This window comes from Prunus dulcis, chromosome 5, assembly GCF_902201215.1.
Source record: "Prunus dulcis chromosome 5, ALMONDv2, whole genome shotgun sequence".
NCBI lineage: Eukaryota > Viridiplantae > Streptophyta > Magnoliopsida > Rosales > Rosaceae > Prunus > Prunus dulcis.
Window position 1 is genome coordinate 758,388 of NC_047654.1, and position 69,945 is coordinate 828,332.

A 69,945-nucleotide genomic window follows, 5' to 3' on the forward strand; every position below is an offset into this window, starting at 1 on the left:
ATCCCAAACAATATTGCATCAGGTTGAGCAACATAAAATGAAACTAGAATGTTTTAAATTTTACTCACGGTACAGCCACACTGAGGCAATTTATCAATGGTACCACATCCCCAGATAAATTTTGGAATCTGAAAAGTACAATAAATGAGAAAGCTTTTGTCTCCTCAACAAAGATTTGTCTTCTCAACGAGTACCATAGAGCCACTCACGTGATGGGTAGGGCAACAGAAGTTACAAAACCAACCACATACATGCAAAGGTTCCAGAACCGAGGCTTTGAACAAACTAGATTTCGTAAACAGCTGCTCAAGTATGGTTCTTGCGCTAACAAAACTCCTGTGATGCTGACACAAGCACAAAACGTCTTCTCTGTCATCGATTGCTTCGCAGGAAAAGGCCTTTCTCTGGCGCTTTGCAGTGACCTTCTTAGCCATGGTCGTTGTTGGTGGTGGTTGGGACCTTGTGGTCTCCGTTTGGGATTGAATCCAAAGCTGGGGCGTGATCTGGCTCCTTTATAAAATACAAAGGGTAAAAATGTTATTTCAAATACAAATTAAACAAGCTTAAAGAGCACATGGGTTGGGCCATTGGCTTTTAACAAAACAAAATTTAAAACTCATCCATCATATCCAAAACAAAACTAGGTAATGTATCAAATGCTAATTACTAAAGTTTTTTGTCACTATACACTAATTTTTCTTAAATTTTGTCTCTCCCACCACCACGACCCTTACCATCTATTCTTTTCTCTTCTTTGTTTAGGTATATATATTTTGCACTTGCAAAACTGTTTTTGAGTATTACTCTCTCTTTTCTCTTATGATTTTAAAACTTTTTTTTTTTTTTTCAGATCTTATCTTTCTTCTATTTCTCTGTATTGTGAATTTCCAGAGCATGTAGAGCAAGAGGCAACAAACCCCATAACAAAATCAGCTCCAATTTATTTTGACTAAAAACTAAAACTCAAGTATATTATGTTATTATCCTTTAGGTTTTGCTTGAACAATAAGTATATATGTCATTATCTTTTAGTAGCCATCAATTATATCATCCAATGAGAATGAAGTAGTAGCCGACATTCCTTAAGTATAAATAGGAGTGCAATTGTTTCATTTTGAAACGCATGGCATCATGAAAAATAAGAGAGAAAGAAATGGAGGGAAATACTGGAAAGAGAGTTCGAGTATGAATGCGGTGAAAATTAGGGAGTAGTCTTACAATTCTTACAAAAAATTTGGTATCAAGGTAGGAGTTTTCTTTTTTTTTTTTTTTTTTTTTTTTTGGCGGCACCTTTTACAGAGATTGATTTAATTAAATTTCGTAAGCATTATATTAAGTATGGTATTACATTTTGTGGGACAGTTTATGAGTACCCACTGTGCCTGGGGCAAATAACAGTGTTCTTGGGTTGGAGAGTTTAGCGTATTCTCACTTCTGTTGTCCAAAAGTGACATTTATGATTTGTGTTTCTAATGGATTTGAAATAGGTTTTGGCTCAACTGATGACCAAACAGTTCTGATAAAATAAAAGAATTGTGATTGTGATGAGATGATTGATTATGAATATCTTGATTATACAAGGATTGTGTGATACTAATGAAAGTGCATGTGAATATATATATATATATATATATATTTTATGGAATATACATATCAATATTCATGGATTATACCTTTCATTCCACTTCCAGTTCCAATGTTAATTGGAGCAGAAATTCTACTTAGTATAGCTTTTTTCGGAATTCTTATATCGTCTTTTTTATATAAGCCTGTTTATTCATCTTTACAAAATTTAAATTTATTTAATTCATTCTTATCAATGAATAGATCTCTTTACTTGTATGACTTAGATGTCTCGTATTTCTCGAAAAAGCGATTCGATTGTTGTATATGATGTGAAAATGACATATTTATACAGCTGGTTGTGGTTTTCTCAAACAAGCGTTAGAAAGCTTATTGGGTTTATTCTTTGGTGAACCCGCTACACTATTTGATGGTGTAGGGGCTAATCCTGCATGAAACAGGAACCCTTGAGTAGGTTTGGAGCTAGAAGTTCAAATACTACTATGTAGATAGAATGCTTAGTTCCGTTGTGTGAATAAGCTCTGAGGAGTAGATTGTAAATTGTTGAAGTTTTAGTTTGTAATATTGAATCTAATATTGACTCAGGAGTGTTGAGTCATTATTGACATTGTGTTCGGAACAGTTTGTATTGTATCAAGGAAAAAAAAAATTCATGGTACTTTTGTTGAAGGTTCCTAGCTTTGAGTCCTGGATCGGTTCGTTTGTAATAACTTAGCATGTTATTTGTTGTTGAAAATTCGGAGCGTGACACTGAGAGAGAGAGAGAGAGAGAGAGAGAGAGAGAGAGAGAGCCAAGGGTGGGGGACAAGAGATCAGAGGTGGAGTATGGGGGAGATGGAAGAGGAAGGAGGGGAAGTAGAGGTTGGGATAGACGGAAGGGGAAGGATGGGGGAGGGGAGGGGGAGGCTCGTTGTTATTTCTCTCTTTTTAAAATAAATAAAAAATTTAAGTTAAATATTCTTTTCTTTTAATTGAAAATGTTTTAAAAAAATTTAAGTAGGTGAGGTTTTTATATTCTCTTTTTTTATTTTATAAAATTACAAATTTACTATTAATTTGGATGGAATTTGAAAAAAATTGACGCCATATTCTCAATTGGCGAATTTTAAACAATTGGAGTCCTTAACTTACCAAAACAATTATTAAGGGGCTAAATTGACAATATGCAAGTAGTTTAGGGAGCAAAACCGCAGTAACACCCTTAATTTTCACTAATAATACATACTAAGTATATGTTTGTTCCAATTATTCCCATTAAAAATCTGCTTGAAAGATGAGTTTTATTGCATGGAGAGGAAAAGGAAGAAGGAGGCTTGTTCGGGACAACTAGGTGTCTAACTTATTTATGAATAAATACTTATCTGACATTGCTGGAAAATTCATTATTTGTGATACGAATTTATCAAACATGGGTGAGGATTGCAGTCTAATATAATTGTCTCATCGACAGTCACTCTCACATTCCTCAACCTCGCAATTGTCTCCCTTCCCCAACCTCGCAATCGTCTCCATTCCCCAACTTTAGGAGCCTCTGATACCCCAACTCCTTCCTCCTTTAGGCATTCTCCAACCCATGAGGGGCTAAACCTAAATTTCTCCCTCCAAAAAGTGACTATTTGGGTTTTGCTCATACTCAAATTGTTTTTTCTCCCAACCCTATGGACTCAAATTTTAGGTCCGCAACTTTATTAAATTGTTTAGGAATGGTTTCAGTCTAATTGTTTTTTTATGGATAACTTTTCTTCATTCAATCTTTTTAAATAACTTCATAATTAAATTTTTTGAACAATTTGACCTAAAAAAACTAAAATTCAACAAATATAATTTTGTTCCAAAAGAAAACACACAACATCTTTCTAAAAGAAGAATGAAAGGAGATTTTGTGGACATCTTCAACAAGAATGAAAGGAGATTGATGAGATTGACAAAGGAAAAATAAATTGAGAAATAGATAAAATATTTTTGGTAGATTATTTGAGAAATAGATGGGTATTTATAGAGTTTGGAGTGAGTTTTGGGGTTTGATTTGATCTAGATTAATTTACAATATTATTTTGACCGTTGGATTTAAATTTCAGCCGTTGGATCTTTTTTTACCGTTAAAATAGCTTAGATTTAATCCCCATCGTTGATTTAAGTTATATATATATATATATATAATATAAAAAAACAAACAGCAAATAATTTCAAATCCAACGGCAACTCAATGGGGCTTTGACAAGTGGTGCTTGTGGAAGGCAAGATGGCAGTAGCCACCAAAAAAAAAAAAAAAAAAGGGGGGGGCCCACGAAGGAATATTTGCACATGGGGGCTGTTTGACATGAAAGTGCCCTCCATGAAAAAATTTGGGTCTGGGCAATAAATGGTCTGGTATTTGGGTACAAATTTGGGTTTTCCCAAATTTTGGCTGACAGGACCCGAATCAAATTCCGCTTTGGAATTCGAGTCGAACCCTGTGCGTGTCCGACATTTGGCAAATGTCGGGCACAAATGACCTATTTGCCCTTTTTCTTAAAATTTTGACCTTGACTTCAACCGAAATTTCGGCAAAGTCTCCCCTGTAATTTGCTCAATCCCAAAATTTCCACCTGTCAGAATGAGCAAAATATCTACACAACCAAAATTTCTCACATTCTAGGGCAATATATCAGAGCAATTTTGATAGTTTACGGATTTCTTAATTGGTTACGTACCAACACTTTTGAACCAGAAGACGCGGAAGTCACGATGGCCCGGTGGTGGATGTCTTGTGCACGCTACAGCCTGGGGGCGCAAAACAGTTGAAAGTGTGAGTGGACCAAAAATAAAGGTTCATAAAATATCTAAGAATATACTAACCCCCATTGTAAAAATAGTGAAATAAATCTAAATACGTATTCTGCATTTAAAACATACTAAACTCAAGGCATTATATGTAAATCATATTCGAACTCGATAATTCTCGCATAAAAACAATGAAATCAAATACAGTTGAGTAAAACTGAATATCTAAACTAGCTTGAAACATATTAAAATCAACGCAATTACATATTTATAAAAAATATATGCTATCGCTTTCAAGAGCAATAAAACTTGCATGAAAGCATTGAAATCCAAACCTGCATAAAAGCAATGTACTCAAAACTTGAATCAAAGCACTGAAATCAATCAAATCTATCACTCGGATGTACCCCTGTAATTCCTTCAATTCCCCTGGCAGGTCTCGACGACACAAAGTCTATTCGAGTCGCAAACTGGCAGGATACAGGGGACTATAGTCAGCCTGATCCGCTGGCAGGTCTCGATGACACAAAGTCAACTCGAGCCGCTCTTGCTGGATTCAGGGGACAGTAGTCAGCCTGATCCGCAATCCTGGCAGGTCTCGGGGACACGAAGTCGGCCGAGCCACAAATCCTGGCAGGTCTCGGGACACCAAGTCTGCCGAGCCGCAAATCCTGGCACTCACGGTCCTAGCGTCCCCGAAACTCGTGAGGCAATGTCAAGTGCACTGACAGAACTGTAAATAGACTGGATGTCCGTAGACATCGGTCTATCTGAGGGTAATCACCAAAAACGGGTATATGGTGGTTTTAAAATAAAATATTTTTGAAAAACTTGAGAAATAACTGAGTTTTGTTAAATATAAAGCTGTGCTGCTATTTTATCTGCTGCAAGTGTCAAACTCTGCTTTCTATCACACTTTAGCATGCTCAACTAAGCAGCATAGGAATAAAGGTATTTTACGGCATAAATCATGCTCGGAAAACATTCCATAAAACTTATTCAAGTTCAAATAATGAAATTCATTCATATAAACTTATTTATATAAAATCAATATAAAATCATTTATATAAACTCATTTATATAAAATTATTTATGGAAGAAAGTCCACTCACTACTGGTCCGAGCTCGCTAGACCTCCCGAAGGTCTCTCCTGCGGGCCTGCCTGGTCCCGGGTGCCTGGGTAAACCATCATGAATGCTTAATTAATAAAACTGCTCGGTATAACTTTTTAAGTAAAACCCTGACCCCCGACTTCTAGAAGTGCGTGCACTAACTTTAAAATCATTTTTCTGCCCACTTATGTATTTCAGATATTTATAATTGTCTGAAAAGACTCGAGACTTTACTAAGCGATAAACTTCCACCTTGGTCGATATGGAACCCTGTGGGGTTCACGACCTCCAATGACCAATCTAAGAGTTCTTTTAAGTTCCTCACCTTTAAGGAACCATATCCTGCGAGTTTGGTCTGAAACTGACGATCGGATTGACCACGATCGTGAAATCATACAATTTCCAAACCCTAGCCCCAGGGTTCGCGATTTCGGAGTATCCAGGACTCCGATTCACAATCCGTGGAATCCTACACGATCCTAAAATTATTTGGAACAACATATCCAAAATTGAGCGCGATCCAACAGTTCGGTAATATTGAACCCGAAAATTGCACAATATGGAAAATCCGTTCGGGGCTCAAACGGAATCCAAATCGAGATCCGTGAAATTCTACGCGCTCGTGACAACATAAGGATCGCAACAAGACACAGTGCCACTGCACCACCCTCGCCCACACGCCCCAGCATGCGCCGCCAGCAATGGGTGTCTAAAGCGATTTTGACTCGCCGGAAAAACTTCAAACCACGGCTCCAAACTCCTACCCTAGGTAAAACACCATATTTGGAGCCACTTTTGTTCTTGGACCTACCCTAAAAAGTGACTGAAAGTGGCCGAAAACAGAGGCCGAAAATCGGCTGAAACTTCAAGCTCAAAAATCTGATTGCTACACTACAAATCGATCTAATCCGATCCAACAGGCAAATAGAACAGCTCGAGAAGTTCAAGATCCATACCTGGGTCGAAGAAAATGGTGGCCGGAGGAGAGAGATCGGAGGCCTTGAAGTTTCGGTGAGTTCCCGTCGTTCTTTCGCAGGTTCCGGCCAGCACAGGTCGTCGACGGGCGGGGGATCGGTCGGGAAAGGTAGGGGACTCGACGGCGGTTCCAACCCCACATGTCCCGTGACCAGTGGTGCTCTGAGGCGGCGCCAGCGAGCTCTGGAAGGCGGCGACCAGTTTTCGCGCCAGAGGAGAGAGCTGGCTGCGTTTTATAGATCCAACTTTGAAATATTTACGGTTATGCCACTGAGACTCTTTTGACCATAACTCCTTCTTTACAACTCCGATTCGGGCCCACTATGTGTCTATGAACTCGTTTCGCCGTGCTCTACGCAATGGCGCAAGCGGAGTCATCAAATTCCTTCTCGATCAAAAAGCCACCTTTTTCTTAATAAAATATTACGAGAGCAAAATTGTCTTTTCGCAAAAATAAAATATTCCTTCATTATGAATTTTTGGTTTGGGATATTACATTGGTCCTTTGTTTTTATGGTTGGGAGAGATTTGGGGCTATATTTTGAATTTAGGTCCTTGAGTTGGAGATGGCCTTATTAACTAAGAACTCAGAGTTGTAATTTAATGTGATTCAAAAAATCCATTCAAAGTGCAATTGATTGCTTTAAATTCAACAAACCCAATAAATCTTCCATTCAAACACAAGCTTTCATTTTCAAATCCATGTGTGCAGCAGCAGCCATGTGATTGTCATGGTTTGATTGTTGCAGTGGAGAGAGGCAGCATCATGGGCATTGGGGAGGGAGTGTGTAAGACTTGGGGATATATGGAGCTATGTTGTAAGGACACGGAACATGGAAAATCTCAAAAAATTAGGACACGGACACGGCTAGGACACGACAATTAAAATAATAAAAACAATAAAAAATTCATACTCGATACTTCAATGTCATAATACAATAAAACAAAACAAAGTACTCATATTCATCAATTATACATAATAATTAATGCACCACAAAATATGATTGAGCATGGGAGGAGGTCTCATTTGAATTAGCATTACTCATCTTTCCCTAAACAAAATAAAACACTATACACATATTTATTCACACATAAAACGATCTCCCACCTCATAAAATATGAATCAACTTAGCATTAAAAAAAAAGAAAAAAAAAGAAACAAAGAATATCAGCTTTGCTACAAAGGAACAAAGAAAGAAAAAAAAAACATATTAAACAAAAAATTGACACCAAAAATCTGATAAAACTGAGAAAAAAAAAACATATTAAACAAAAAATAAAATAAATCATATCCTCGCCTACCTACAACAGTTCGTAAGTATTTATTGATGTTTCAACTTCAAGTAATTTAAAATAAGATGAGAATATATAATATGTGGAAAGGGAGAGAAGAAAAGCTGGTTTTGTTTTTTAATGAAAGATGTGGCTGGTTTGGAGAGAAGAAAAGCCAACTTTTAAAACTATTTCAAATATGCCACAAATGTTTCAATAATTATGTTGTGACCCCAGTTTTTGATTTAAAATTTCCAAAATGATCCCTGTCGTGTCTTGACTTTAGTTGACCATGTCCAAAAGTGTCTTGAACACGTTCAAAACGTGTCTTGAACGTGTCCAAAACGTGTCTTGAACGTGTCCAAAACGTGTCTTGACCGTTGAACTGTGTCCAAGCCGTGTCCGTGTGTCAGACACTCTGACACTCCCATATTTTCCCTTCATTTTATCCAATCTTCTCATCCACTTCCCCTTCCCAGATAGTCTAGATCTGTAGTGATGTTGGATTATATCTCTTCTTGGAAAAATTGTGATACCTGGTGGCTGATGTTTTGTCTCTGTTTTAACGACGATGCAACAACGATGCTAGTGTTAGTTCTTAGGATATGGTGCTCTTCTTTACTCTGTACCTACTGAAGAACTATGCTTGGTCATAGGAGGTTTTCTTTGTCAAGTTCTGAGTTGAAATGGAGTGCTTCTGAGGGGTCTTTTTACTATTGTTTCTGTGTTCCTTCTCCGTGTTTTCTCATGTTTTCTATTATAGTATGACTTACAATTTGTGTGGGTGTCAAAGGACTATGATTTTACTTATAGAATGCTTCTTTTGATCGTTGGGATGTTCTGCGGTCCTCTCCTATAGGTTTTACTATTTCGGGTTTTTGCGGTCTCTCATGTGAGTATACTGTGTTGGTCTCTAGTTGTGGTTCTCGTCGGAGGTCTTTGTGTTACTTTTCGTTTTTGACTTGTTCTTTTATTGTAATGGTCTAAAGTGACTTGAATTGGACTTTCTTGTTAGTCCATGACATGTGTTGTACTCTTTTCTTCCCGGGTGTTTGTGACAGGACCCGACCCAATTTCCACTTTGGAATTCGAGCCAAGTCCTGTGCGTGTCCGACACCTGGCAAATGTCGGGCACAAATGACCTTTTTACCCTTCTTATAAAATTTCTCTTTAAAATTTCCTTAGACTTCTGCCGAAAATTCGGCAGAGTCTCCCCTGTATTTTGACCATTCCCAAAACGTTTCACCTGTTAAACATTCAACTAATCCACACCAACTGCCAGAATAATTCAAATAACAAAATCCCAACTCCAAATTTTTCAGTTTCAACGAGATATCAGAGCACTTTCTAAATTTCAAGGTTTCAGGGATTTTCTATAAACTCTACCTGACTTGAAGCACTGAGGTTATGAGTGGCCCGGTGGTGGATCCCGCGTACGTCTACAGCCTTCCATTTAGAGCTTACTAAACTCAAAGCATTCCATATAAATCATAACCAAACTCGATAAATTTTACTCAAAAGCACTGAAATCAAGGTTGTATAAAATACTGAAATCAAATTTGTATAAAAGCACTATACTCGAGCCTTGCATAACTGAACAAACTGTATAAATGTATTAATGCCTGGAAACTCAGAAAAAGCTGATATAAAATAACTGAAAATCATAATTATATAAAAGAAACTCAAAATCCTTTGAAAATACCACCAGTTTGTACCCCTGTCATTTCCGTCCATTCCCTGGCAGGTCTCGGGCGTCACACAGGCTACCCGAGCCGCAAACTGGCGAAATCAGGGGACTATGATCGGCCTGTCCCGCCGGCAGATTCCTCGATGACACCAAGTCAACTCGAGTCGCTCTGGCAGGATGCAGGGGACCGTAGTCAGCCTGATCCGCAATCCTGGCAGGTCTCGGGGACATAAAGTCAGCCGAGCCGCAATCCTGGCAGGTCTCGGGACACCAAGTCTGCCGAGCCGCAAATCCTGGCACTCACGGTCCGAGCGTCCCCGAAACTCGTGAGGCAAAGTCAAGTGCACTGACTGAACTATAATCAGACTGGATGTCCGTAGACATCGGTCCGACTCTGGGTAATCACCATAAAGAAAATGGGTACGAGGTGGGTTTAAAATAGATTCCTTTAGAAAATCCAGTTAAAACTGAAACCTCAGATTGTGCTGCTGTCTCATTTAATTTCAAGCTCAAACTCTGTTTCTATAACTTATAAATAAGCAGCACATATTTATAAAACTGTTACTGTACTGATCATATTCAGAACTGTAGTAAAACTTGCTCAAGATCAAATAAGAAATTTATTCAATAAACTCATTTCTGAAAACTTATTTATATAAAATCAATATAAACTCATTTATAAAACTTATTTATATACAAGCACATCAAATCATTTATGAAATCTGATTTAGGAAAGAAGGTCCACTCACAGATGGTCCGAGCTACTTCGACCCCTCGAAAGTCTCTTTTACAATTCTGTCGGGCTCCTGGTGCCTGATTACCCCGAAAGATTAAATTAGTAAACTGCTGAGTAAAACGAATTTCAACTAAACACCCTGCCCCCGGCTCCTAAAAATACGTGCTTTTCAATTCAAATTACTCCTATGCCCACATTAGCCTTTTCGGATAGTTGGACCAGTTTTGGGAGGTCCGATACTCAGCTAAGCGATAACTGTCAGATCGGCCGACCCTGGACCCGTGGGGTCCACGTCTCCGATGGCCAATCTGGACTTCCCTGAAGGTTTCTCATAGAACGGGAACCATGTTCTGCAATTTGGTCCGAAACGGACGGTCGGATTGGCCAAAATCGCATTATCGCTTAAAACCCTAACCCTAGCCTCAGGGTTCGCGATTTCGGAGTATCCGAGACTCCGATTCGCAATCCGTCGAATCCTACGCGATCCTGAAGTCACGTAGACCGACATACCCAAAATTCAGCGCGATCCAACGATTACACGACACTGCACCCACGGATCGCGCGATATGGAAAATCCGTTCGGGGCTCAAACGGACTCCGAATCGAGATCAGCAAAATCCCACGCGCTCGTGACGACACGAGGACCTCAAAACTGGCCAGAGCCATGCCACCACCCTGGCCCACGCACTGCTACACGCGCAGGCAGATCGGGTGTCCAAAGCGATTCGGGTGTGCCGAAAAATCGTGGAACCGAGACTCCAAACTCCTACCCTAGGTAAAACACCCCATTTGGAGTCACTTTTGTTCTTGGACAACCCCCAAAAAGTGACCGGAAATAGTAGTTTTGAGCGGCCGAAGTTCGGCCGAATTTTCAAGTTCAAAATCGAACCCCTTAGAGCTAAAATCGGACGAAGCCCATAAACCCAACAGCTAGAGCACGAAAAATAGCTCAAAAACCATACCTTACTCGATCGATTTGGTGGAGAAATGAAGGAAAATTTCGAGCTGGAAATTCGGGGTGCATTCGGATGAACCGTCGTCGGAAACCATGGTTTTCCGGCCAGATTCCGGCACCCCCGAGGCTGGTGTTGGTCGAAAAAGAACGGCGGTTGAGTCACGGTTCCAACGGTACCCACGGCGGAGATAGGTTCCAAGTGTGGTGGCCGTGGCGACGTCGAAAACGAGCGAAGGTCGGCTGCTGGGCAAAATCGCGAGGAGAGAGAGAGCTGGCGGGAGAGAGAGAGAAGGGGTATATAAATCTGACTTTTTTGCTAAATTACCATTTTGCCCTTTGCGGTTTTTAGACCATAACTTCTTCGTTACGGTTCCGATTCGCGTCTACTTCGTGTCTACGAACTCCTTTCGCCGCGCTCTACGCAATGGCGTAAGCGGAATTCCCAAATTCTTTCTCGATCAAAAAGTCACATTTTCCCCCTTTAAATAATGCGAGGGCAAAATTGTCTTTTCGCTAAAAGATATTTTCCTTACTTTTTAGATATTTTCTTTCTTTTTAGATATTTTGTTTTGGGTTCTTACAGTTTGTCCCATGAGGTTATCTTAGGAAGATTTTAACGAGCCCACTGTATTATGTTGCTCTTTGTACGTCGGTGATTTTATGAATGAATTCTCATTCTTAAAATATATAAATAAATAAATATAAAAAAAAAGATATAGAGAAAGAGTCGGAAGGGATCAGTGTTTTTTGTTTTTTTAGCTTTTCCTTATTTATTTATAGTTTTTTAAATTTGTTTCTTAATCAATATGTAAGACATTGACAAAAAGGCAGCTAGGTGGCACAATCACACCAAATTCAAAGTTTGGATGGAATGTTGTCAAAATAAAAAGTTTGGGTGGCAATTGGACACACCCTTAAGACAAAAAGGTTGCGCTCCCAATTTTCCCGCCAAAACAACCCTCATAAAAAATCCTTCTCCACAACTCGAATTTCCGCAACAGAGCACCCAAAAATGGTGTCTGCGACTCCGGCAAAAAACCCTAACCGTACCCCTAAAGGCTCCAAAAATGGGTACCAAATCGGAGGTCTCCAGGTGGAGTTCCCGTACCATCCGTACGGGGCCCAGCTGGCATTCATGAGCAGGGTCATCTCCACTCTAGATCGAGCTCACAGAGATGGCCATTGCCACGCATTGCTGGAGTCTCCGACAGGGACAGGCAAATCGCTTTCTCTTCTGTGCTCTACTCTCGCTTGGCAACAGAACTATAAGTCTAAGCATAAGTACGCAAATCTCTCGCATTCCAAACCCGACCCGAAGGCCATGACCGATCCGACGGCTCACGGCGGTGGCTTTGTTCCCGAAGAGGAACCTGCAAGTGTGTACTATTGCTCAAAACCCTAATTTTTGTTGTTGTTGGATTTTCAAGATTGTGGTTGCTGATTTTTGATCATCGGTTAGAGTCCTGTGTCAATTTCAAAGAGTACACTCAGTTTTAATTGCTATATTTGTTTGATTAATTGATATTGTGGAATTAAATATGTAATTATCTTTTTTTATTTATAGGTGTTCAACTATCGGAAAAGCCCAAGCCATCCCAATTTGTGGCAAATAATAAGGATCAAAAGAAGCAGACAACGCCTACCATATACTATGCATCGTAAGTTGTTTGCTTATTTATTTTTATTTTTGAACTAGCTTTTGGAACCTGCTTCCTTTTCATTGAGTCAGCCTTTGGAAAGACAACATGAAAGATGTTAGAAAATTATGAATATTCTACATCTCAGCATATGGCGTACTAAACTAGATGCTTCAGGACTTTTTTTTACATGTAAAGTTACATGGATTGACCCCCTTTGATTTATTTAGTATTTTACAAGTCCAAGTCCAACAGTAGAATTGAATAAACACGAGCTTAGAAGTGCTGTTGAGTGTCAAATTCATTAAACTAACATAACTCTCTTCTCTTTTCTACTGTCTATTTTAGGAGGACGCATTCACAAATTTCTCAAGTCATACGTGAATATCGGAAAACTTCCTACCGGGTGCCTATGGCAGTGTTGGTAAGTTTAGTCCATTCCTTTTATGTTCATAATTAATGTTGATCTCATCTCTCTATAAAGATTTGGCATTAATGAATATTAAGATTTCCAATGACCGGTTTCAGCACTCCGAGTTTACACTTTGTTTAACTGAAGAAAGAGAAAAGTTTGATGGAAACTGGAAAGTGCTTCCACCCCCTTGAAACCTGTTGCCTTTATTACTTTTTTTTTTGGTTATCTACTTTGACAGGCTTATTTGAATGTTGAAGTTTGCATGCATCTCTCTTTGTAGAATCTGAATATGGTCACATGAAGGATACTAACATTTCTCAATATGAATGTTTTGGTAACAAAATTCCGAAGTCTCTTTACTTCCTCCCCAAAATGCAGTCCATATATCAGAAAAAAAGTATTAAGCTCCTCTATAACTTTCTTTTCATTTAAAAAATACTTAAATAATGTTGCTTTGCGTGTATACTCGTAATCATGACTAATTTTCTACCATCAAGGTTGGTGCAATCTAAACTTACAGTAATGATAGACAACATCTTTCTTATTTGCATGTTTGGGTTTCACCATTTTATTTGATCCAGGCTTCAAGGAGGCATTACTGCACAAATGCACAAGTGCATGGGAAAGAGAATATTGACGAAGAGTGGTGCACTGTTAACAGATCTTTGATTTATTCATTTTCCTTTCTCCTCTTATTTTTCTGTCTAAAATCTGTTATTGGAATTTCCCAGTAAGCATCTTTTGAAGAATCGAGAGGTTGGATGCCTGGAATTTAAGTAAGTTATTATTTTTATTTAAATTATTGTATACTTCCCTTATCTTATTTGTATTTTCTCACACTGCCGATGTAATTAGAAGCCTACTCCTTTTGAACAATGTAATTAGGAGCATAATCATTTTGAAATTTCTCTTGCAAACAGAAATGTACAAAAAGTCAAAGGCCATGCATCCCTTAAGAAAGGAGGCTGCCATGAGGCCCACGATATTGAAGATCTTGTAAAAGTTGGAAAAGTTGTGAAAGGTCTACTTTGTTGTTATATGTGTGGCATGTGGCATGTGTATACTTCTATGGTTACATCTCACTAAGATGCTCTTTACTTTTCAGGCTGTCCATATTATGCAGCTCGTTCTTTGTCAGACGATGCAGAATTGGTTTTTTGCCCATATAACTACATCATTAATCCAGTCATTCGGGGAGCAATGGAAGTAGATATTAAGGGATCCATTGTTGTTCTTGACGAAGCCCAGTATGTTGTACCACTTCATGGATATATTATTTTATTTTATTTTTCACCTTATTCACTCAGTTTCTGAGAAAATGTTATTAAAACAAATATATAAGCAATCTGAATTTCAGTTTTAGACTGATTGAGCTTCTCTTTGTTTTCCTACATACTTTCAACTTCCAGGATAGATTTTGTTTGACTTTCCCTGCATATCTTCACAAGCATATTCATGAGGCAAATGAAGACTCAACATTTTCCAATGTCCTGTTGTACTAGATAGTAGAAATGAGGAATTCTATCATTAATATTATGCAGTTCCCTGCAGAACATCTATCACCTCTATAAATGAAAATATTTTTTATTATTAGGTTGCAAAATTCTCCATTGAAATATCAAAGGTTTTTTCCACTTGGTGCTTCATTATATGGATTCTTTTCCTATGTGATACAAAGTAAAAGGAGGTCTTTCCCTATTTTATTTGCTTAAAATTTAAATTTCCTGAACTGGTTTTAACAAAGAATATCTTGTGTTTGCCTTTGATGTCATGTTTGCAACATAGGTGATATTACTGCATGTTTAGAGCTGCAATTCTCAATTAAAGCTCCGAAAAGAGAAAATTACATGTTTTCCTTAGTAATGGTCTTTTGTTCATTTTTTCCCTTCTATTAGATGCAAGCCATTAGGTGCTAAAAAAATGTATCCTTTATTACTTTCTCAAAAGGTCTTCTCAAAATAACTTGGTTTCAGCAATATAGAGGATGTTGCTCGTGATGCTGGGAGTGTCGATATTGAAGAAGACATTTTGCACAGTAGGATACTAAACTAGTAATATGTATTTTTTTTTTCCATGTCACTTTCTGTTGCTTATATAGTGGTGATACGTTCTAAAAGAATTGCAGATGGAACTGGAGCAGCTTTGCCCAGTGGATGTTTTGGTATACCAACCTTTATACGAAATGATACAGGTTTGCTTTCATGCATCCTGCTCGCAATCGTTTCGAGTAACTGACTGTTGTGATTCTTTGGTCATTCATTAACTGCTACATATCTATAGGGCCTCATAAGTTGGATTGAGCGAAAGAAAAATAAGTTGGAAAAACGTGAATTTCAGCACTTTGTCTCTTGGTAAGAATTTTGGTTGACATGTTCATCAATTACTATTGATCTTTAATATATCATCAACGAATATTTTCAAGTAACTGTTAAAATAAAATAATGGTTCACACTATACTGTGGTAAAGTTAAATTTGCTAGTTTGTAATAAAAAAGAAGTAACAGAGTCACCTAATTTCTCACCTGTTCTGTTAATTATCAAATACAGTTCATTTTTAAACAACGATTGATAAGTTGAAAAGTTTTAATGTTCTTCAGGTTTGGCAATCTAGCATTTTGAGTAATTTAGACTGAAATTGTTTTTAATTTCTTTAATTTTAATTTTAATTTTAACTTTTTATTTGGGTGGGGTGTTGGTACTGCATGTCGCAGTTGGACTGGTGATAAGGCTTTGAGAGAGCTCCAAGAAGCTAATGTATCACAGCAGTACTTCCCAATCTTACTTGAATGTGCCACAAAGGTATTTCCGTTATCAGTTTCTTATGTTCCATATTGCTTTTTTCTATGTGTAAAGTGTGTTTCTTTGTCAGGCATTCAAAGCTGCAACAGATACAGAGTCAGATACACCACATTTAAGTGGCATGGCTGTTGTGACATTGGAAGGTAAAGCCTTAAAATTTTTTAAGTTTAAATGTCCCAAGTGTACCCTGACTTTATATATCAGTTGACTTTCTTTGATAATGTCACACAGGATTGGTCTCTTCACTCACTTACTTTTTTTCAAGAAAAGGGTGTCATATGGCTGATTATCAGCTTGCTTTACAACGATATGTTAAAAGAGAGGCTGGTAAGCAGTTAATAGAGCTGTTATCTGTTTATCTTTGAGGACACTGACACATTCCTGGTCATTTTTTAATAGAAATCTTCTCCGTCTACTAGTTTATTTCTCATACAAATTAATCATATAGTTGGTAAAGCAGAGACATGGTTCAAATTTCGTTTTCATATATATTTTTAAATTGCGTTTATAATGAAACAGAAAGGTAACAATGATACATAAGAAGAGGGTAAGGATTGGGTCCGTCTCGTAATGGTATCAGTGGATGTTATAATTCCTTTTGTTATGCTATCAATCATCTCTCTTTGTGAGCTGCAGTTTGATAAATGGATTCTGATATTTGTACCAGGATCTTCTGGGGACTGGACACATACCTTAAGTTTGTGGTGCTTGAACCCTGCTGTTGTGTTTAAAGATATTGCTGATCTTTCGTTGTCTGTCATTTTAACATCAGGGTTAGTGTAGCTCAGGTGATTTGTATCACTGTATGTTTATTACAATTTCTCCAAATGAATGTGCTTGCCTGTTTATACTTGTGACTGACCACATATATCTGCTTTTGTTTGGTTTCCTACATCCTTGCTTCTGTTGCAATGCATGCCCCTAGGTAGAATAGTTTTTACAGCAATACTACGTCTGACCAATCATCTTCGAAATTAGGACTCTGTCACCAATGAATTCCTTTTCATCTGAGCTTGGACTTCAGTTTGGAACAACGCTGGAAGCTCCACATGTAATTGATGTTGAATCACAGGTATAGTAATGCCATTTTTGTTCCTTACTAATAGTTGATTCTTGCTGATTGCATAGCTCTGGCAATTATAAGTTTTCGGCCTTTTCAATGCAGGTTTGGCCTGCTGTTATTTCTACTGGCCCGGGTACCTTATCATTGAATGCAAGTTATAAGACAGCAGATGAATATGCCTTCCAGGTAATTTGGCAAAATTTGGAATTGATTCTGTAATTGAATTTCAATTCGTGCTTTTCCCCTTTGTAAAATAATATTTTTGTTGTCTGTTATTGTGAAGGATGCACTTGGAAAATCCTTGGAGGAAATTTTTAAGATTGTTCCAGGCGGCTGTCTTGTGTTCTTCCCAAGTTATAAGCTGATGGGAAAACTATGCAAGCGTTGGCGTGGAACAGGACAATGGTCTCAGTTAAATGAAAAAAAGAACCTTTTTGTTGGTGAGGCCTTTTCTGTTCCCTTACTCACTCCTTAGCCTGCTTGACCAATTATTCCTTTAGAAATTCTCTTTAAGATTGTGTTTTTATACTTTATTTGTCTCATGGTTAGTATTTTTGCATGGATGTAAGAGTGGAGCTCATTTTACATTGATCCTTTTGTTGATATTACTTTATTGTTACTCTCTGTTGGATTGTGATTGCTTAGCTTTTATTTGTTAGTGCAGAGCCAAGAGGAGGAGACCAGGAGGAATTCGATTCTGTTTTGAGGAGTTATTACGATTCAATTCGTCAGGGTAATAAACCAGTTTTTCGGAGAAAGAAAAGTGCCAACAAGACATCAATCAAAAATCACTTTGCTGGAGTCCAGTGTGCAGGCAAAAATAACACTGATGGAGCTGCTTTTCTTGCTGTGTGCCGAGGAAAGGTGCATATAATTGTGGTCATGCAAATAGATATTGATAGGTCGTATTTGTTCAGTTTGCACATGCTCAATTGTTATATTTCTGCTTGCAGGTTTCAGAAGGAATTGACTTCACAGATGACAATGCTCGAGCGGTGGTATCCTTTTCGCTCTCATTGAAGTTTTTTGTCTTTTCTTCATGTGATTTTTATTGTTTATTTTGTTTGGGAGGAGAGGAGATGGATGAGTTTAGACATCATAATTTCTGGTTATTTGGTATGGCTAATAGAGTAGTACAGTTGTCACTTCTTTTATATAATTGTCTATTTATCTTAACTATCTCAGATAATTGTCGGCATTCCATTTCCCAACATGTAAGAAGCTTTCTTTTTATTATTCATGTTTTGGAGCAGAAATGCCTTATATGAGTAACAATTGGCTGATTATTCTCAACTTCTTTTTAGAAATGATATTCAAGTTGCCTTAAAGAAGAAATATAATGATACATATAAATCATCCAAAAGCCTTCTGAGTGGGAATGAGTGGTACTGCCACCAAGCCTTCCGAGCTGTAAATCAAGCTGCAGGTATACCCTACCTTTAGGTTTCAATTTTTTTCCATTTTTGTTTGGAGTTTTCTGTGCACCGTCTGAATTTTTTTTTTTTCCAAATTCTGTACTAACTGGCTTTCTACTTTGTGCAGGACGTTGTATTCGCCATAGGTTTGACTACGGAGCTGTCATCTTATTAGGTAGGCTTCTTGACCATAAGTTCTTATATCTTGAAATCATTGATGATTTTATTAACAGAAGATATAATCACCTGCAAATATTTTGCATTCTGGGTTTAAACTCAGTGTCAGCTAAATGTTATCTTTATGCAAGCTGGGTTTGAAGCTCACATTTGGCTAACTTCAGCCTCATCTTTTGTACTTTTTGCTATTAAATTATTCCACGGTTTTTTCTTTTCAATTTTTTTTTTCAGGTGCTCACAATGTTAAAGGTTCTTTAAACTGATTTTTTGAAAATTTTATTTTTTATTTTTGGGTGTAGTTTATTAATATTTTTCTGTTTCCATATCTACCTTTTAATATTTTTCTTTATCAATTTAATGATTATTCCAAGCAGATGAACGCTATCGGGAAGAAAGAAATACAGCATATGTGTCAAAGTGGCTAAAGAAATCCATCAGACGGTATGAGAACTTTGACAAGTCAATGGAGGAATTAAAATCCTTTTTCAGTGATGTCAAGGTTAGCTGCATGTTCCCACTATTTTTCTTTTCTCTAATACTACTTTTCTTATTGCTTTTAGTTGGATGAACAATATGAAGTATTAACAAATTGGTTAACCTTCATACAGGAAAGGGTAAGCAATAACATGGTTAACATATCACAGAATTTTGAGAATAAAGATGAAAATATTCATTCTATGGGTCAAAGTGAAGGATTTACAAAAATGAAAGAAAAGAAATTGAAGAAATTTGATACCTGCGAACAGCCAGAGAATTCTGAGATGAAGCATGATGCCCTGCTGAAATCTCAAGATGCTTTGGAAGTTCAGAAATTTGTGCGAATAAATGAGGATGCGGACCTTAGCAAGGAAATTATTGATCTAGAATGTCATCTTCAGAAAGATTCAAGGTAAATGTTGCACTAGTTTCTCTACATTAAAATTCATGATTGCTCAAGTAGAGTTGATGGCCTAAAATTAGCTAGTTAAGGACACGAATAAGTTTGCTTTCAGAGCATAGGAAGTTCCTATTCTAAATGAGTATCCCTTACTAAAAACTAAGCAATATTGTGCGAAATCCATTGATAACTTCTAGAGTTATTTTGATTGATTGTGAAGTTTTCTAGAGTCTCTGTTCATTTTTTATCAATCTAGAATGCCTTTTAGGTGTTGGCCTGGATTCTGGTTGTGTGGTAATTGTTTGTAGTTGCTTGATTTGAAAGTTTCCAACCAAGTTTGAGTTTCCCTAACTACTTGATCGGGGCAGCTAGAACCTAGCTATGTTTGTATGGTTTAAGGGCCTCTCTTCACTAGGCAAAAAAAAAGCCAAAATTGTTTTATAGCACTAATTCTGCATTCAATTTTCTCGCTCTAGGAAAATTTCCCACTCCATTGTCACTGTCATCTTGATATTTGGTATTTGTCCCCTACATTGATAGTCATTATAAAGGAAGTTTTAATCCGAAGGCCTTTGTGTTTTAACAAATCTCAACCCATGAGCTTCATGATCACAAATTATATGGCTCATGTTGAACTCAGGCTGAGATCTATATGCGTGTTGAGGCTAAAGCTTGGCCTGGATTCTTCTTAGTCAAGTGGATTTGGAAGGTTCAGTTTAATGTCTTCTTAGGGTGAAACATTTCCTTTACAATTAACCTTGTCCATTTCTGGCCGGAAACAAAACCATGGAAGTCATATATTCATGTCTTCTTTATGGCATCCATAATAGTGAGTTAGATGTGGATAATGATCTAGATGGATTTGATTAAGACAACTTGTATATAGTTGATGCTAGATAATTAGATATGTTATGATATATCTTCCCGCTGACAAAGAAATTATTAAACAGTTTAATCTCTCACATAATAAAAGCCATTTCTTTTCAGGTACCCAAAGCCATCTTTGTTTACGGCATTCTCTGATGCAGATCCTGACATTTCCATTGTCCAGGAAACCCCTAATATGGATGGTATCATTTCCACATACAGTCCAGGGTACTTGAATAAAGATGAGAATTCTGGTTCAACTTCAAGCACAATTGAGGCCTCTTCTGACTTTACAGATCATTTGTCATATCAGTCAGCATCCTTAACCAATAGTAGCAAAGCTTCTCCAAAAGCTGAGTGTGGCTTTGCAGCTACTCCTGAAAAGAATGTGAATTTGAGCATACAGAGCTCGATGCTAGAAATAGACTCATCTTTGAGTTTGAGTGTAAATTCTCATACCCAAAAAAGGAGAAAGTCCATGTATTCACCACTGGCTAACTTTGTTTATGGACAGTGTGATGCATCTGATTCCAGAAGTCCTGATTCTACTAGTTCCGTAAGATCAATGGCAACTATAGACACAAATCGCCAAATTGAATTCAGTGTTGAGACTAATTGTTCAGGACACAAATCCAATGTTCCTCATGTGCTCACAACTAGTAATTTGGTTGCTTCATCCATGTCCGTTGGTTGTGTAATGGACAAAAGACTACAAATTTCTTGCTTACTCTGCAAAACTCCATTGGGCCTTCCTGAGAATAATCTATATCTATCATGCTCAATAACTTCGTCATCGAAATTTCACTTAGAATCTCTTCATAAAGAAGTATTGAAGTCTCTCACTGGGAACACATCCATAGGCATGCCTGTTATCATAACTGACATTTCATCAGTTGATCAGCGACTCTGCAACAGAACTTCTGAAGGTGCTCCTCGGCAGGGTATATGGTGTGAAGAGGATGGTTGTGTTTTCAGTACCATCTTCTGCCCCTTCTGCATTAGCCACAGTAATTGCCTTGGAGTACAGGTCATGGCGGCTAACGCATCAAATGTTCATTTACTAAACAAGGTACGTTCTTTTTAAATTTTACAGGTCACAGGATTGCATGCTGCTACACTACAAAAAGCGTTTTCCCATTGTGCCTGAATCTTGCAGTCTTTTTTATAGAAGTTATTGCTGAGTATCACATTTCAATGTAAATAGGATTTCCACTGTGCTTACATCTTTGCAATCTGTTAGTATTAAAGCGTGGTATATGGTTATTATTAATAGCCGGGATTATTTGGTGTCTTTTTTTCTCCCGACTCATTGTTTTGTTGGTTTTCTAATCGAACTGCAGATGCTGTTTTACTTAGATCAGTTGCATATTCAAAATCTTGAAGCATCTAGTGACAAGGCTTCAGAAGAGAAAGTAAGTTTAAAAATGGTCTTACAATATAATGGGTCATGTTAGTATGGTAGATTTGGTAATAATGCTAAAATGAAGAAGTAATAATTTGAATCAACTGACAAGGGCAAGGGAGACGCAAGACGCATGCAGTCTTCTTTATGCAGTTACGTTTTAAATGTCCAAGATCGTCTGATTAGCACTCCTCGTATGTTGGTTTGTAGGATATCTTGCCTGTTGTTGATCCAAGCTTGGATAAAGCTTCTATTCTAAATTCCTTTGATAAATTCTCGTACTCCCCGATCGAGCAGAACACAGGAGGCTGGAGGACTACAAAATCAAAGGTCAGCAAATAAGGAACATTTTCCAATCTGATGATTTGATGCATTCTTTCAGGCCAGATGTGATGATTAATTTTTCTAAGGGAGATTCACTATTATACCCAATATAGGGGCCCAAATTATAAAAATACCCCATATGAAATGGACTTTAGAAACACACCCAAAGCCCATTTACAACATAACAAAGAGGCTTTTAACTTCTTATAAATTACAAAACTGCAATCAATTTCTTGAAACAAGCCAAACCCCAAAATCTCATAAAAATACTCAACACACTCAATAGGGCATCAAAGTAATTTAATAATCAATATTAAATTCAATAAGGCCAGCTGTCATTGTTGAGGTTTTTTTCGGGTTTGTTTATAGAAATTCAATGGTGTAAGGTTTATTTATAATATTAGTGCTAAGAATGGGTATATCACTAAATATCTCTTTTTCTAATGGTGGCAGCTTAAACTACCCAAAAGACGCTTACTTCCTGAAGCAGAGGGTTAACGACAGAAATTGTCTTCGTATCTGATTTTGTTGCACATATCACCCAGGAGATGCCAATGTAGAAGTGCTGCCTCACATGATTTACAGTGTGAATATGAAGCTGAGACAAGGTGTTGTCTGTTTATTACTCAGGCAACATTCAATCAAAAGAAGAAAAAAAGAAAAAGAAAAGAGAGAAACTAGTGAGGAATATAGGTTCTTGTAAATAAACTGTATTTCTTTAAACTATTGTATACTGCATTAACTATAGAGTTTTGTTATGACTAAACTGGCAGCAGTTGATTTTGTATTACGCCGCTCGATTTTGCAGTTATAAAAGTGAAACTGCTGACAAATTTCTGTAGCTGCATTTTTCTGTAGTAAAAGAAAGGAGCTAGTTTTCCCTCATTTCATAGCAAACTCACTCTTTCCTCTTCAATTTGCTTCTTCTCGTAGCTGTGAGGCGAATCTTCGATATTTTTGGTTGAAAAGTATCTGAACTCTTTTGTAATTTTCACCTGACTTCTTTGAAAGTTGATGGTCAATCAAACGCCACAAAAATGAGTCCTGAATTAGAGATCAGCTGGTTTGAACGCTAGGTTTTTTTGTTGTCGTACTTAGTTGATAGCTGGTTAAAAACTTAAGTATTAAAGCAATATGTATGCTTTTCGAAGGTTTAATAATTTATTATTTACCCTCAAATTTTCAAACTCATTTCAATTATTGATGGAGACCTGAAAATTCCTAATATGAAGCATCAATAGACAGCAAGATCAAGTTTTCTGTCCATACATTCTATTCTAACTTGTTCTTGGTGTTATTTGATTCATAGAAGTGCATATCAAGGTATCACATAATCAAGGCTCTTAGCAATGTAGGTGATTGTCTTGATTATGTTATAGTTTGGTATGAGACATTATATGGTATGATAATCATGAAATGTTTTAATTGTTTTAAGTCAAACATAGTAGATATTCTTTCTAACATGTGGTAATTTGATAGTGGATCATCTATCCGTGAGTTCGTCCAAAAAAAAAAAAAAAACAATCTATCCATAAGTTCTTTATTCATATCACTTGTGAAAATCACAGTTTGACCTATAAACAAAAATTTATGTACACATATCAAACTATAGAAAAATATGAGTTTTTTTTTTTGGTCAATAAAATCTGAGTTTTTTTAAGAGAAATAAAATATGAGTTCTTAGGAGGCAAATGTTTTTATAAAATAAAAGTGAATTTTTGCCAGTTTTCATTTCGCATCCCCAATCACCGCTCTCCTGGTCACTCTTTCACCGTCTTATTACATGGTTGGTCTGTTGGTTCGCTAACCATTTGTATCTGCTGACTCCGTTTCACTTTCATGGCGTTTCATGGTGCTTTGCATTCGCTGCGATCTCTCAGCAGGGCGCCCAGGTACCCGTTGTCTGACCTTGTTCATTCACCAATTTCATCCTCTCTCTTTTCAACCCTTTACGCTCAATCAAACTCATTGCACGATGAACATCGGATCAAGAGCCAATCTACTCTTGACGAAAGTTTTGTTCTTGATCAACTCTCTAATCTGCTGCCAATTTCCCGTAGTAATAGTTCAACTGCAACCCTATTTGAACCCAGTAATTCGGATAAGCAGATAGAAATTAGGGCCGTTGATGGATTTTTATTGCCCGACGAGAAATTACGTGGGGTTTTTCTTCAGAAATTGAGGGGTACGGCTGCAATTGAGCATGCTTTAGACAATGGTGGTGTGGATTTGAGTGTTGATGTTGTTGCACAAGTAGTGAATAGAGGGGGTTTAGGTGCAGAAGCAATGCTTGTATTTTTTAATTGGGCGATTAGGAAGCCCACCATAGCTAAAGATATCGAAACTTACCATATAATCCTCAAAGCATTAGGCAGAAGAAAGTTCTTTACACATATGATGCAAATTTTGCATCACATGAGGGCCCAGGGTATAAGTCCCAATTTAGAGACCATATCGATTGTAATGGATAGTTTCGTGAGGGCTCAACATGTGTCTAAGGCAATCCAAATGTTCCGAAACTTGGAAGAAATTGGTTTGGAGTGTGATACTGAGTCTTTGAATTTGCTTTTGCAATGTCTTTGTCAGAGATCCCATGTTGGTGCTGCAAATTCGTTTCTGAATTCAGTCAAGGGGAAGATACAATTCAATGTTAATACATATAATATTATTATTGGAGGCTGGTCAAGACATGGCAGAGTTAGTGAAATCGAGAGGATTTTGGAAGCAATGGTAGCAGATGGATTTAGTGCTGATAGTTCAACTTTCAGTTTCATTCTTGAGGGTTTAGGGAGAGCTGGTCGTATTGATGATGCTGTTGAGATTTTTGATAGCATGAAGGGGAAAGGTTGCATGCCAGACACCAGAGTTTATAATGCTATGATTTCTAACTTTATCTCTGTTAGAAATTTTGACGAATGTGTGAGATACTATAAGGGTATGTCGAGTAATAGCTGTGATCCAAATATTGATACTTATACCAAATTGATTGCTGCTTTCCTCAAAGCCCGAAAAGTAGCTGGTGCACTCGAAATGTTTGATGAGATGTTAGGTCGAGGACTTGTTCCCACTACAGGGACAATAACCTCCTTTATTGAACCCTTGTGTAGCTATGGTCCACCCTATGCTGCTATGATGATCTACAAGAAAGCAAGAAAGGTTGGATGCAGAATATCACTGAGTGCTTATAAGCTATTGCTTATGCGACTTTCTAGGTTTGGTAAATGTGGAATGTTACTAAACATTTGGGAAGATATGCAGGAATGTGGATATGCTTCAGATAAGGAAGTTTATGATTATGTAATTAACGGACTTTGCAACATAGGGCACCTTGAAAATGCTGTACTTGTCATGGAAGAGTCTTTGCAGAAAGGCTTTTGCCCAAGTAGGCTTGTTTATAGCAAACTAAACAACAAACTACTTGCTTCAAATAAAGTAGAGAGGGCTTATAAGCTATTTCTAAAGATTAAACATGCTCGTCGTTATGACAATGCACAGAGATTTTGGCGTTCTAAGGGATGGCATTTCTGAATTGACATCTCAGCGGTGGCACGTAAAGATGCATTGTGTGCCCTTTGTTTTCCCTCGTACAGCAAGTTATGGACTTACCCACTGGAAGAGTCTCTTCTCACTGGCAGATCCACCAAGGGGAAAAAGGGGTCTATTGACTCCCTGGTTTAATTTGCGTCCCACAGATTTTAGGTGTCTGCCCCTGTGGTTCTTGCTTTTGTTCCCTAAGAGGCGTTTGACAAAATGCCTGAAAGAGGGAACTATGTTTCCAAAAATCTACGAATGAATGATAGGCGACTTCACTTAACCCCCATGAGGACTGAGAGCTTCTTCATCTTGCCTCATGAGAAAAATTTCCAGGAATCCTTCTGGCTGTTCTAGTAAGAACGTCTGTGACCCTTTTAAATTATTTCTTATATTGCCTGCTTTATACAGTAAGAATGCTCTTATTTTGAGCATTTACAAATTTCAATCCAAAATATATTGTTTTGTTATTAAATTAATCCAAGATTTCTTTTTCAAGTTTTTCAGTAGCTCACAATGCAAAAGGTTCTATAAACGCAACTTGTTTGATTTTGTTTTCCTCATCAGGTTTATTTATTAATGTTTATTACAAGCAGATGAACGTTATCAGACAGCGGGTGTCAAAGTGGCTAAAGAAAACTCATTAGTGGAGTTAAATTCCTTTTTCAATGATATCAGTATTTGCTGTATTGTTCCCACTTTTATTTATTTATTTTTTTCTGATTCTTTTTCATTGGGCAAACATCGAGTATTAACAGATAGATTAACCTTCTTGCAGGAAGGGTAACCAAGAATATGGTTACTGTATTACAGAGTTTTGACCATAATGAGGAAACTATTCATTTTATGGCTCAAAGTAAAGGATTTAGACGAATGATATATCAGATATTGAAGTTGAAGTTTGATTGTTGCATACAGAAAGAGACCTCAAAGTGTCCTGTGTCTTGAGACCTCAAAGTGCCCTGTGTCTTGAGACCTGTGCTCTTGCCTTGCCTCTGACTTTGTCTTGCCCTAATTTTTTTAGGGTTTTCTTTTACCTCACCGTGTCCTTGAACTTGCTGTTTATTCTCTGCAATGTTGTGTTTATTCTCTTGCTGTGTTCATGCATAAGCAATGGCTGATAAGAAAGACACTAAGAGTGATGCCATGGCTCTAGATCTTCCAGGGTCATGAGACCCACTCATGATTACTCTTTGCCTATCACTGACAAGTTGGATGGCGCAAACTTTGCCTCTTGGTCCGGAAGTGCTCAATTGACAGTCACTGGTAGTGGTACGGTGGGATATATTGATGGAAAAAAGACTGCTCCACGAGCAGATGGTGATGCCTATTCCATGTGGGAGGAAGAAAACCGGTTGGTCCAGTATTGGCTTCAAGTCTGAGTGTGCATAATGCCAGGGCAGATGTGTTCATATTTGTTGAGGAACCTGTTGATTTTGCAGTATGCTTCTCATTTGTGGTTTTGAAAGTGAAAACAGTGACCAGTTACCTGCTTGTGCAATACCAATCTTTTATAGCCTTTTAAGCTGATTAATGTTACATTACAAGTAAGATTGTTATCTTTAGTCATGTCCATCGCTGAAGAATGAGCTAATCATTTGCCATTTTTACCGGAATTAATCAACATAGTTGTTCCTGTTAACCCTCAAATTTTCGTAATTTTTTGTTTGAAAGTTAAGATGTTTGAATGATGCGTAATAAAATTCTAGTCATGATTTGTACTTGTTTTGAACATAGCAATTTTTGTTTTATGCTTTTCCATGTAGATGCTCATGCCTTGGGCTTGGTGTGAAAAAACTACAGGAAAAGTTTCTGAGTTTCCTAATAACATACTAGCTTGCGCAGTTGCATTTGCCCCTTCAGGTATTTCGACTAGGAATTTAAGACAGCAATAAGGATTTTGTTTTTCTTTCTATTAGTTTAAGGGTTGGCTCCTTAAAACTAGGGAGAAATTCCTTCTCAAAGCGAACGGAATTTTGACACTTAGTAAATACCAAAACAAAGAAAGTTAAAAGAATTTTACAAAAATAAATAGTTAAATGAAGTTGACGAGTGTCAAAATCACATTGTTATGAGGAGCTCCTGTTGAGCTTAAAAGAACCAAGCTTTTTTCATCGTACTATTGATTGAATATGATAGATGAAACATTATCATATGTTTCAAAATCATTTCAATTAAACGAGGGGCCTATTGAACCCAGAAAAAGGAAAAATAACAATAAAAATCTTACGCCCCAAAGAATATTAGCAAAAATATAACTTTTTTATGTATACATTTAAATGTTTGCTAAGTAACGTGTGTTTCATATGTTTCATCCACAAAAGCCTTCTCTACTATAAAATACTGTCCATTAATTCAAGCACAAAAATAGGGAAAATTAACTACATCATCCAACTACTTCAAATCTTCAACACGATGGTAATGCCTTTAGATCAGTGGAACGTCCATATTACCAATCAAAATTTCCAAATCCTGCAGAGAAAAAACAACCATTTAAGAAATAAGAACAATATTTGTTCAAAGATGTCATGAGCATGCTTGTGTATGCAGGGACAGATCCAGGATTTCAAAATGACGTGGGCTAAATTTACCTTATATACAAACCTATTGAAAACTCAACGGTATAAATTTCATTGATAACAAAAAAAATACATGGGAGACATAATGAGTCTTACCCCTCAAATAACACTTATATAAGTTACACCATTCAAGTCTTCGCAGCATTAAAATCACTAATTATTGATTCATTATCTATATTATCAGCAAATTCTCTTTCAATATGAAGTAGCATACAAACAATTAGCAAGAAACTCATCACCTATCTTATTCCGAAGTCGATTTTTAATAAGTCTCATACATGAAAATGATCATTCTATTGTTGTTGTAGACACAGGAAGAGTTGGCACTAAATGAATCAATTTATCAATCAAGTAGTATGTTTCTGCTAATTTTATTCTTTTTATTTATTTGTTGGTCAGCCTAATCCTAATGGGATTAGTTAATAATATTTTATTTAGATAGTTAGCCTAGTCTTAATGGAATTAATTAATAATATTTTATTTAGGTGACCTAGGCTAAAATATTAATTTAGGCTATAAAAAAACAAGCTGCCTGGACTTTAGCACAGGTTAGCATGTTAGTAGGTACATGCCTGTGTGTATGTAGTACTGTATCTGATTGTAAGTGTGACGCAGGCACGTGATTCCATTGTGTTACACTCACAAGAGCAAAACTGCTAGAAGATCTTATCCTTTCTATCAGGCAGTGTATCCAAGAAAAGAAATTCAGTACCTAACTCGGGACTTTGAAGGTACATATTTTCCGCCCTCGGTGCAGAGTTGTCAAGGGACATGATGTCCTCTGGTTTTGTCTTTTCATCCCTGGGAGATTCAACTTCTGGCTCTGCTTCTGATTCTCCATTGTTTTGTGCTGGCACAGATTGCTTTCTTTTTGAACGAGCTCTTCTGTTCTGGAACCAGTTGTAGACATTTGTTTCAGATATCTGGCCATGTTGTGTGAGTTCCATGGTTATCTCTTTGATCTTCTGCTTGCATGGAGTTCCAGTGCCTTCCTCGAAAATCCGCTCAAGCATTTGAAGTTGCACAGGTGTTGGGGTCCAGCGCTGCCTTGCAGTTATCTTGTGGCCACCAGATGCCATGAATGGATCACAATAAAAATTCCCTAGTCTCATTCCTGAACCAGAAAAATCGATGATTATGGGAAATGGATGCCCATACCAAATAAAATAATTCATTTCTGCAAAAACAACTTCACAAAGTTGACACAATTTTGAATATTTGTAAACAATAGAGTTTGGCTTTCACTTTCGCTTTGGATGCCATAATTAGAACCACCAATACAGTAGTCCAAATTAGGTGAATACAATCAATTGAAAGAGAAGGACTTAGAATTAGAAGAGTAACAGTAAGCTCTTTTAAAGAACAAATATGTTCAAACTACCACGGAATCTCCTCAAATTTGAAATGAAAAGTTCATAAACAAAGAAACTGGGCTTGAACATTGATTCTAGGGCAGTTATCTTCTGGTCACTGGATGCCATGAATGGATAGTAACAAGAATTCCCCATCCTCATTCTTGAATCAGAAAGACTGATGATTGAAGGCAATGGAAGTCCAGACCAAATACAATAATTTCTTTGACAAAACCCTTCACAGATTGACATAAGTTTGAATATTTGTAAACATGATAGGTTCACTTTCCCTTATACTTTCATGTCATAAATAGACCCAGTATACCAAATTAAGTGCTTTATGTCATAATCAAACAACAGGGCAGGAAACGGTGATTCTTGCGCACAATACTCAAGATTAGAAGAAACAATGGAAATTGCTCTATGAAGTTATGAACCATACGAACCCATATATGCTAAGGACTGGGAAGATGAAGAAGAAGAGAAGAGAGTGGAAGCAAATGGAGCAAATGCGCAGGAACTGCCGGACCATTAGTACAAAGAGAACCCAGAAATCAGAGAGAACAAGTACACCCATTTCCACCATTATCACAGAAATCATAACCTCAGATACAAATTGGACAACTTAAAAGTACAAAGAAAAAGAATGGAAAACAAAATGGGGTTTGTATAAAGGCATCTAAATAATAGCCTTTCTTTTACTTGATAAAATTTAAAGAACAGAAAACTAAGTACATAATCGTCATATGCTTCACCGAATTCCCAAAAAGAAGAAGAAAATGAAACAGTAAAGCAAAAAGCATAAACCCCAAATTGGCATAGAAAAAATATCATCAAATCTCATGAAATAAAATTACGCCAACAGGACCATTAATGATCGATCAACCATGGCAATAGCAATTAAGAAACAAACTCAATTGTATTGTACCAACAAAAAGCAAAAAGAAACAAATTCAAATGAGAGAGAGAGAGAGAGAGAGAGAGACCAGTAAGATCCTGTTGAGCAGTGACGGCCTTGTGCATCTCAACAAGCTGCTCACAAATGGTGGCGTAGACAGCGATCTGTCGCCTCAGCAGCTCCATTTGCTCGTCCGTCATCACCTTCACGTACAACCCTCCATTCCCATTTCCAATCCCATCTTCTGGGTTTTGCAAATGGTGGATTATTTGCTGTTGATTCTGAATCTGCTGCTGCTGCTGCTGCTGCCACTCCATCATTCTTGCTTTCTACTTTGCTTTTTCTTTGCTTTTTCTTCACCAAGCTTCGGCGTTGGCTTTGGCTTTAGCTAGCTGCTCCAACCATTTCCTGACTTTGTTGCGTCTTTGATTGACTCACTGACTCGCTTTAGAGAGAGAACTGTAGAAGTATAGAAATTGAGAGTAAAGGTGAATGGGGGAGCGAATGTTCTTCTTCTCGAGTCAATGGGTGTCTGAGGAAACCTCCAAAAAGTGAAGTATTGATTGAGGAAGTTAAAGCGTAAACAACGGAATTGGAGTCGCTGTATTTTAGCATGTAATTGCTGCGGACTTTGTAATAATTTCCACTCCGTTTGCTTTTCGAAACCAAATTTAGATGCCAAATCACGTGTTATATGCCACCTCATCAATTTATGTTAAGACCGAGAGCCAAAATTGGGAAATTTTCGCCTACATCAGCTCCTGTTTTAGTTTAAGATTTAAGAGCTTAGGAATAGATATGAAATTGCATTCTCATGTTCGATAACTGTATTATTTGAAATGCAATATCTAAATCATGAGTATCAATGAATGAACTCCTTTCTCCGGAAATTTCATATTTTAAACATATTTAATAACTGCATTATTTTCGCACAAATGCCCAATTTTTGAATTTCTTACTTAAATGCGGTATATAAATACTCTTTATTTGCCAATTAACACATTTTTTTTACACATTTTTTTTTTACTTTCTTTTTCTCATTCTAAAATCTCTCTCTCTCTCTCTCTCTCTCTCTCTCTCTCTCTCTCTCTCTCTCTCTCTCGTGGAGCCCCAAAATTGCTCATGGCCTATTGCTAAGGAAGGTTTGTGCAATATCATTAAGGGAATCTGTTTCCTCGTTAGTGGACATTTGATACAGTTCACGAAATTTTTGGTCTCATCACAAGCCTATGGTTTAGGAAGCTGCTCTTTCTTCCCAATGTAACAAAAGAGAACTGTCGTTCGAAGAAAAAGTATTTTCGGGAGAATACATTTGCCACCCTCTTAGAACAAGAACAAGTATTCAAGGCTTGCACAGATGAGGATGATATTTCCAAGTTGTCGTTACTCGATTTTGTTATGTTTTTCTATTTAGATCGATGCACTAGATACTAAGTTATATCAGGTTTTGATAAGAGTTTAAATTAAGTTATACCTTGAGGTCCAAAACCTTGTGGAATAAGGAAGGGTTTTGAAGCCTATTAAGGGGTCCTATTTATTTTCTTTTTTGCGTGAACCGATTAAGTGGGCTTGGAAGATTAGTCAAGTCGGCCCTTGGTGATGAGTAGAGACGACTTGACCTAGCCCTATAAGCTTAAGGCCCTGCTCTTATCAGCCACGTTCTCTAACCTTATTCTCATCATAAAGAGAGAGCCGAAACAGATTCTGAGAGAGAGCAGAGGTCTTGAGCCGTTCCTGTTCTTGCTAGGATTGCTGCTGCTACATATTGGATGAGTTCAGAGGTCATGTACCCAAGGAAGATGGCTTCGAGTATGTCTTTATGTTTCTACATATTTCAGTTTGTGTGAAAGATCATGAACATGTACATTAAAGAAATCTAACAGTTGGTATCAAAACACATGGTTATTCACACACACTGAAATCGTTGTTCAAGCATGCCTACTATGATTTCATATCTGTTTATGTTGTATTGAGTTTTTTTTGGTTATGTTTAAATTTTTAAGATGGATTAAACATGTTTTTCTAAAATATCAAGAATATTAAAAAATCTGGAAAAGCATGTATTGATTTGGTTTTTCATATTTTCAAAACTTTAAACATATTTTTGACCTACTAGATGGCCTTAAAACCCTAAAAATGCTTATATGTCACAACAAAGCAGTGAGTTGTGTTAATTAGGTCATTCTCTATTTAGAACGGTATTTTGCGTCAAAAAGGGACACCAGAAACCCTTAAAACACTGCTCACAGCATATTTTTCTATTCACTGCAATTTAGGGTTTTCCTTTTTGAACTGTGTTTCGTTTGGTTATTTTTCTGAGCTAGATAGATGTTTGTCTTTGTTCTAAGAATCAACAAACTTTTCATAACAAGACCAAACCTAAATAATTGAACCGTAAAGAAATAACCAAAAAAATTTGCATCATACCAAAATTGCTTGATAAGTTTCTTCAACAAATAGAATCTGTCATGTAATTTGTTTGTGATGGCACAAGATAACATGTAATTTTGTGTAAGCTATGAGTAATCTCTTGCCACAAAGGTGTGATACTTAATTAACGAGGCTTGCATATATATTATTTGTTAGTTTTGTGAATATAGCTAAACAGAAAACTGTTTTTCTCTTAACAAATTGAGAATCGGTTTCTTGGAAAGTATTCATGCTTTTCTTTTGCAAAAGAGGGAAAAGAACATATGGTTTGCAAACTTAGCAAGGCAATTTATGGACTAAAGCAAACAAGCAGGAGGTGGTATTTCAAATTTCACCAAACTGTTTCATCTTATGGTTTTGAAGAGAACATAGCCGATCAATGCATTTATCTAAAGAAGTGTGGGAGTCAATTTATTTTTCATTTTTTGTATGTCGACGATATACTTTTGGCTACAAATGACCACAATTTACTGAAGGACACTAAGGAGCTACTTTCAAATAATTTTGAGATGAAGGATTTAGGAGAAGCTGCTTTTGTGTTGGGCATTGAAATTCAGAGAGACCTAGCTCGAGGCCTCCTAGGCCGATCATAGAAAACATACATTGAGAGGATACTCAAGAATTTTGACATGAGTATGTGTTTTGGATAGAAAGTTCTATTATCAAAAAGAGATTTAAAGAAGGAGCATTGCCCCAAGAATAAAGAAGAAGAAGAGAAGATGAGGAACAAGCCGTACGCTTCTTTAGTTGGAAGCATTATGTATGCACAAGTGTGTACAAGGCTTGACCTAACCTTGTGCATTAGCAAGATGGGGAGATTTCAGTCAAATCCGGGAATGCAACATTGGATAGCTGGAAAGAAGATTCTAAGGTACCTACAAAAAACAAAGGCTTATATGCTGATTTACAGACGCACGGAGAATTTAGAGCTCATTGGTTATGCTAATGCGAATCTTGGAAAAGCAGAGGATGATTACATCTCTACTTCAGGTTTTCTTTTCAAGATGGCAGGAGCAGTTATTGCTTGGAAGAGTGCTAAACAATCTGGTGTTTCGAGTTCAACCTGTTTTCAGAATACATAGCTTGCTATGAAGCCACTTCTCATGCGGTATGGCTAAGGAATTTTATTAAAGATATTAAGGTGGTGGACTCGATTTCTAGACCAATACAGATATATAATGACAACACTGCGACTGTTTTTCACTACATGAACAACAAGATGTCGTCTGGAATTCAACATATTGACAGAAAATATTTAATAGTGAGGGAGAATGTAGCGCACAAACTAGTTAGGTTTGATCATATCAGAACTCAAGATATGATTACATATCCGTTCACAAAGTTTTTGCCTTCAGAAGCTTTTCTGAGACATGTTGAGAGCATGAGATTATTTCCTAGCTTTGATGCTGTAATCTAGTGGGAGTCTTGTTCCCATTATGATATTTTACTAGTTTGTTTATTTTCCTGTTTTCTGGATTGAGGGATTTGCATTTAAGAATGTTAATTTGGTTGACAGTTTTTATTTATTATTGAATAAATTCTACCATTTTGACTATTTAGTTGTTTAAACTTATTATGCAATTTTGTTTATGCATGTGAGTTTATGGTCTTTTTTGAGATACTATTGTTTTAATAACATTGCTGATTGACTCTTGCTAAGTCGTAAAAGGGCACTTGTACTGAAAAGCATAAAGATTCACATTAAGGATCAGTACATATTAAGGTTCGCCTTGTAGGTGCTTCATGTGTTTTGAGATTGCATTATGTGATTATAGATTACCTGTTTTAATAAAGAGAGCAATGCTTGTCTATAGTTCGTTTTTTTTAATCACTTTTCACTGTAGCTTGAAGGGAAGGACTTAACTGTTTTAAACTCATGGCCAATAAAGATTATCAAACCTTTCGGAATACAGAAGCTTAGTGCTCTAGTGCTTGATCTAGTGGGAGAATGTTTGTTTTCCTATTTAGATCAGTGCACTAGATACTAAATTATATCATTTTTTGATAAGAGTTTAAATTAAGTTATACCTTGAGGCCCAAAACCTTGTGAAATAAGGAAGGGTTTTGAAGCCTATTAAGGGGTCCTATTTATTTCTTTTTTTGCATGAACCGATTAAGTGGGCTTGGAAGATTAGTCAAGTCGGCCCTCGGTGATGAGTAGAGACGACTTAACCTAGCCCTATATAAGCTTAAGGCCCTGCTCTTATCAGACATGTTCTCTAACCCTATTCTCACATAAAGAGAGAGCTGAAAATATATTTTGAGAGAGAGCATAAGCCTTGAGCCGTTCTTGTTCTTGCTAGGATTGCTACTGCTACGGATTGGATGAGTTCAGAGGTCGTGTACTCAAGGAAGATGGCTCTATATATGTCTGAACATGTATATTAAAGAAATATAACATATTTAGCAGTCTTCGTACTATTCGGTACTCAAAAGCATGTTAACAAGGATATGAGATTTTGAAGTTAGTTGAAGATGTGCTGAATTCGAGATATATCCTTAGGGGTAATGTTATATTCAAAGACGCAGGAGCCATTGTCGAGGGATCTTTGTGCTGAATTACTACGAAATATAGGACACCCACCTCTAAAAGGTACAACAATGACGAAAAATCCAACCATGACATAACATAACCCATTACCCCAGCCCCCACCAAGTGCACATTAGTTCAAGTCCAGAAGATCCATTGACTTGGTCTTTTTCCTTGCTACATGAACCAGGCTGCGATGAACTATGCCATCTTTAACCCTTTTTTCCCAAACACCTCACTCACCAATCTCGCTCCAAGTGCGTTATGGTGCGACTAGAGTTTTAAAAGCACCAAACATTTCGAAGCCACTATTGAGAAAACTAGCTAGTATAATGTGAGCATCAGAAATTCAGTGAAATGTATGTTTCCATGATTACCTTATCTTGTATTTCTTGCTGCTTAACTTGTCTTTTTTTTTTTTTATAAAAAAACTCTCATCTTTGCCCGACGGTTTGGTGAACTGCCCGTTCTTCCCAATGTGAGCATTCATTGACCTTTCCGGGAACTCGAAGAGGTGTCAGTCTCAGTCATAGATGATGATAGATGACAAAGAGCCCCTTATGAGTGGAGTAAAACATGCCCTCCAAAGGGAATGGCAAAATATTGTGCACTCAGATGATGTGAGGACATTACTCTGCACACAGAAGTTGTGGCAAAGAAACTCATGGAGTTTGTTCACGATGATGTTTTGGATTCAGGCCCAGGAAATTCCTCTAGGTCAGTTGACGAGAAGTAATGCGTAACTTAATATGGGTAAGCCTCTCCCCAAAAATCCAGGCCAACAAGCATCCTAAAATGTGCATCGACCGTGTGCATCTAGGCTTTGTTAATACACATCCCAATTGGCAAACAGGAAGAATATCTGTGCAAGAATGAGCTGCAAGTCCAGACTGCTCTTAAGAACATAAATAAATAAATAAAGAAGAAATTGAAAACCAAATTTAAAGCCATCACCACACGGGCATTTAGGTTTTAAATTTGTCTACATTTTCTTTCCTCCTTATCCTCATTTCTTTCATCTTTTATCTTCATATCTCCTATTTCTCTTTACTAAAGCAAAAAGAAAAATACTAAAGAGACCCCAGATTTTCCCAGAAACAAAATCATGATTTGTTGCATTTGTTTCCTTGAAACAAAATTAGCAGTAGTAGAGGTTTGATTAGTTCGGATGTTTCCTTGAAATTAAGATCTTCAATGCAAAACAAAGTGAAATTAAAATCTTCAGATCAGGTCGATGCCACCTGGATTTCTCATCCTTAAGTTCCTATATGGACAAAAGGTATCTGTCAATTCAAATCTAAAATATTGCATTTTGCTCATTAAGTTCTGCAAGGTTCTCTCTCCAGATGTACAACAGTGACTACAATCTATCATGTAAGTAACCACTGGATTTTCTATCGCCTACGCTAAGATACCTAGGCAATGTAATTGCATTCCACGTAAGGTACAAGCGTTCACGGAAATAAATCCTGAATGTCAATGATATCAGCAAGGACACCAGCTGCTGTAGTATCATTGCCAGCTCCAGCTCCTTGAATGACCAGCGGTTGGTCATTGTAACATCGCGTGTAAATCTCCAACTGCAATCGCATATGAAATTCAGAATGGTCAAACGTCATCTATGTTATTAAAGAAATATCCAATATACGCAAATTATTATTAGTTATGAACTCTGAAATGTGCAGTGTACGCCAATTATTTTTAAGTAAATTTGATCATAAATTGAAGGTCCATTTCATAAACGATCAAACCCCCCCTTGTTCATTTTGTAATGGAGATCCATAATTTTGTCCCCCTCCTTATATCTTCGAAGCAAAAATTGACGAAGAAGTTTCACACACAAAAATTATAATACAAGACCTGAGTTATAATTAATGAATTGCATAGTGTAAGGCTTATATTGTATATGGCTTATGACAAGTCCACTTTATAGTGTTCTTTTCATGTATTATGGTAAAAACATTGTATCTCAATTTTACAGTGAAAATTAGATTTGTGAAGAAATTCAGAAGGCGTACCACATTGTCACTTCCTCTCAGTCTTCCTAAAGGAGAATCCTTTGGAAGCTCTTGAATGCCAACTTGACACCTACCAAGAAATGTGATACCAATTTTTTACACTGTTGCATGTGCAGACCATATACACAATGCAAAATTTAATTCATAAACTAGTAAACTGAGAAAATATAGAACTCAGAGTTTATAAAATATTCAAGATGCTAAATTTGAAAGATTGATTATCAAGATCATGATCATAAAGAAGGGAAAAGTACAAATAATGCCTACTTTCCACTTAAAATTATCAAGAAGACAAGAAGTCCAATAGAATTTTCAGATGAGTTGTATAAACCCTCCTTTTACATTTTCTGTTTCTTACCTTATATTATGTGTTTTAATCTTCTGATAGCTCTCAGATGGAGAACTAGAACAGAAATTTGATTCAATGAAAGATGATGAACTATTGGTTTCTAAGCCATCTCCAAAGATGAATAAACAATTCGGAGTACTTTTGTCATTTATTCTTGATAAAGCAAAAGATCCTGCTGCTGTAAAGTGCAACTAAAGAAAAGTTCAATAATAAAATAAAATAAAGCAAAATAGGACAGCGTAAATTCTGTTCATGAAATGATTAAAAAATACGAGAGTTTTTCAGTGAAATTCACAAACTGATATACTAAAAATCTCTATAAAATAATTACATTTTTTTTACAACTTCCTTGTATTAAAAAGATACATAATTACCAACTATGTTGCATGCATTGGCCTGATCAATTTCATCTATACCCATTTAAGTTTGAAACTCATAAAACAAATTAAAATATTCATACACTGGCTTGCTCAATTTCCTCTATGACCCCCTTTTTTTTTTTCTTTTTTTTTTTTTTTTTTAATACAAACATTACACACAGATTGAACTGACCCCAAGTCTAGCACTGCCCTGAAAAAAATTGGGTTCACGCTGGAGCCTCTCATTTTTCCATGGAATACTACTATGGGTTGATTGTAAACTAAGCAAACCGTCCTCAACAAGCCCCTTCATATTTTAACACAACTTACCAACCTAATTTGGAAGTCAAGAATAAGAATATAATCGAATACCAGCATACTCATACTGTTGTCACCTGTTTTTGTGTTAACTGATTAATAAAAATGAGAACACACAACCACACCCACGCATGCACTCACACTCAACACGTTTGGGGTAATGAAGTCCAGCAGTGATCACTAGCCTGACCAGAGAAGATACGCAAAACGAAACTTTTTCTTAAGTACTACTTTTTTTACTGATTTAAGCTACTTTTGTCACTCACAACATATTTGATTATTACTCCAAGATTGTATGAGGGTAACCATCACCATTTGTCTTCTAATGCTAGAAAGAAAAATAATCAAGAAATCAAGAGAAATGAGAAATTGAATATCTAAGGAATCCGCCTATCTTTCTCTAACTTGCTTTAGTTCCTAATATTAGATATGAAAGCATTAGTTTTCACTAAGCAGTATTAAAACTAAAGATAGTTCAGGTCTTTTTGTAACCTCATTTTTAAAATCTCCAATATAGTGACGATGAAGATGATAATCAGTGAAAAGGTAAATGGTAAAAGTATCTAACTTCCGCATTGACAGTCCATATAGAACTTCTACATACTCAAAGCAAAAATGCCAACAACATTTATCATGCTTTGGGGTAACTGAAGAAAAATAAATTCAATTTAAAATAGATAAAATAAGAAGACATCTGAAAAATTAAATAAAGGAATTGACATTTAAAAATAAAGAAACACAGATAAAAGAAAGACTAATAAAAGAAAAAAGGAAATATCAAGTGGCACTCAGTGTAAACGCAGCAGATAGATGGCATACCATAACTTTCCAAAGACAAGGTATAAGACATCAGATCCTTCCTAAATTTATTCTCGGCACCACATTTACCTACAGGAAATATTCTCAGAGAATTTTGCACATATGCAACTTTAAAACTGCGTCCTCAAATCAAGGATCTCAGCCAAGACACTCACCCTTGGGAAGAATTGTGAGCATTAACTACTTATGCATGTTAGAAAAGCTGGTTCACCTGACTCTAACCACTAAACACTGTGATCACTGATCAGTCAGTAAAACTCCAAGGGCAAAATAAATTGGAATATCAAGAACCGGCATGATGATACTTACTAGAATATTCAAGTATCTTTTTAGGGGCCCGAGTAGCATGTTAGTTATTCCAATTTGTAGTTATCCTAGAATTGAGGCACATATTGATTGCACACTGGGCTCTTGCAACTATAATAAAACTTCTACCTAGAACTTTTGTGTCAACATGCCATCAAATATTTTGAGATGCAGAGAAGTAGAAAAGAACATGTTACTCAATCAAAAGCAAAAGCCAAGTCTCTTTGATGTAGCACGTTCTTGTTATCTCCTGAAAGAACTGGGGTTCATATGAAGATATTGAGTATACACTAATACTGTGCATTACTAGAAAGAAACTTCATCAGGCAAAAACTATGCAGATTGTGTTATCATGGAGGTTTTGGTTGATCGGGGGCTCTGGACAACTTTATACTTGCTCTAATGAAAATGTTCAACTTAATACAAAGGGAAAAAGATAACAGAACAAGACTGCAATCGACTTGGAAAGACAAGTATAACTTTATTCAGCCATTGGAGGTAGACTGGTAGTGAATTAGTTGATAGATTTATCAAGTAGATTTTACTAGCCCGTTACCATATAAATTTATATTTCTATGTGATCTAAAGAAATACAAAATAGATGCTCAATTAGCAAATCCAATCTATCGCTTCAACCTTCACTTACATATTCCTATTTTATCCAAACTAACCATTAAGTGAATCCTTGTGCATAATAAACTTAAACAGAAACATCAGACTTTCAATGATGAAAACATTCAGTTAAGAAGAATACCTTGATTTCAGATCCTAGATTTATGGAAAACTGAATACTTATATCACACGTAAGAATTGAATTTGCACATATGAATACATGCACACTGACAAACAACATAAAAACATAATGCAAACACATGCATACATGCTTGAGAGGTGCTTGGTTTAGCATATCGAATTTTGAACAGAAATATAGAAAGAGTACCTTGAGGCGTCAATCACACAGACATAACGTAGCACATTCCCATTCAAAGAAGCCTTAGAGACTCTCTCTTGGATATCTTTATCGAGCGATAATATCCCAGTTCCCAGAAAGTCTTCAATAGACATTACACTAGGTGCCATTTCTTCAGGATACAAACTCTCAATCTAAACAACAAAATAGCCATAAAATTAAAAATTAAAAAAATTTAATCTTACAAAGGTTGTAGTTAAGCAAGTATATGGTCAATATGTATGTATCAACGACTGTGATAAATCATATATATCTACAAATTTAAACATTTGATAAATGGCATATAGTACCAACCTTAATGTCATCCAAATTAATCCGCCGACCAAGAAGCCTTGCAAGTATCAAAGCCTGTTTAAAATTATATTAGAAATATATGAGGTATTGCATGAACTTCAATATTAAATTAATTACTCTCCTCGGATGAAATATTTTAACTAAACAACATATTTTAACACTATCTGATGGTTCAAGTTTTCTTTTATGTTTTAGTTTAGTTGTTTAAGTTTACAATAGAATTAAATGCTTAACGAATTTAAACACAAAAGAGCAAACCATATCCAGACCTTTCTTGCGACATCCATCCCACTAAGGTCATCACGTGGATCTGAAATTACAAAATAAAGTCAAAAGTAACGACACTGACAGACACTCATGAAGTTCAAGGCCTAACTTCTTGGTGCTACTTATAACCGATGGAAGAAAAAATTAAAATAAAATAAAATAACTAATATAAGCTTAATAATCAAGATGTGTTTTATATCAAAGCTGAAATTATGCAAAACCTGGTTCAGTGTAACCCAGGTTTTTAGCAGATTGAACAACTTGGCTTAGTGGCTTTCCATCTTCAACCTCGCTCATTACATAACCCAATGTCCCTATTACACATAGATAAGAAGAAATATATATCACTTCCAAACTTGGGAACATGCAGGTGGATTGCAGTGAAAATGCTAGAAAGCCACAGGAAAACATAAACAAACACTACTAGTGATTGGATGCCTTAAAAATTCTGATACCGCTCAAACTCCCAATAATGCGGTGGACAGGATCTCCAGAAGAAAGTATGCGATTTAAGGATGCTATGACAGGAAGGCCAGCACCAACCTACCAAAACAAAAATCATTCAGTGGAAATTGCAGAAACTATTTAAAGAATGTATGTAATGGGCTAGCACCTAAGAAGCATGGACACGGATACGGATACGGCGATACGATACGATACGACACGGAGATACGGCAAATCTCCAAAAACTAAGATACGATACGTCTTGGATACGGTAATTAAACCAAGTAACAGTAGATTCATATGATTGAAAGCAAGTAACAGTAGATTCAACCAACAACACTATAATACCAATTATTTAGAATTCTATTCCACTTGAGCATGGCATATGAATTACATATATATCTATAATCCTGGACATATGCAGCAATTATTGAGGATGATAACAAGAATGAAAATAAAAATTATGAGAGAGGAAAAAAATATGGGGCTTAAGATAGTTTGCAAGTACAACATCCCACTCCTTATAAACTCCTTTTCAGTTTTGTAACTGTAGTCTGATTCTAGCGCTAATTTGTGTAATCTGGTGTTCTTTTGGGCTACAGCGATCTAAGCACCTTGAGTTTTCCTCATGTTAATTAAACACACACACAGAGGCGCACACACACATTCCTCTCAAGTAACAAAAAAAATTATTTTATTTTGTTCTTTTTCTGAGAATTCAAAATTGACTCAATTCAGTGCAATGATCTCCATGAGAGAAATTATGGTTATGTCATGAGTAAAACAAAAATTCTGAGGTTGAAATTCTTCCAAACAGGAGTAACACCAAATACTAGGTTCGGGGATTAAGTTTCAACAACAAAAAGCCATATATAAACATTACACTATAAGCATTTCATCTTTATACACAATACTTTCCACATCTTGATAAACATTACACTATAAGCATACTCACAGTTGACTCGTGGCGAATACGCCTTGGGTATAAAATTAATTTGTCATAATCCTCCTGTAGGTGAGAAATACTTAACGCGTCACTGGGGCAGTGGGGAAAACAAGCAACTAGAAATTAATGGTATGCAAGTAAAATGAATGACAAAACAGCAGAAGGAAGTCCTTTTACCTCACACAATAGTTAGAATGAACCTTTCTATAGATTTCTTTTGAGGTAAAGCTGGTAAGTAATTGCTGCAAACTATAGAACATTAAAATTCCTGAAAAAGTTTACTACCATTGTCGAAGTCAGAGGTTTCTTATTTGCCATGACAATGCAACAATCCAAATCAACTGCTTGGGTTAGCACGGGAATAGTCTCAGAACTGGCAGAGCAATCTACAAGAGCCAAGCCTTTGCAAAGGAAATAATAAAGAAAAAGGTCAAACAACTGAGGCTAAAGGCATGATCATGCAGTTTTAGGAAAGTGCTAGTAACAATCTGCTGAAAAATAAAATAAAATGTGAAAGCTCATGCATGCCGCTAACCTGTCGATTTGCCCAAGAATGCAGCAACATCTATAATCTTTTTGGTTGATTCTGAATTTGTGAATACCTTGGATTCATCTTTGTAAAACAGAAAATAAGCATAAGAAGCACAATTCCAAAGAAATAAAATGCTATCATTCATCTGAAAGCCTTACCATAACCACTAATTGTGGACAAAGAAGCACCATCCGACTTGACCCGGCAAACTTCCATTAAAAATGTATCACCCAACTCCATAGTAAATGCATCCGATGCAACAACTAAGGATTTACTATCAGATACTCCCACAACTCTCAAGTGAATTCCCTGTGACCCAAATGAAGATTATCCAAATCAATAAGACACCAACTTCACACAAACTATGAAAAAATAAAACCAATTGAAATAGCCAAAGCCCAAGAACAAAAGCAATTCAAAGAATGAGTGGGAGGAAATGGATGTACCTGTTTAGCGTGAAGAGATCGACAGGAGACAATGTGTTGAAGGAGCTGACGCCCAACGCCTCCAACACCCATCAGAATCAGAGAGATATTCTTTTTCATTGTTCCTTTGTCTGGATTTTGCTTGCTAAACTCTCAAACTCTGCTGCCGTTCGGGGTTTCTGGGGTTTGATTGTACTTTGGGTTTTTGGTTATTCTAACGGTAGTCCTATACCGTCAAAATTTCTGTTTTTTTAACATTTTTAATGAACTTTTTGGTTACGTTTTTTTTTTCAATAAGATATCAATTTGAGTGCTGTTAAACGAACCTTAAAATTAACTAAACACACCATACTACCAAACTATTTATTAAATTACTAATTTTTCCTAATATAAAATGACCAAAAAAGATATATTGAATTATGAAATAAATGTAATTTTAATGAGTACACATACTCACCATATTCAACCATAATCAAACATAACCAAAAAATCAAACTTCCAAAAACCTTAATATTAACTCCAACAATTTGTTTCATTGTTATTTATTAATTCATTAATGCAAACAAGTTTTGTGGATGTTTCAGACATGTCGAGGGAGTCATCAAAAGAGGTATTAATTTTGGGTTTTTTGGTTTAGGTAGAAAGAAAATTAAAATTTACATTTGTTAGATCGTGAAACCCAGAAAGCTCATGCGCATACCCTTCAACTTGGTACTTCATATGAATTCTTCCATGCACGCCAGTTATTTGACAAAATGCCTAAGCGTGGTAACCGGAACAACAATAATAGGCAGCTTTGCTTAGCAGCACCATCATGAAGAAGCTATTTATCTCTTTTCAAGAATGCTTGTTTCGAATATCAGACCCAAAAAATTCACATTTGTCACTGTTCATTCATCAACTGCACTTGGAGACCTAAAAATAGGCAAGCAACAACTTCATGCATGTGCAACAAAGATAGGTTTGCATTCAAATGTCTTTGTGGGAAGTGCAATTTTGGATCTTTATGCAAAGTTAAGCATTACCAGGATCTTAAGAACCATCATCAAGTGAATGAAATTTTATCTGCATTCAAATTTCTTTGTGCATTTTGTGTTGTGTGATAGAGTGTATTAGGGTGTACAAGGGGTATTTTTTATAGTTAGACAGGGTGTACTTAGTTAATTTTACATTTTGATTTAAATATTAGGGTGTATTTAGATTATAGGGTGTACTCAGTTAATTTTAGGATTCGTTTAGCATCACTCTTTCAATTTTGGACCCCTTCAAGGAAATTTGTAAAGCATGAACGAAAATTTCGGACACAAGTGTGTTTTTTTTTAAACTGACACTTCCATTTTTATTTTTATTTTTTATGTCCTCACAAAATTCCTGGATTTCATAAATTACAATAATATAATATCCAAGAGTGTATGTACAATTTAATATTATATGTTTAATTTTGTTATTTAGAGAAATATTTTTTAGGATAGCAAATATTTCAAGGGTTTGTCGGTGCATAACTCAAGTTATTTTATTATTTAAAGTTCAACCATTATCAAATTAGGTTTTTTTTTTTTTTTTTAAATGAAAATAAAGTTGAACCTTTTTTTATGTCAAATTTAAAGTTGGACTTGCCAACAGAGTAAAGGTCCTAAAGAAAATTTTATTTTTTTTCAATTTTGTTTCCAAGCTTTCGTCTCACTACAATTTCATACCTACATAGCCGTTAATAAGTCTGTTAACCTATGACATCGCAATAAATATGACACATGGACTCATTCGTATTGTGACATGTAGTCTGACAAATAATTAATTAATTTAAAAATTACATAATAGGCTTAATTGTAGCAATAGTCCCTTAATTATACCCTTATTTGCATTTTCATCATTGATCTCCAAAAATGGTTACAGCCATCTTCTAATCTGATCCTTCAATGAAAGCCCTATCACTCGTTTAAAATCAAAATCACGTATTTGCATGACATTTTTGTGTAGTTCGATGGAAGAATTATATGAATCAAACTTTTGCACAAGAAACTGACAAAATTAAAGGTAGAAACCTATTAGAAATTAATCATAATGTATATGTCTTGTTGAAGACATGAGGTCAAAATTAAAGGTAGAAACCTATTAGAAATTAATCATAATGTATATGTCTTGTTGAAGACATGAGGTCAGTAAGTCGCTTTTTTTAGTTAGTTAATTTTAATGCATTTTTTTATGAATGAAAATTATTTTATTTGCAGTATATATCTACAATGTTTGAATCATCCTAGTCTCTTGTGCCTGAAAGATAGGTTGATCATGAGAAACATAGATGTCTAGAACTTGTCGACGAAGAATGAGTTCAAAAGAGAATTTGAATTTAAATAAATAAACCATGCCTCACCCTAACTAATATATGGTGCATACAATACAATCGACCGAGTGAATGAACAATATTTGGACATTGGATTGAGCGAGTTGTATTTATGGGGTTTTGTGGTGTTTTATTTTACAAAGATAACAACTTCTGCGGTTTCTCCCCAATATATGTTTTGAACTTCAACTTCGACTTTCATAACATTACCAACATGAGGTATTTGCATTTAGTTGATTTCATTTTATTAGTTTATTGTTTGTAATTTAGCCAAATATTTTTCTTTGTTATATTTATTTAGTTTCTTTATTTAGTGTGGGTTACCTGATGAGCTCACGGATGCATTACTCCACATGTTCTGCTTGGGTTGATATGTTGTAATAGATTATAGATCTTCTATTTTGAAATTTAGAAAGAATATATTGCAATTGTAAGATGTCGAAGGTGTGAAGCTTATTAGGAGGTTTTTGCCATGTAAGGCATTTGTTTGTTGACCATGATCTTGGCAGAACTTTAACATTATAGCATCTTTAAATCAAACACATTGCAAACAACTAATAAAGTTAATGTTTTGTCATATAGGGCATGGTTTTGGAAATTTATTAAGCATAATCATGCATTGCTTGAGTGGGGAAAGGTTCCTTAAAGTGGACAGTGATGATGGGTTGATAAGTGATGCCATTTTTAAAAGAAAAAAAAACATTGCGTACTAGTGATGATACAAGTTTGAAAGCATGGTTTTGGAAATTTATTAAGTGAAAGGAGTTTCCAAATTTATTCAAACTGAAAAGGGATTTGGGACAAATGATTGATTTGGACCATGGAAGAGGCTTTTGGGCAATCGCATGTGAGAAGTTTGATTTCATATTTAAAGATTGGTTATATAAGGTAGTATTATGACTTGGGGGTAGATTGAAGATTATCAATGTTGGGGTAGTTCACTTTCATGGGTTGGTGTCAAACCAATTAAAGTTAGATAATCTGATAGGATTTGGAAGATAACCAGGGAGGTCTCGTCTGAGCCAACACCGGCCAAAACACCAGGGCAGGGAATGGCCAACGCCAGAATCATATTGGAAGAAAAGAGGGCCTGGCGAGAGCGCAACCAGTGCACGGTAGAAAACGTACATAAGGAGAGAACCATGGCCGGCGCGAGCGACGCCGATGAGGGAGTTGGCGACATCACCCCCATCTCGGGCCAGTTGTTCATCAGCTAGCCTTTTTTAGGCTTTCCGAGCGAGCGCCATGGCTACACTGGTGGTCTGACTCTAAGCTACCGACATATGAGGCGACACACCCACCCAACCTAGCTGCGAGCCACTAGCCGACAAGCTTTATCAGCGAGCTTGCATACCAAGATCACTCCGACTGGGCCTCATTGCTTGTAGAACTCATCATACAACATACACGACTCAACTGCTTAGCATATCAAACTTTCTCTAGCAAGTAGTACGTCCGTCGCTCTCTCGGTATTAGTTAGGGCAAGCACTTGGTCGACTTCCTCCTGCTCGGCTGCTAAGAGCTCCACCCGCTCCAATTCAACTACAAAAGTAGCAAAAGGCTTCAGGCTCAATGAAAAACATTGTGAAAAAAAAACAAAAACAAAACAAAAACAACACAACCCTTCACACGCAAGATAACCGAACTGGTAAATGAGGGAAAACATATCTAAAGACCCTACATAACAATCGGATCTGGCATCCTAAAGCGCCTCTGTATCCTAGGTAGTGTCGGCTCCACTCCTTCAACGAATTCCCATTCACCCAACGCGTAGAACTAGTGCGGCTTCCATATCTTCTGGGATAAAGGGTTACTTTCAATCATCTTCCCAACAACACTTTTAAGGTAGCATAAGCTAACCTGGTATGGGCTCTTCTTCAGCAAAATAAAGTGCAACATTTGGTTCATGGTGGACTCTAAGTCATGCACCAGCCTTCCATAATGCATGGACACTCACCATGGTCCTATATACATTTGGATTCATTTGGTGAGGGGCTACATCAAGTCGACTAATCCATCCTTGAAGAAAGAGAGTCAGAGGCAACTGAACTCCTTACTTAAACATGTCCGCACATAAGATTACCCACCCAAGGGGGGCATGCTCAGCTTTTCATCACCCAACAACGAACTAAACCTAACACTGCTCATAATGGCATATTCCTCCCTCAAAACTCTAGCTTTTGCTGCGTCATTGCGCTCTAGCTTCATCAACTGACCACTCTTCCTCTCTCCCAGCCAACTCTGTACCTGAGTTCAATTCTCCCACACCACCCGACCCCGCCATTGTGACCTTGACCTCATCTCTGGCTTCAAATCTCCCAGCCCTTTAACGTGATCGACATTGGCCATATCTTCACCTCCCACCTCTCTTCCTGCCCCTCCGTACTCAAATCTCCCACCCCTTCCTAGCCCATTTGCTCGGCTACGTTATACATCTCATTCACCACGTCTAAAGCGTCTGCATCGTCTCTGAAGGCTGATCCATTGCTCGTCATATCTTGCGAGTCAGACATATCTGACCGACTAGACATGCCTAGATTGACAAGACTCTTTTAACACAATCAAAGAAGGAAGAGGCAGGATTTAAGAATCAAAACGCATACCAAGCAACAAAACAAGATAAACAAAACTCAAATTAAGAGAACCAAACTAGAAATCGATTGATTTTCTAGAAACAAAAGCTTCTGAAAATGAAAACAAGGACAGATGACCTTACCCAGAACGACACCGCGACAAACACCACGAAGCCTGTTTACCTCTGCAACGAAGAGGCACCAAGAAATCATTCAGAGCAACTCTCATGACCAAAGCTTCAAAACGGCAAGAATGACAAAGAAGGGCAAAACAAAAGACTGCCTTCTTATTTATATGCTAGCTACTAGGCATCCTCATCGTCCATGCATAGCTACCCACGCTTGGATGGCCACACGTGGCAACATGACAGTGCTCTTCACTGGAAGCGACAGAGCCTGCATCGATGCAACCTCTCGCATGTCTCTGACGTCGAGAGCATTTAACACGCTACATGCTCAGCCAACTAGTCACTGCCACGCCATACCTACTCAACTACCACAAAATTCAAAAGCTGGCACAAAAAATCTTTTCCAAACGAGCCCTCCTCGGCTGGGACTTGGGGGGCTACCCTTCCAACCCCTTCAGTATAGTTAGCTTTATCTAAAAAGGCTCGGCTTTTCTAAAAAATGAAATTTAAACAACTCTCCACCCAAGATTAGCTCATTGAGTTGAGAGTTGGGGGGGCTACTGTTAATAGGTCATATAGCTTAGCCTATCATAAAGCATCACGTGGCCAAGAGAGGCTAGGTCATTCGTATACCGACTCGACCCGACCAGGTTAGTCCTCCCAGGTATTGCTAGTAGGCCTTCCAGCCTAGTTTATCAGGAGGCGTCGCGTGGCCAAGAGTTCGGGTGCTCATGTATCAACCCACCCAGACTGATTACCCAGGGTCCATTATGATGTCATGCAACCAGAAAGCCAGAAGCGCTAGTACAACCAGATCCATGTCAGACCATGTCACTTCACGCACCTAATACCAGCATAGTGACTGAAATGGATCATTTAATGCGCATCACATCCAAACCAGGTGTCGCCTTGCGACGCGATCCCCTATAATCAGTATAGTGACTTGTGCCCATAACCACTCTCCAGTCCACTATTGGGAAAGGCTGAAGATCTCATTTCTAGCTAAATTTAAGCAGATGTGATCTCTCATTCTCCCTCTATAAATACTCTTCACCTGCATTGAGACAAAATAAATAACTATTCTCACCTAGAAACTCTACATCCATTCTCCATTCCAAACTAGCCATTAACTTAATCATCGTAGATGGTTAGACTGGTATCACACCAGCCTCCTCTCTTCTGACGGTTTAGCTGCTCGAAGTGTGCAGGTCATTCGGGGATAACTAGATAACACGGGGCAAGTCTAGCCAGGCTCGAGTCAGGACCCCTATCCAACTGAACCAGTTTTCCCATCAACACACGTAATTGACACTATCCCAAAATTTTCCACCTATAAGAAAACAACAAGAATAATCCCAAATCTTCAACATCTGAACAATCCAACAACAATCTCATAGGGATGCCAAACCTCTTAAACAAATTAGAAGTCACCATAAACATGAGCTTATCATTGCATAGTCTATTTAGTTACAAAACTTAATAGGAAGTTTAGAAACATAAAAGAATGAAATCCTATGATAGCAAGAGTAAATTGAGAATGAGTGGAAGTGAATGAATCGACATAGTTAGAGTTGACCTCAAGATCTAATATTTGGGCAAAACTAAAAACTAAAGAGCCCTGAGAAAAATGAGTCAAATTTAGTGAGTGAAGCAAAAAGAAAGTTTTGGAAAACCTTTTGTTGGAAACGGTTTCTCTTTAAAATGCTTTCCAACAAAGGTCGAGTTTAAGATCCAAATGAAAATCTTTTAAAAACGAAAGTAAGAACGACGAGCAAAGTCACAAAATATAGCTAAATCAATAATTTACTTTTTCAGGTAAACATTCTTGAACGTACAAGGCACCGAATCCTAAAATCATGTCATCAATCATCATAGCTAAAACCATAGAATCAACATGAGTCCAACATAGCTATCAATCTTTAAATTGAGAAACATGCTTGAAAACCACACCACACTTGTACCCGGGGAAAATGTTGGTCGCACACTTTTGTGAAATCCATTCTCACAAGTAGAGCCGGGGATAAACTTGTCATACACTTGTGCGGGACACAAATACATCAATAACATGTCCTACGTGCACGCAGACTCCAACACCTTGGCATGTGGGTCAAGGTGTCAGAGTTTGCATGCATGTAGGACATGTTACTGCTCAACTCGAGGTTTGAAAACATTTTGCTCAAATCTCAACATAGATATAAACATATACAATCTTCCAAACAGAGAATTCTTAATATCGCAACGTGGTGTTTCTAATTTACGTATTATAATATGTGTGAATAACATATTATAATACATGTATTATAACATGAGATGATTAATAACAACATGTGAATAACCATCACATAAAAAATTAATGAGAAAAGTAACGGTACTACCCCAACGTCTTAACTCTTAACCAATGTAACTTGTTATAACAAACAATAACAGGCCAAAAAAAGTTATTAACAGTAGGAACTTAAAAAAAGAAAAGAAAAAAAGGAATAGAAATTAGAAGTCATATTCGAACGGGGGGTGGTGGGCGAAGAAGAGGTTCGAACACTAACATAGAGGGGAGAGAGTTAGACGGAGAGGGGGAGAGAGTGAAACAGAGACTGAGGGAGCGATAGAGAGGAAGACAGATAGTGAGGGAGAGAGAGGGAGACGGAGAGAAAGAAGGAGGAGGCTCACAGATTGTAGGTCGACTTGAAGTGCAAGAAATTGTTTGCTGGTGAAGAAGAATTTCTTTGCTGTGCTGGGCTGTGCTCTATTGGGGTGCCAATTCAAAGTTGAAGGCCTCTAATATAAATGGGGGTGGTGCTCTGAAATGGTTGTCGACAAAATGATGGAGGAATTGAAAGTGGTGTCAAATTCTTCACGGGGCTGAAAAAGAGCTACAAAGGGGCTGAATGAAGTGTAAGTGGTGACAGAGACTTTTTGTTCTTTGTATCCTCAGTGATTGGTTTTGATTCCTTGCGATTAGTTGCTGTTAATATTTGGGGAAATTAGGGCTTAATTTTGATATTTTGGATTGCAGTTTGGTTAATTAGAATTCCAAAACGCCAAAAACGTTAAGGGTTTCTTCTCCTTCATCTTTTTCATGTCAATTTTGCGTTCTGGACGACACTATCGTGGATATTTCCGGTCAATATTAGGATTTCTTCGATATTCACCGATATTGGCCAAAACCCACAATATAGGGGAAATAACAGACTTTAACCCTCCTATCCATATTGACAGCCCGAAATTCTGATATATTCACAGCTGCTTTGACGATTTTGGTTTTGCAAAATTTACATTCTTTAGACTGCAATTCATGGAAAAAGTTACATTCTGTAATTAAAGTTACCCAGATATAATATGAGTATATTTCTTTTTTCTTATGGCTCAACTATGAACTAGTTTTTATGGTTGGGATTGTTTGCAGATTGATACATTTTCTCAGTGTTATGGTGCACTGTTATTTGATTAGCTCAAAAGAAAAGTATTCTATTCTTTAGCATCACACAGTGGGTTTAGTATGGATGTTGAAGTTATTGATGTGGAAGGAATGGGGCATCGTGGAATGGCAGATGATGGTGATGCTGAAAGGAGTGAAGGTGGAGAAGTGAATAATGCTGAAAATTCCGAGGCTCACGATGAAGATGGGATTTCCGAGCCATACGTGGGTATGGAATTTAATTCTGAAGAGGCTGCCAAGACTTTCTATGATGAATACGCCAGACGCTTGGGTTTTAGCTCTAAAGTTGGTCAATCTAGTCGTTCTAAACCTGATGGGACAACCATTGCTCGGGAGTTTGTATGTGGCAGAGAGGGTTTGAAAAGAAGGCATGCTGATAGTTGTGATGCAATGCTTAGGATAGAGTTAAAGGGTCAAGACAAGTGGGTTTCAACTAAATTTGTGAAGGAGCATAGTCATGCCTTGGTGAGTCCTGGTAAGGTGCATTACCTTCGGCCTCGCCGGCATTTTGCTGGTGCTGCAAAGAACGTGGCTGAAACTTATCAAGGAGTAGGGATTGTTCCCAGTGGTGTTATGTATGTTTCCGTGGATGGAAACCGTACCCCTGTAGAGAAAAGCCGTGTAGTTAGGAATACTTTATCTACAGAATCAAATCGGCCAGTCAAGAATGCTGTAACAATGAATCAACTTAGGCCTTGTAGTCGAAGGAGGACATTAGGGAAGGATGCTCAAAATTTGCTGGAGTATTTCAAGAAAATGCAGGCTGAGAACCCTGGTTTCTTTTATGCTATACAACTTGATGAAGATAATCACATGGCAAACGTTTTCTGGGCAGATGCAAGGTCAAGAGCAGCTTACTGTCATTTTGGTGATGCTGTTACGCTGGATACCACGTACCGAGTAAATCAGTATAGAGTGCCATTTGCTCCATTTACAGGAGTTAACCATCATGGTCAGACAGTTTTGTTTGGTTGTGCATTACTTCTAGACGAGTCAGAAGCATCTTTTATTTGGTTGTTCAAGACATTCCTTACAGCAATGAATGACTGCCATCCTGTCTCGTTTATGACTGATCAAGATAGAGCCATACAGACAGCAGTTTCTCAGGTGTTTCCAGAAGTCCGCCACTGCATTAGCAAGTCACATGTCTTAAGAGAAGGCCAGGAAAGGTTGGCGCATGTATGTCAAGCACATCCCTATTTTGAGGTGGAACTTTATAATTGTATTAATTTGACTGAAACTATCGAGGAGTTTGAATTGTCGTGGGATTCTATCCTTGATAAGTATGACCTCAGGAGAAATGATTGGCTTCAATCATTATATAGTGCTCGTGCTCAATGGGTGCCTGTGTATTTCCGGGATTCCTTTTCTGCTGCCATATCTCCTAAACCTAATCAAGGGCATGATGGTTTTTTTGATGGCTATGTGAATCAACAGACCACATTACCAATGTTCTTTAGGCAGTATGAAAGAGCTTTAGAGAACTCGTTTGAAAGGGAAATAGAAGCAGATTTTGATACAATTTGCACAACGCCAGTATTGAGAACACCATCACCCATGGAGAAACAGGCAGCCAATCTTTATACAAGAAAAATTTTTACAAAATTTCAAGAAGAGCTAGTTGAGACTTTTGTGTACACAGCAAATAGGATTGAAGGTGACGGAGCTATTAGCACATTCAGAGTTGCAAAATTCGAAGATGACCACAAGGCGTACATCGTTACATTTAACTATCCTGAGATGAGAGCTAATTGTAGTTGTCAAATGTTTGAGTATTCAGGAATTCTCTGTAGACATGTTCTGACAGTTTTTACTGTAACAAATGTGCTTACATTGCCTTCTCACTATATTTTGAAACGATGGACAAGAAATGCAAAGAGTGGAACTACCCTAGATGAACGTGGTGGTGAGTTACATGGCCAAGACTCCCTAACTTTACGGTACAACAACCTATGTCGAGAAGCCATCAAATATGCAGAGGATGGGGCAACCACTACAGAAACTTTTATTGCAGCAATGACTGCTCTTAGAGATGGTGGGAAGAAGGTTTCCGTTGTTAAGAAAAATGTAGCTAAAGTTGCGCCTCCTAACTCTCAGGTTAGTGTGACTGGCTACGATGACAGGAAAAACTCGACATCAATGTCTGATATGACCCCTTTGTTGTGGCCACGCCAAGATGAAGTAATGAAGCGATTTAATCTGAATGATGCTGGTGCACCTGCTCAAACCGTTTCTGACTTGAATTTGCCACGAATGGCCCCTGTATCTCTTCATCGGGATGATGGTACTCCTGAGAACATGGTATGGCATAGAATTCTTTGCTTTGTTTCTGTTCTTCTATATCTTCTTCTTTTTTCTTTTTTCTTTTTTTCTGAGTGCAAGGTCGTGTTACTGGGTTTTTCTGTAGGTGGTACTTCCGTGTCTAAAGTCAATGACTTGGGTCATGGAAAATAAGAATTCAGCACCAGGAAATCGAGTAGCTGTCATTAACCTGAAGGTACACATATGAAGAAGTGAAACAATGTTGTGACATTTTGTATCATCCAAGTAGCTCAAATTGGTGGTGGTGTATTTGATAATGATAGCCTGGATCCCTGAGTCTGAAAATGAAATATTTTTATATGTTTTGAGTTTGTTTAGTTTTTTCTTTCTTTCTAGATATCTGATTATTGTATAACTTAATTGTGACCTGTAGCCTTGTGCTAGTGGGATGCTCTGGTTTGCACTCTCAAACTTAGTTTACAATCGAGCAAAGAGCGTTTTTTTTTTTTTCCTTCCATTTTTTTATTAAAAACTTTGTTTATATCCATTGCAGCTGCAAGATTATAGCAGGACTATATCAACTGAATCAGAGGTTAAGTTTCAGCTCTCAAGGGTATCACTGGAGCCAATGTTAAGGTCCATGGCCTACATCAGTGATCAGCTCTCAACACCAGCTAATAAGGTCGCTGTTATAAATCTGAAGGTATGGGAGTCAAAATTTCAAACCATTATCTCTTAAACTTGCCCTGACTGTTTGATGAACCATTTTTCGGGATCCTCGTGTTGTTTGTGTTCATTCTCAATTCCCTTGGCCACCTTGTGGGTAGAGCCATGGGTTTTTCACTTGGAATCACCCTTGTGCTGTTAGTTGAATATACTTAATGCATTCCTAACTGGGTCTTCTGCAAGTGGAATGATGGTTTAATTAGTCAAAATACTCTAGACTTTGTTCAATAAGTTATGCTATCTAGATCGTCCTTTTAAACAGTGGATACTCATGACAATGCCCTTGGAAGTCCAAATCTCGTTCATACCCTAACTGGTGCTCTATGTGCAAAGGAGATTCACAGCGATTCCATCATCTCTCTCTTCATTATTCATTGCCTTTGAGACCATGGTATAATCTGTTTCGTGTTTCTAGCTCAAGTTGGGTACTTCCCGCTTCATTCAATCCTTTATTTGTAGGGAGTTATTATGCTTTTGGTGAAGGGGAAAAGGAAAAGATTTGGTGGAGCGTGCTAGTGACTTTTTGTGGAAGGAAACATCCTAAATTGTAAGGGAAGGTTGCGTAGTTGTGGACTGCTTCTGGGATAAGGCTAGACTTTGGCCTAGGTTTCTTCTAGGTTTCATTTCTTCCTTTCTTTTAAATGTGGATTGGGAAGTTTTTGTTTCTTACTTTGGCCGGGGACTTCTGTTTTCTCATAGTACGAATTCTGCTTTTATATTTGTTGTGTTCTTGAGGCTCTGTTTCTTGCATTTGAAGGTTGCATCTTTTGTCGACTGCGTCGACTTGGATTGTAATCCCCAATATTGGAGGGATACATGAATTCATTATGTATTTTATTGGTTGTAAAAATAAAATAAAAATTGGTGTTAGATGAGTGAAACATAAACTAGATTATAACAAGAGGCAATTTTTAGATACAAGAACCACAGATTTCTACCTGAGGATGAAATTGGAACTGCAACAAGATTTGTTACATGTTGCACCTTTTACCCTTGAAGTGTGCTTGTTTCGAAACCTTTTCCTTCTATTAATCTTGATTATAGCACTACCAAAAGTCTTTAAACTTGCCGCCGACCATCGTTCCTAAAGGCTTAAGCTAGTGGTATGTGGAACAACAACTGTTTGATTCCAACCCTCACCCTCACATGTGGGACTCTCCCCACAATTAAGATTAAATAGCCCAACATTTAGAATTCAATATATATTGAGAGGTTACAGTTACAAGGAAACTTTGATACTATGACAAGCTTAATGCTTATGAAATAAATCTGTTAAGATGCGGGCTAACAGATTGTTTATGTTGTAACTTATTAAATCTTTAGTTCTCAAATGAAACTAGCCCCCTTAATATATGTCTTAGAACTTAAAGCCTTAAGCCCACATGTGTGGACTATTATTGTTATTATTTTTATTATAACTATATTGGATATTGAATGAAAATTTTATAGAGGCCACTTCTAGAAAAGTGATAATGTTCTGAATGTTCTGCTGTTTTGTTTACTTATTATTGTTTGATCGTTTAAGATAAGCCATTTTCACCCTATTCTTTCAGCTTCAAGACGCAGAGACAACTTCAGGGGAGTCAGAGGTCAAGTTTCAAGTTTCTAGGGATACATTAGGTGCCATGCTAAGATCAATGGCCTATATCCGCGAGCAGCTTTCAAGTGCTGTAAGCATTTTCAGCCAATTCACTATTTGATATTGTCTTGTTTTTGGTTTATCAACTACATCGATGCTGTTTTATCGATTTAAAAATTGTTCTGAAATGTTATGTTCCCTTGGTAAATGACTACTAGTATATAAAAACAAATTTGTTTGCAATTATCTTGAAAGCTTGTTTCCAAACATTTAGGATGTACAATGGAGAGAACATAAGAATGCCCGAATCACCTTTGGCCCAAAGTTGAAGAGAAAACCCATTCAATCATATAAATAATTCCATGGGTGATTCCTTTTAGTTGATAAACATCTGGCAGGTGGTCTCCAAAATTCCAAATCACATTGCTAGTGTGGAATTTTGGGAATGACATTTCGATGAACCAGAAGTTTTATGTTGTCATGAATCATGATTCATCTAGCACGGGATGAAATAATCGGCTGATATCCCGATATATTGGCAGATATTATCCCTTTTTCTAGGTTTCGATACAGATACAAGGGGATAATCCTATTTCTTCCCCTTATCGGCGATATATCCCTGATTTCCTCAATATTTCCCCATACCGGACAAATAACCTAGAACTTTGTCTTCAGTTTTGAAAGTAATCAAAGGTCCTAGTCACTGAATCAATGCCAAAAACCAAGCTCTACTTCTCTTCTCAGTCATTTTCGGCTCTCTCTGTCTGTCTGTCTGTCTCTCTCTCTCTCTCTCTCTCTCTCTCTCTCTCTCTCTCTCTCATTGCTCTGGTTCTGGTTTGTTTAATTTTCTTTTTCACCTCATTTTCTATCTCTCATTCGGCACCTTTATCATTAAGTCTGATTGTCTAATGTTTGGTTATGTATTAATGAGTTGGGTTGGGTTATGTATCAATGGGTCAGGCTGCATGTTTGTCTTTGTTTTGTTAAGTCTGATTGAATTTATTTTGTTTGGGTTATGTATCTATTGTGTCAATGGATTTTATTTTATCATTCTAATCGAAGTTTTATTTTCAGGCTTTTCATGAACACGCATTATATACACATACAATTCATCATATGCATATTTTATACTTAGTATATTTTGAATTTTATTAATAATGTCCTTAACGTCTATGAAAAGTTTTACTTCAAAATTCCATGTTTTAAAGTCAAATATCTGTATTTTTTGTCAATTTTCCCCGATACCTAAAACGATATCAATATATCCCCTGAAATATCTGTAAATTGAAAGTCTGATACTTTCTGCAGGGCCGATAATTTCATCCTCATTTCTAGGAAACATAAAATTTTATAGAATAAAGAAAATAAATTAAACAAAAGGGAATATGAATATCCCGAAAATGTTTTTATAGTTAATGACTGTAAAAATGCCTTGTCTAAAAAGTTTGGATTTGGATGCAATAATCATAACTGAGGGAGGTAATAGGGTTCCTATTCTATCCTTCTGCCTTTTTCACTTGAGGTACAAGTTAGATTTAGATGGGTTGTATGGCCCTGATGATGATAAGGAAAGGAAAAGCTTGTTGGTAGGATAAAATACTACTAAGGACATGTGCCAGGGTGTGGAAGGTGATTTTCATTTTTGTGGGTAATATGGAATTAATGGACTTGTCATTGGGAATGGGAAAAAGGAAAGGGGATTTCTGTTTCCTTTTAGAAAGAAGATGACATATTTCAGCTGTATTCTTTAGTATTTTAGCTTTTCAGTTTCTGTGCACTGGGCCACTGGCCACTCATTTGGGATAGAAGGGTATGTGTAGAAGAAGAGTTCCGTTTCATCTTCAGAACCCTTGGCTTATATCAGTGGCTGTGGTAGAGATCTTGTGAGAGGGTGCTAGATTTTGCTGCATAATCATTTATCAACCCCAAAATAAAAAAGGTGCTTTAGATGGATTTTACCATATGGAATCAAAGAGGTGTTCAATAATTTGGTGGGTGTGTAAGACAGGAGATTGGGATAAGGAATTCTACTTGTGGAAGATAGGGTTACTAGTTAGTCAAAGATATCATAATTAGTAGAGGCGTGGTATCACTTAAGGGCATTGGCAAAGAAGTTGCTTAGGACCTTTCTGTTGACATTTTTTATTTTTGGTAGTCGAATTTGCTTTGAGGTAAGGATAGAGAAGGAGAAATGAGAGGATACTGAGCAGATATGATAGATGTGAGTGATATGAGAAGACATATATAGAATGATCCATTAAAATAAGAACTAAAAGTTACAAACAGTTTTAACTTTTTAATCTAATTTTTTTCTGTTTTGAGAAGAAAACCTGGGTCTCCCTTACAGCTGTGGACTGTACCAGTTGAATGGATTGCATATCCATGTTTGAAATACACAGTTGGATGAAATACAGTGTTGGATATTGATATGTATCTTGTATCTTGGGCCCATAATTTGGGAAATCAGAAATTCTTATCTTTTTTTAATCCCATTGAAGAGCTCAATTACCATGGCTTCAGTCACCTGGTGATATAGCTCTCCTAAACATTGTTAGGTGTTGTTATTTGGGAACCACGCCCTTATCTGTGTCTTGTTGAGCAACTTGGATTGTTGTGGCTTCCTTTGTGGGAGAGAAACAGACGTACGTGTCTTTGATGACAGATTGTCTGATTGGTATTTTCTTTTTCTTTTTCTTTTTGTTATACAAGGAATGTACAGTTGTGCAGCCATAGAACTACACTTGCAGTCGCCTTTTTGGAGGGAACAAAACAGGAATGTGGGTAGAAGCGATAGGTTGATAGAGTTTATAGATTTAATACACTTGTAGATGTATACCTCGCATATACTTGGGCTCCTGCCTCTTTCTTTTAAATGAATGTACTTGATCAAAAAGAACCAAAAAACCTTGAGTGGTTGTTTTGCAAAATTTAAGTAGGAAATTCATGGATATCATGTTCATCTTTCTCTATGTCTATGTTGAGTTTTAAATTAGGTTCTTTTACTGTTTAATCATGGAAAAGTTTTAAATTTGGCAGGCTGAGATTCAATCAGAGTCCGTCTCCAAAAAGCCGCGGAAGTAAGGGCCTCGGATGTTTTTTACTTCCTATACTGTACCGCCGGGTGCACGTTACATCTGGTTTCCATGGGGAAAGGTGATCACATAGAAAGTTCAGGATGCTTGCAGTTGCTACATATATCTTTGCATAGCCCGCCCTTCCCTTTGTGTAAGATTGTTGTCAACATATTTGTACATGTACCAAATCCAAAGCATCAAAGAGATTTGATAGGTGTATGCGGTCAAAAAATCTACGACACGCCAGAATTAGAGTAACACTATTTGACATGTTTGTGCGAGATACAAGATTTTATTCAATAGGAATTGGTAGAGTTAATTCTGATAGCTGTAAGCTGGTGTGGCAAGTTCTCTCTCATGGAGCTCCCAGCTTCACTAGTCTTTTTTTCCCCTTGCGTTGTAGCATAAGATATGAATTGTTTGTTTTGCCACACTATGGTAGTTGGAGTATATGATTTTTCAGGTGCTCGTGAGTTCTAACATCGCTAATGTCATTTAATTGTTCAGGTACTCGGGCATTACCTACAATATTCATTTACATGCAGTTTTGGAAAAAAAAAATTCTCAGTGGATAAAATTATGCTGCACTGCAGGATCAGAACAAAAATAAGTAGACAGTGCTGCAGCGGGTTAGGCAAGAAGACAAAGCACTCGTGAAAAACACCAGGCCCATATCTTTTCCACTTAAATTCAAGATAGAATTCCAACTAAACCTCTCTCTAAAATGAGAGTACCCTCATAATATTTTGGCTGAGGCTATAAGATTTGATCAACGAGATGATGATAATTTTTTGAACTCTATCCTTTTAGCTGTTATTTTCTATGGCTACTGAGTGTGAAAAAAAAGGGGTAAAATCTGTTCAAACAGGGTGTGTGGAATTAAAAATAAAAATAAAGTTAGTGGTGTTTGGCCATCTTAAAATCAAAGTATATTAGTAGCATAAAAACTTTACCTTTTCTATTGAAAGGGGCGATATCATATTAAATCTACACACACAATACGTATGTTAGGACTCGAATTCAGGATTTTGTCTGAAGGAGTAAATATTCCAAATCACTACACTAGTGGGTCATTTGCTTATATTTTTTTTAAATACAAGCGATAGTGTAAACGACACGTCATTCACATCTCACATCACAATTAATCTCAGAATTTATTTCCATTAAAAGTGGGCATTAGTAGCTTGTGAATTTACCCAAAAATATACACGCAACACACGCAACTAGATGTGGGAAGTTGGTTTTTACTAACTGTCGATCCCCTCTCCCTCCTCTCTCGCACCGATTCTTAAAACTTGAGATTCTATTATACAGATCATCTCATCGTACTCCTCGTCTTCCTCGAAATTCTCTGCCTCATCTCCTGTTGCTGTTCAGGTTTTTTCCTTTTAATTTGGAAATAAATGGAAAAGACATATGTGCCCCCTTAAAAAGTGACTGTTCACAGCCAGTGGCTGCCACTGCAACACAGAAAAACTCAACCCCTAAGCCGCACTCTCTTCTTCCTCATCTCTCATCTCTCCAAGCGTCTTCTGTCTCTCTGTCTCTCTGTCTCTCTGTCTCGTCTTCTCTTTCGGTCGGTAATCAAGTACTCAGGTTGAAGAAAATGGATTGCGCATTCTTGGGTATAAATCCCATTTTGTTCCAAGAAAGTTTTGCAGGAAATGGGAATGGAAATGGTAGGGTGTCTCTGATGGCGCGTTCTAATTCTAGTACAAGGAGAAGACTTCCCAGCAACCTTCGCTACCCGCGGCGCACCAAACTTCCTCCGGATTTTGGAATCAATCACTTGTTGAAGAACACCACAGAACCATCATCTCAAACGGAATTTAAGGAAGCAGAAGCAGAAGAAGATGGCGAAGATATTGCTTGGGAGGCAGATGAGATTGAAGCTATTTCATCACTTTTCCAAGGGAGGATACCCCAAAAGCCTGGAAAGTTGGATAGACAAAGGCCTCTCCCCCTCCCACTTCCTTACAAGCTTCGACCTTTGGGACTTCCTAGGCCGAAGAAACATGTCAAGATGGCACCCATTTGTGACCAAGTCTACAAGAATCCCAATGCGCTTGTTGGTTTAGCAAGGGAAATTAGAAGCCTTGGGGTAGATGAAGATGTGGGACTAATTCTCAACAAGTGGGTTCCCTTTCTTAGAAAAGGGTCTCTCTCCATGACAATTAGGGAATTGGGTCACATGGGTCTCCCTGACAGAGCTCTGCAGACCTTCTCTTGGGCTCAGAAACAGCCTCACCTCTTCCCGGATGACCGGCTTTTGGCTTCCGCTGTTGAGGTCCTGGCAAGAAACCATGAGCTTAAACTGCCATTCAATTTGGACAAATTCACAAGTTTGGCAAGTCGTGGTGTGATTGAGGCAATGGCAAGAGGGTTCATCAAAGGGGGAAGCTTGCATCTTGCTTGGAAGCTTATATTCATAGCTAAGAATAGTGGAAGAAAGTTGGATACGAGCGTATATGCCAAGCTAATACTGGAGCTTGGGAAGAACCCGGATAAGCGCAGGCTTATAGGGACCTTACTGGACGAGCTTGGGAAAAGAGAAGACCTGAATTTAACCCAGCAGGATTGTACTGCTATTATGAAAGTGTGCATTAGGCTTGGAAAATTTGAAGTTGTGGAGAGTGTTTATGACTGGTTTAGACAATCTGGGCATGATCCAAGTGTTGTTATGTACACAACTCTGATTCATAGCCGCTATTCAGAGAAGAAATACAGGGAGGCCTTGGCTGTGGTTTGGGAAATGGAGGCTTCAAACTGTCCCTTTGATTTTCCAGCTTATCGTGTGGCAATAAAGCTTTTTGTTGCTCTGAATGATCTTCCAAGGGCTGTAAGATATATTTCCAAGCTTAAGGAAGCAGGTTTCTCTCCGACATATGATGTGTACCGGGACTTGATTAAAATGTACATGGTTTCTGGGAGGCTGGCAAAGTGTAGGGATGTATGCAAGGAGGTAGACATAGCAGGATTCAAGTTAGATAAAGAAACAATGTCACAGTTGTTGCAATTAGAAAGTGAGAAAAGGTTAAGTTTTTAAAATCCGAACTTCTCTGTTGTAAGCTGTAATTACTAATGCCCTCATGTAGAAGTTCTTTCTGCCCATCTTGTTTGGGTTATTTTTGCATATGCACGCTTCTCTTATCTTTATGGTCATCTTCACATAAGTTTCACAAAGCCATCAGGGGCATCCTTGCTTGCTCTTCGCATTTCATTCTCATTTTGTATTCTTGATGACTAATGGAAGTGCATCTGTACTGTAGATAAACTGCAGTGTGTTTTATTTTATTATTTGTCCCTAGCTTTGCACAGCATCCAGACAATGCATACATACAAGTAAAAGAAGTGAGCACTCTCTAACATGATCGTCTTCTTTGAGTTATTCCACATATTTGGTTTCTGCATTATTTTTTGTTGTTTTGATATTAGTGAATACCATCAGAAGCAAGACTTCAAATCCCGTCTCCCCTTTTGAACTGAGTGAAGGTGGAGAAGTGAATAATGCTGAAAATTCCGAGTCTCACGATGAGGATGGGATTTCCGAGCCATACGTGGGTATGGACTTTAATTCTGAAGAGGCTGCCAAGACTTTCTATGATGAATACGCCAGACGTTCGGGTTTTAGCCCCAAAGTTGGTCAATCTAGTCGTTCTAAACCTGATGGGCAACCAGTGGTCAGGAATTTTTATGTGGCAGAGAGGGTTTGAAAAGAAGGAATGCTTAGGATATAGTTAAAGGGTCAAGACAAGTGGGTTTCAACGAAATTTGTGAAGTAGCTTAGTCATGCCTTGGTGAATTACATGCCCAAGACTCCCTAACTTTATGGTACAACAACCTATGTTGAGAAGCCATCAAATACGCAGAGGATGGAGCAACCACTACCGAAACTTTTATTGCAGCAATGACTGCTATTAGAGGTGGTGGGAAGAAGGTTTCTGTTGTTAAGAAAAATGTAGCTAAAGTTGCGACTCGTAGCTCTCAGGTTACTGTGACTGGCTATGATGACAGGAAGAACACGACATCAACGTCCGATATGACCTCTTTGTTGTGGCCACGCCAAGATAAAGTAATGAAGTGATTTAATCTGAATTATGCTGGTGCACCTGCTCAAACCGTTTCTGACTTGAATTTTCCAAGAATGGCCCCGGTATCTCTTCATTGGAATGATGGTACTCCTGAGAATGTGGTATGGAAAAGAGTTCTTTGCTTTGTTTCTGTTCTTGTTTATCCTTTTTTTCTGAGTGCAAGATCATGGCATTGATCTGGGTTTTTCTGTAGGTTGTACTTCCTTGTCTAAAGTCAATGACTTGGGCTATGGAAAATAAGAACTCAGCACCAGGAAATAGAGCCTGAAGGTATGCATCTGAAGAAGTGAAATAATAGTTGTGACATTTTGTATCATCAAATTAGCTCAAGTTGGTGGTGTTGTATTTGATAATGAGAGCCTGGATCCCTGAGTCCATAATTAAAATATTTTATATTTTTAGAGTTTGTTCTAGGGTTTTTGTTCTTCTTCTAGATATCTGATTATTGTAGCACTTAATTGTGACCTGTCTCATTGTTCTAGTGGAATACTCTGATTTGCACTCTCAAACTTGTTTCGAAACCTTTTCCTTCTATTAATCTCGATTCTAGCACTACCAAAAGTCTTTAAAATTGCTGCCTACCCCTGACTTGTGGGATTCTCCCCACAATTAAGATTAAATAGCCCAACATTTAGAATTCATGGTATATTGAGAGGTTACAGTTGCAAGGAAACATTGATACTATGATAAGCTTAATGCTTATTAAATAAATCTGTGAAGATGCGGGCTAACGGATTGTTTATGTTGTAACTTTTCAATCTTTAGTTCGCAAATGAAACTAACCCTCTTAAGTTTTAGAACTTTAACGCTTTGAGCCCACATATGTTGACCATTTTGTTATTATTTTTTATATAACTATTTTGGATAGAAAAGTGATAATGTTCTGTTGTATTTTTCATGTTCTGAAGGTTCTGCTGTATATCTATCTGTTCACAACATTCTTCTGTGTGAGCATGATTGCTGTATGTGTTGGTGCAGATGACAGTTTACACTTGATCTTTGAACTGTAGGTAAGTTCAATTGTTGACAAGTTATTAACTTATGCTCCGTCCTTTTGCACATTTGTTTATAACAGTCCTCTTTGTGAGCGTATTTGTGATGGTTTGTTAGGGCAGATGATGGTTTACACTTGATCTCTGAACTTCAGGTAAGTTCAATTGTTGACAAGTTATTAACTGATGCTCTATGGTTTGAACGTTTGCTCATACCAATGCTCTGTGTGAGCATGAGGTTGTCTTTGTGCTTGTTTTTGTTGGTGCAAATGATGATTTACACTTGATCTCTGAACTTCAGGTAAGTTCTAGTGTTGACAAGTTATTAACTGATGCTCTATCCGTTGCACATCTGTTCATAACAATCCTATGTATGCGCATTTGCACCAGCATGTGTTGGTGCAAAGGATGATATTTCTTGTGTGTGTGTTTTTTGTTTTTCGTTGTGGGGTGGGAGGTGTTGATTGTGCAACTAATTGAGTATATTACGATTTGTGATCAATTATTATGTTTGAATGATAATCATTATCTTCTTAAACTATTTTTGAATTATTTTAATTACAATAGTTCAGGTACCGAAAAGCTTCAACTCGCCTTACACCTTTCGCTTTGAAAGCATTGTTGCTATCAGTCATTTATAATCGTCAAAGGTGAACACTGGCTCATCTCATTCTTCATGATTCTTGGCACTATGGCCTTCACAACCACCATTTTTATGGTTCTTGTTCTTGATTATTTCTATATGGGTTTGAAGCCTTCCAAAGTGAGGTTGAGTTTTAATGGTGAATCTTTTGGTTACCGCCTTCACTCTGCCCCCACCCTCACCCCGCCGCGCACACCCCACCCCCCCCGGTTTCTTTCTCTATGTGAATTAGTTTCTGCTTTTTAGAAGTTCATCAAAGGGCCAGATACAATTGTTGTCATTGCTTATTAGAACTTGTATGAAGGCACATCCTTTTGACGAATTTGTGCAATTTCTAAACACTTTGAAATTTTCACTTCTGCACTCTACTCTATATCTTCTAATAATGGAGATCAGTACAAAGTTTGGTTGCAGATAATGTTCTTCCCTGTTGTCTTCAGCTGAGTTTTTGTGACTTTTGTCGCCTTAAGCATTTAGTGAGAGATGACGAGAGAGAAGCACTGGTGCAAAAATTGAGAAAGGAAAGTGTGTTTACTGCTTGTTTTAATCCCAGCCAAAAATTGATGCGCGGACAAATTTCCAGCATTCCTGTTGTAATTTGCAATTACTTTTGACTGATGAATACAAGTGCTTTCTTCCCATCTTGAGTGGAGAAAATTGTCTAATAAGCTTGATGCATGTATGGATGGATTCTGGTGCCATAACATCCCTGCACAATAAAAAGTTGACGGATGAATAAAGTGAAAAGACGAGGTTCAATTCTTATATGTAAAATTGTTTACCAGGAGGAGTGTTGACTTCAACAAATATGGAGCTTTAGATTGGCAGGGCCAAATAAGGGTGGGCACGGTCTGATTCTCACCTCAAATTAGAACCGAAATTTATATAATTTAACCGGTTTGGTTTGGTCTGGTTTAAGTAAATTTTTTATTAAAATTGGCCGGTTCGATTCTGACCGATTCTGATTTTGAACCGGATTATTAATTTTTTTATTATTTTAATTATTTTAAAAATACAAATTATAATAAAAAAGTTATTTTTTTGGCTTAAAAATTAACAAATAATCCAATTCATACAATGAGAATTTTTCTGAAGTTGAACTTGGAAAAATATTAATTACAAAATTTAGAATATATCATTGGATTTTAAAATTTTGTAATAAAATGAAATAAAAAACTACAATCAGTCTAGTTCGGTCCGGTCTGGTTTAGTGCGGTGTAAAATCAGAATTGAAATGTCACACCTCGGGATCGGCTCCGCCGTAGCACGATATTGTCCGCTTTGGGCCCCTTTCTATGCCTTCACGGTTTTGTTTCTGGGAACTCACGAGCAACTTCCCAGTGGGTCACCCATTCTAGAATTGCTCTAGCCCCCAACTCGTTTAACTTCGGAGTTCCTACGACTCCGAAGCCAATGAGCTCCCAAAATGCCTCGTGCTAGATGGATGCGGGTGTGCACATATAAGGCACATCACTCCCTCTCCGTTGGTTGATGTGGGATCTTACAATCCACCCCCCTTAAGGACCCGACGTCCTCGTCGGCACACTCGCACCACACGGCAGAGTGGCTCTGATACCAAATTGTCACACCCAGGGATCGGCTCCACCGTAGCACGATATTGTCCGCTTTAGGCCCCCCTCTCTGCCCTCACGGTTTTGTTTCTGGGAACTCACGAGCAACTTCCCAGTGGGTCACCTATCCTAGGATTGCTCTAGCCCCTAACTCGCTTAACTTCGGAGTTCCTACGACTCCGAAGCCAGTGAGCTCCCAAAAGGCCTCGTGCTAGATGAATGCGGGTGTGCACATATAAGGCACATCACCCCCTCTCCGTTGGTTGATGTGGGATCTTACATGAAATAGGTTGGAACCGATTTGGTCTGGTTTCGGTTTGATTTGTTGACTTTTTTGGTCAATTGATTTTTTTTTCTCCGGTCCAGTTCGGTGTTCCGCTTTTCGGTCCCGATGCCCACCCCTAGAGACAAATAGAAAAATTAAAAAAATCAAGGTCGAAATGGAAATACGTCAAATAATACAGATTGAGATTCTCCTTGAAATCAATATAAACTACTACTCCTCTGTAGCCAAAAGGGGTCCCTCCTTTTACTCAATCTACAAAATGTTATTTTTTATTTGCAATGATTTTTTTATTTTTATTTATTATTTATTTTGAGAAATATAATGAAGTCAGTTTTTAACATAAATCTAATTGGTAGGGCCACATTGAGCAACCGTGTGACCACATTGGACTAAATTGACCTATATGATAAAATATAGGGACAACTTTAGTAGTTAACCCTAAATTCTATTACAAAATTATAACTTTTTCTAGGTAGGTAATTGACGATAATGACCTTTAATAAGGCCCATGTGCGTGTTACACGCCACACGGTGCTTTAAATTCAATCCAATTCATATTTGATTATATTGGATTAGATGATTGGTTTTAATAATGAAAAATGATAATAATAAAATATTAAACATTTATCGTTAGGTTTAATTTAAACATTTAAACATATGAATAGGCTAAATGTAAAATATGAATAAAATATTATAGAAATTTGTTTTGATTCTATAATTAAACATAACTCATTCAAATGACTTAAAATATTCATAATTTTTTCAATTACAAAGACCTACACGAGCAAAATAAGCATGAAACTAACTACATTGTATTGGATTGGATTTGATTTGATTCTCACAAGCAAATCCATGATCCAATCATGTCAGTTTTGGGAATTACAAATCCAATCCAATCTATCAAATCATCAAAACCAATTAAAATTGGATTGGTCAGTTTGGGCGGATTGGGTTGGTCGATTTAAGCGAATTGGGTCTGTTGATTTGGACGGATTGGATCGGATCTTGCACACCCTTATAAAATTTGATTGATATTGGTGAGATTTACACATTAACACCAATGACATGTTTACTTACTTGTAATAGGGAACTTAGGAATTGCGAAACTTAGGAATATGTGTGAGATTAACTACTCTCCTACTTGATCTAGTTCCTAGCTTCTCAAGTATTGAATTACGGAGTTTAAAGTGGAATTGACATAATCTCATTTTTTATTCCTTATGTGTTATTAAGTTTGAAATTGTAATGACTTTCACATTCATTATAGTAAACGGATGGAAAGTCAAGAATGAAAATAATTTTAATATGCATTTCATAATCAATATGGTAGCTTTTTATTAGCAATATTCGTTGCAGTTGTACCTGATTCTCATGTTGGTCCTTGAATTGCAAAATGGCTTTTGTCGTCCCTAAACTCCACTTCCATTAGAAAAAAATAATCATGGTGTCACTTCTATTACCTATTTCCTTCAATTTTGAGGTGTACAATTGAGGGGCAAAAACTACTTTGAATGAATACGACATTGTGAAGCCAGGGCTAAATATGAAATAACATTGAGTCTTTGTAGCAAATCGCTATGTACTTTTTCATTGAATAAATAAAGAGTAAAGTGTCATTTTACCCCTGAACTAAAAAGTCTTTTAATTTAACACTTAAACTAATTAAAACAACCAATTTAACCCATGTCGTTAAGTTTTTAGAATTTCATCAGCTTTTCTATCCAAAAAGTCACTTGACTTGCTATTTGAATTTTTTTAATTACTATTTCACATGACCCACCTTGGATTTTTCCTTGGAATCCATGACGAACCTTATGCATGTCCGACATCTGCGAGATGTCAGGTGCACTTTACTAAAATACCCTTAACCCCAATTGAGAACAGCTAAGGGATTTGACTCATGTTGAAATTTGAGCAATCTCCCTCATAATCGACTCAAAACCCAAAAGAAAATTTGTATATTTGAGATTTATTAAGCCACAAAGATGAGATTACACTTAATCTCTAGGCAACGAAAACGAAGATTAAAACTTTGAGCTTAAAACAAAATCTAAACTAACTATATTTAGGTCTAAAGGGATTGAAGCACCTAGACTATTCGAAATCCTATTACAAAAAGATTGAAGAGATTACCCTTGTAGTTATATCTGGAGCTAAGCTCTAAAGGTTGATCACTCTAGGGAAGGCCTTCATTCAAAGAGATTCTCCAAGAGAGCCATACAATTGTATGGTCTCTAACTTCATACACACCAAATTAAGAAGATGGAGAAGGAGATGAGTACCCACAAGAAGGTGGAGGTGCTAGCACCACCCCTTGTGGTGGTCAACCATGGTGGAGGAGGGGAGGGAGGGCTTGATGTTGCCTCTTTCTCCTCTCATCATCCAAAACCGTAGGGAAAGATGAAGCCCATCATTATCTATTTATAAGCTAGGCATTTAAGTTGGGTCACCCATAACCCATATCACTTAAAATAACCCATGTGGGTGAAACCCATCTCTTCCTCTTTATGTGGCCGGCTTTGTCACTTACAACTTATGCTGCAAGCCCAATGGACCTCAAACCACAAATCAAATTCTAGGCCCAATCCAAATTTCCCGAGCCTCGATTAATTAATCATCGCTCATCATCTCCTAATTGATTTTCATCTCTTACCTTTATGGGTGTGTGATCCATGTTTTAATCGGCGAGGCAGTGTGCGATGTAGACTCTTCCTTAATCGATTGTGAATTAAAACTCCTTTTTTGGTACAAATATTCCCCTGCCAAATTAGAATGACAGGTGCTTTTTAAGAAAGTGCTTCTAAATATTTCTGCAA

At 37.2% G+C, this 69,945-nt stretch overlaps 6 protein-coding genes and 3 non-coding genes across 18 annotated transcripts; 7 read left to right on the forward strand and 2 right to left on the reverse strand.

Annotated features, from left to right (window-relative positions):
• The first annotated feature begins 12,053 nt into the window (after positions 1-12,053).
• On the forward strand, positions 12,054-22,945 carry LOC117628615 (Fanconi anemia group J protein homolog). Its single transcript, XM_034361102.1, has 28 exons — positions 12,054-12,460; positions 12,649-12,742; positions 13,070-13,145; positions 13,718-13,782; positions 13,868-13,912; positions 14,057-14,157; positions 14,242-14,383; positions 15,110-15,171; positions 15,254-15,327; positions 15,417-15,487; positions 15,848-15,935; positions 16,006-16,078; positions 16,167-16,262; positions 16,603-16,708; positions 16,914-17,007; positions 17,101-17,184; positions 17,282-17,438; positions 17,663-17,862; positions 17,952-17,996; positions 18,184-18,212; positions 18,303-18,424; positions 18,541-18,588; positions 18,965-19,089; positions 19,199-19,479; positions 20,455-21,403; positions 21,675-21,746; positions 21,947-22,066; positions 22,514-22,945. Exons 1-28 carry the CDS (start codon positions 12,097-12,099, stop codon positions 22,556-22,558), a joined length of 3,828 nt encoding a protein of 1,275 aa, XP_034216993.1. The 5' UTR covers positions 12,054-12,096; the 3' UTR covers positions 22,559-22,945.
• Positions 22,946-23,805: 860 nt separating this feature from the next.
• On the forward strand, positions 23,806-27,233 carry LOC117628616 (putative pentatricopeptide repeat-containing protein At5g43820). Of its 6 annotated transcripts, none has more exons than XM_034361106.1 (3): positions 23,806-25,947; positions 26,188-26,277; positions 26,370-27,233. In XM_034361106.1, the coding sequence occupies exon 1, from the start codon at positions 23,900-23,902 to the stop codon at positions 25,586-25,588; it is 1,689 nt and encodes a 562-aa protein (XP_034216997.1). In that variant the 5' UTR covers positions 23,806-23,899; the 3' UTR covers positions 25,589-25,947; positions 26,188-26,277; positions 26,370-27,233. The 6 variants fall into 6 exon arrangements, with proteins under 6 accessions (XP_034216997.1, XP_034216999.1, XP_034216995.1 ...); XM_034361108.1 differs by having other exon boundaries at positions 26,188-26,242; XM_034361104.1 differs by having other exon boundaries at positions 23,806-26,277.
• A 597-nt stretch (positions 27,234-27,830) lies between these two features.
• On the reverse strand, positions 27,831-31,021 carry LOC117628619 (WUSCHEL-related homeobox 8-like). The gene is made up of 3 exons (XM_034361110.1): positions 30,509-31,021; positions 28,883-29,284; positions 27,831-28,063 (listed from the first exon to the last, which is right to left on the reverse strand). Exons 1-3 carry the CDS (start codon positions 30,738-30,740, stop codon positions 28,041-28,043), a joined length of 657 nt encoding a protein of 218 aa, XP_034217001.1. The 5' UTR covers positions 30,741-31,021; the 3' UTR covers positions 27,831-28,040.
• A 5,549-nt stretch (positions 31,022-36,570) lies between these two features.
• Positions 36,571-43,629, reverse strand: LOC117628618 (bifunctional aspartokinase/homoserine dehydrogenase). The gene is made up of 12 exons (XM_034361109.1): positions 43,449-43,629; positions 43,161-43,311; positions 43,006-43,083; positions 42,756-42,871; positions 42,480-42,533; positions 41,536-41,623; positions 41,302-41,394; positions 41,083-41,123; positions 40,814-40,867; positions 40,490-40,653; positions 37,399-37,468; positions 36,571-36,960 (listed from the first exon to the last, which is right to left on the reverse strand). The coding sequence occupies exons 1-12, from the start codon at positions 43,545-43,547 to the stop codon at positions 36,835-36,837; spliced, it is 1,134 nt and encodes a 377-aa protein (XP_034217000.1). The 5' UTR covers positions 43,548-43,629; the 3' UTR covers positions 36,571-36,834.
• A 7,294-nt stretch (positions 43,630-50,923) lies between these two features.
• Positions 50,924-60,008, forward strand: LOC117627046 (protein FAR1-RELATED SEQUENCE 3). Of its 2 annotated transcripts, XM_034358923.1 has the most exons (6): positions 50,924-51,361; positions 51,873-54,206; positions 54,313-54,402; positions 54,721-54,870; positions 56,447-56,563; positions 59,509-60,008. In XM_034358923.1, exons 2-6 carry the CDS (start codon positions 51,966-51,968, stop codon positions 59,551-59,553), a joined length of 2,643 nt encoding a protein of 880 aa, XP_034214814.1. In that variant the 5' UTR covers positions 50,924-51,361; positions 51,873-51,965; the 3' UTR covers positions 59,554-60,008. The 2 variants fall into 2 exon arrangements, with proteins under 2 accessions (XP_034214814.1, XP_034214815.1); XM_034358924.1 differs by lacking the exon at positions 54,313-54,402 and having other exon boundaries at positions 50,940-51,361; positions 59,509-59,873.
• An 840-nt stretch (positions 60,009-60,848) lies between these two features.
• Positions 60,849-65,437, forward strand: LOC117627047 (pentatricopeptide repeat-containing protein At2g01860). 4 transcript variants are annotated; one of them, XM_034358927.1, is made up of 3 exons: positions 60,849-63,738; positions 63,831-64,647; positions 65,197-65,437. In XM_034358927.1, exon 1 carries the CDS (start codon positions 61,153-61,155, stop codon positions 62,590-62,592), a length of 1,440 nt encoding a protein of 479 aa, XP_034214818.1. In that variant the 5' UTR covers positions 60,849-61,152; the 3' UTR covers positions 62,593-63,738; positions 63,831-64,647; positions 65,197-65,437. The 4 variants fall into 4 exon arrangements, with proteins under 4 accessions (XP_034214818.1, XP_034214817.1, XP_034214819.1 ...); XM_034358926.1 differs by having other exon boundaries at positions 63,831-63,907; positions 64,546-65,437; XM_034358928.1 differs by having other exon boundaries at positions 60,849-62,897; positions 62,995-63,738; positions 63,831-65,437.
• Positions 64,621-64,683, forward strand: LOC117629448. The gene has a single exon (XR_004586109.1). It is a non-coding gene; the product is annotated as a small nucleolar RNA snoR101 (small nucleolar RNA).
• Positions 64,758-64,820, forward strand: LOC117629446. Its single transcript, XR_004586107.1, has one exon. It is a non-coding gene; the product is annotated as a small nucleolar RNA snoR101 (small nucleolar RNA).
• On the forward strand, positions 64,904-64,966 carry LOC117629447. Its single transcript, XR_004586108.1, has one exon. It is a non-coding gene; the product is annotated as a small nucleolar RNA snoR101 (small nucleolar RNA).
• Positions 65,438-69,945: the final 4,508 nt, after the last annotated feature.

Coding starts and splice junctions, on each gene's coding strand:
- LOC117628615 (XM_034361102.1), top strand. CDS start 12,097: ATGGTGTCTGCGACTCCGGCAAAAAACCCTAACCGTACCCCTAAAGGC. Junction 15,328..15,416: donor CTTTATACGAAATGATACAG/GTTTGCTTTCAT, acceptor ACATATCTATAG/GGCCTCATAAGTTGGATTGA. Junction 16,079..16,166: donor GGCTGTTGTGACATTGGAAG/GTAAAGCCTTAA, acceptor AATGTCACACAG/GATTGGTCTCTTCACTCACT.
- LOC117628616 (XM_034361104.1), top strand. CDS start 23,900: ATGGCGTTTCATGGTGCTTTGCATTCGCTGCGATCTCTCAGCAGGGCG.
- LOC117628619 (XM_034361110.1), bottom strand. CDS start 30,740: ATGATGGAGTGGCAGCAGCAGCAGCAGCAGCAGATTCAGAATCAACAG. Junction 29,285..30,508: donor TGCTCAACAGGATCTTACTG/GTCTCTCTCTCT, acceptor TTTCTGGTTCAG/GAATGAGACTAGGGAATTTT. Junction 28,064..28,882: donor CCTTCAAAGTCCCGAGTTAG/GTACTGAATTTC, acceptor TTTTCTCTGCAG/GATTTGGAAATTTTGATTGG.
- LOC117628618 (XM_034361109.1), bottom strand. CDS start 43,547: ATGAAAAAGAATATCTCTCTGATTCTGATGGGTGTTGGAGGCGTTGGG. Junction 42,872..43,005: donor ATTCTTGGGCAAATCGACAG/GTTAGCGGCATG, acceptor TCCTTTGCAAAG/GCTTGGCTCTTGTAGATTGC. Junction 41,624..42,479: donor GTATTCGCCACGAGTCAACT/GTGAGTATGCTT, acceptor TTGTTTTGGTAG/GTTGGTGCTGGCCTTCCTGT.
- LOC117627046 (XM_034358923.1), top strand. CDS start 51,966: ATGGATGTTGAAGTTATTGATGTGGAAGGAATGGGGCATCGTGGAATG. Junction 54,403..54,720: donor TAGCTGTCATTAACCTGAAG/GTACACATATGA, acceptor TATCCATTGCAG/CTGCAAGATTATAGCAGGAC. Junction 56,564..59,508: donor GCGAGCAGCTTTCAAGTGCT/GTAAGCATTTTC, acceptor TAAATTTGGCAG/GCTGAGATTCAATCAGAGTC.
- LOC117627047 (XM_034358925.1), top strand. CDS start 61,153: ATGGATTGCGCATTCTTGGGTATAAATCCCATTTTGTTCCAAGAAAGT.